Here is a 72,089-nt window from a genome sequence, read left to right on the forward strand (position 1 = left end):
CGAGAACAACGGCATTTGGAGATGTGTAAAATTGAGGCAGACAGAGAACAAAGGCAGTTGGAGTTCAAAATGCGCCAGATGGAACTGGAGGCAGAGACAGCGAGGCTAGCCTCCGGTCCTACTGTGCCTGTTTGTGAGCCGTCCTCACCTACTGTGTCCTCAAACACGTTTGACATTAGTAGGCAGATTGCCTTAGTACCTTTGTTCAGAGAGTCAGAGGTTGACTCCTATTTTTGTGTATTTGAGCGTATAGCCGTAGCATTGAAATGGCCTGAAGAGGTATGGTGCCTATTACTTCAGTGTAAATTAACTGGTAAAGCCCAAGAGGTTTTGTCAGCGCTACCTCTGGAGGACAGTTTGAATTACGAAGTGGTCAAAGCTACTGTTCTTCGTGCCTATGAGCTTGTGCCTGAGGCATACCGACAGAGATTTAGGTCTCATAGAAAGTCTTCTAGTAAGACTTATGTGGAATTCGCTAGAGACAAGGGAAATCTGTTTGATAAATGGCATGCTGTTAGTAAGGTAACTGATTTCAACTCTCTCCGGGAGTTAATCTTGTTGGAAGAGTTTAAAAATTGCTTACCCGAACGCATTGAAGTTTACCTAAACGAACAGAAAGTATCCTCCCTGGCAGAAGCGTCTGTGTTGGCAGACGAGTTTGTGTTGACGCACAAGAGTGTGTTTTCGGCTCAAACTGAGAGTAGAGCCACTGAGTTTCCTACCTTTAGCCCTAGTCGGCCAGCAGTAGTATATCAAGCACGCCAGAAGAATGAGCGTCCCTGTTTCTATTGTCATAAAGTAGGACATATGATTAATGATTGCTTCCTGCTTAAACGCAAACAAGGGATGCCTCTTCGTGCCAAGCCACCAACAGGTGTTGCTCTAATTTGTACGGTTGTGAGGTCTGCAACAAAACAGGTGCCTCAGGGTAACTGTAGTTTGAAAGTCTCAGTCCCTGACCGCAGTTATGAACCATTCATTTTCGAGGGGTTTGTGTCCCTAACGAATGACGAAGCGTCTCAACGACCGGTTAAAATCCTTAGAGATACTGGTGCGGCGCAGTCGTTTATATTGTCTGATGTGTTGCCCTTATCTGACGATACATACTGTGGTTCCAGTGTGTTAGTGCAGGGTATTGAAATGGGTTTTGTCCCAGTGCCATTGCACTTTGTGAAAGTACACTCTAAGTTAATCAGTGGAATATTCAGAGTGGGGGTACGCCCTATGTTGCCAGTGAAAGGTGTGACCTTTATAATGGGTAACGATATTGCCGGAGGAAAGGTAGTACCCGTATTGGAAGTATTGGATAAAAGTGACCACTCTCTCTCGAATGAGCTGGCACAGAGTTATCCACATGTGTTCCCCGCTTGTGCTGTCACTCGTGCTCAGGCACTACAAGAGGGTGACGTGATAGATTTGTCGAACACTGTTCTGTTCAAAGAGGTTGATCAAGAGGATGGATTGTGTGATACTTCTGAGTAGCTGATCACCTCTGACAAACAGCCCAGGAAAGAATCAAAGAACGTTGAACTTATTGCTGATGCAATACAGTTACCAGTCACTCGTGAGCAGCTGATTGCTAACCAAAAGGTTGACAACAAGCTTGCTAAATGTTTTTCTAGTGTTGTCTCATTGGAAGATGTGAAGAAGAAGAACGTGGCTTACTTCATTGATGGTAATCTCCTCATGCGTAAATGGAAATCCCATGTTGACGCGGATGGAGATTGGAATGCTGTTTACCAAATAGTGATTCCTACAGCCTTTCGACAAAATGTGTTATCCCTTGCTCATGATCACCAGTGGTCTGGTCATTTAGGAATCACAAAAACTTATGATCGGATCCTTCGACATTTCTTTTGGCCGGGTTTAAAACAAGATGTGGCTCAGTTCTGTCGGACATGCCACACATGTCAGATAACAGGAAAACCAAATCAGGTTATTCCTCCCGCTCCTCTTTGTCCCATACCTGTCATAGGTGAACCATTCGAGCATGTGGTGGTTGATTGTGTCGGACCGTTACCGAAGACAAAATCGGGTAACCAGTTTTTGTTAACGATAATGTGTATGGCTACAAGATACCCCGAGGCCATTCCTCTGAGAAGGATTACAGCCCCGGTAGTGAGTAAAGCCTTAATAAAATTCTTCACGACATTCGGGTTACCTAGGGTGGTACAAAGCGATCAAGGAACCAATTTCCTATCCAAGCTCTTCAGGCAGGTGTTAAAATCCTTGTCAATTACGCACCGTGTGTCAAGCGCCTATCACCCAGAGTCTCAGGGTGCACTTGAAAGATGGCATCAGACACTGAAGTCTATGCTACGTAAATATTGTTTGGAATCTGAGAAAGATTGGGATGAGGGAGTTCCTCTAGTTTTGTTTGCTGCTCGTGAAACTGTGCAGGAGTCCCTAGGTTTCAGCCCGGCTGAACTGGTGTTTGGTCACACAGTGAGAGGACCAATGAAAGTCCTTACAGAACAGTTATTGTCCCAAGAGTTGTGTACCAGAGATGAGAATGTGTTGGACTACGTTAGTCGCTTTCGTGAGCGCCTACACCAAGCTTGTGCTCTCGCAAAGGAAGCTCTGTCTTCCTCACAGAGGAGCATGAAAAGACACTATGATAAAGAGGCTGTTTCTCGTCCACTACAGCCAGGTGACCAAGTACTGGTGTTATTACCTGTTCCAGGATCTTCACTGTCAGCTCGTTTCTCGGGCCCTTATTTAATTGAAAAGAAAATAAGTGAAACTGACTATGTGCTTCAAACTCCTGATAGACAACGCCAATCTCGTGTGTGTCACATTAACATGTTGAAAGCTTACCACACCCGACCCATCACACAGTTAGAGAGTTCAAAAACAGAGGAAGGTACTGCTGTCTCCTCTGCTACTACTGCTATGATCGTGGACTGTCATATTGATGATGTTGATGGCTTGGAGTTGCGCAATACTCAGCAGCAGTGTGTTAGACAGCAGCATTTCTGAGTTGGGCAGTCTATCCAATCCGGTCTGGTTCATTTAACGGATGGACAGGCCAATGATATTGTGAGGCTACTACACAGTTTTCCATGTCTCTTTAATGACGGTCCTACTCGCACAAATGTGTTGGAACATGACATTAATGTTGGAAATGCTACACCTATCAAGCAACACCCATATCGTATCAACGCTTCCAAGAGGAAGATAATGAGGGATGAGGTGAGATATTTGTTGGAGAATGACCTGGCTAAGCCAAGTTCAAGCCCTTGGAGTTCTCCTTGCATTTTGGTTCCTAAACCTGATGGTACGTCCAGGTTATGTACGGATTATCGAAAGGTAAATTCTGACACAATGCCAGATTCGTTCCCGTTACCCCGACTGGACGACTGTATCGACACTATTGGTGCTGCTAAGTATGTAACTAAGTTAGACCTCTTAAAAGGTTAGTGGCAGGTTCCGTTAACTTCACGTGCTTCTGAGATTTCTGCCTTTGTGACCCCAGACAACTTCCTACAGTACTCAGTCATGGCTTTTGGGATGCGAAATGCACCAGCCACGTTCCAACGACTGGTTAACTCCGTATTAGCTGGCGTTCCTAATTGTAGTGCATACCTTGATGACCTAGTGATTTATTCGTCTGAGTGGTCAGATCATGTTGACTCGCTAAGGGTAGTATGTGAACGGTTGGCAGCTGCTTCTCTAACCCTGAACTTGGCAAAGTGCGAGTTTGGGAAGGCTACTGTTACCTATCTCGGTAAAGAGGTTGGCCATGGACAGGTGCACCCTGTTGATGCCAAGGTCTTGGCTATAACTGCATTCCCTGCACCTACCACCAGACGAGAGCTACGCCGCTTTTTAGGGATGGTTGGCTACTACCGTAGCTTCTGTAAAAATTTCTCTGCGGTAGTTGCTCCATTGACCGATTTGCTTAGTCCGGCTAGATCATTTGTGTGGTCCTCTGATTGTAAGAGAGCTTTTGAATCAGCGAAAGCACTCTTATGTAGTACACCTGTACTTGCTGCTCCAGATTTTGAACAACCGTTCAAACTTGAGGTAGATGCTAGTGCCAGAGGTGCTGGTGCTGTTCTACTGCAGCAGGACAAGAGTGGAGTGGATCATCCCGTTTGTTATTTTTCACGTAAATTTAATAAATGTCAAACAAACTATGCGACAATAGAACAAGAAGCTCTTGCTTTGTTGTTGGCTCTGCAATACTTTGAAGTATATATTGGTTCCAGTGCCCTACCCGTGATTGTATATACTGACCATAACCCCTTAGTTTTTCTCTACCGAATGTACAACCAGAACCAGCGCCTTATGCGTTGGGCGCTGATTGTACAAAATTATAATTTGGAGATCCGCCACAAAAAGGGTTCTGATAATGTGTTGGCAGATGCTTTGTCTCGTGTGTGAAAATTATTTCTGTATGTTTTGCAAGGTTGTTGCTTTGTTGTGAGTATTCATTGAAATACTGTAGTCGCAACCCCTAGGGTTGCTCTTTTAAGGGTGGGAGTGTTACGGATACAGTTATCCTGTGTGTGTGTATCCTGTGTGTGTGTTTCTTTTCTCTCCTTCTCCCCTCACAGGTGAAAATCATCACTCCCCAATCAGTCAACAATCAATGATCAATCAGAAGACACACCTCCTGCTATTTCCTACCCTATCACAGTTCCTTCCCCATGGTTTAAAAACCCCATCATTTGTTTGTTCTAAAGCAATCTCTAGCTCAATCTCTAGCGCAATCTCTCTGTAAATGCCATGTCTGTAGGTCTCTGTGTTTCACTCTCGCTTTGTGTCGTAACCTCTCTTTTGTTTAAGCACCCCATAGCACTTTGTCATCACCTGTGAGTATTGTTTTTGGTTATGGTGTTTGTTTGTTGCTGGTGGGAAAAGGGGGAAACCAAGACAAGTCGCCCATGGGCATACACTACCCGTAGGTGAACTTTGTTAAATACACTAGTTAGAACTGGGCGGACCACCCACTGTATTTTTGGTTAGTTAGTTAGCTGTTGTTAAAGTAGGCTAGTCTAGCTTAGGGGTGTTTTTGAATACTTATTGTTTCTTTCCTTGGGTCCAGCTCAGCCACTTTTCCTGCTCCCCCCATTACCGTGTGTTTATAAATAAACCTGGAGTTTGACGGTATATTTCTGTTGTCGTGGTTATTTCGTTCACACTTTTACTTTGTCACAATAATAATTTAGTTATGTTACGGGTCTCATTACCATGTCCCCCTAGACTGTCGGGCCGAAAAGGGATTCGTAACACACACACACTTGCTGAATTTGCAGAGCTGGCGTGCAAACTAAAGCAAACATTAACTATCAAGCTAGCTAGCTAGTACCTATTCAATTTATGTGGAGTTGTCAAAAATTGAACTTTTGCTATCGTCTGTTAACCTCTTCAGTCGACCCTCTACTTTTTTGAACATTTTGTTAAAAATCGCGCAACATTTCAGCGCCCTGCTACTCATGCCAGGAATATAGTACGTTCATATGGTTAGAATGTGTGTATAGGAAACCCTCGGACGTTTTTAAAACTGGTTAAATCACGACTGTGGCTATTACATAACGTGCGTTACATCGGAAAGCGCAGGAAAACCTGATCACAGAAAATGGAAATAAATATCCTTGCTCCACTTCCAGCAATTGTTAACAGTGAGCCGAATTAGATAAGACCGAGCATTCAACTCCCACAGCATCCCCATGTTGTCTAGAGTCTTGTGAATTGAATCATCTTTGATTCTTGGTTGAACCGAAAGAGGGGCACGACTTACCTCCGGTCTCCGCCCAGATCATTCCGGAAGAGCTCTCTCCTGAAATTTTTTCCAAGACGACAGCTAATGATATTTACATCGCCTACGGATGATTTTTATCGCTTATTAACGTTTACTAATACCTAAAGTAGCATTACAAACGTATTTCGAAGTGTTTTGTGAAAGTTTATCGTCTACTTTTTGAATTTTAAAAATGACGTTACGTTGTGAAATCGCTGTTTTTCGTTTATCACACAGTCTACATATAACGATATCTTGGCTTTATATGGCCCGATTTAATCGAAATAAAGACCCAATAGTGTTTATGGGACATCTAGGAGTGCCAACAAAGAAGATGGTGAAAGGTAATGACTGTTTTCTATTTTATTGTGCGGTTTGTGTAACGCCGAAATGCTAATTATTTTGTTTACGTCCCCTGCTGTGCTTTTCTGTTGTAGTGTATTGGTGCATGCTATCAGATAATAGCTTCTCATGCTGTCGCCGAAAAGCATTTTAAAAATCTGACTTGTTGCCTGGATTCACAACGAGTGTAGCTTTAATTTGATACCCTGCATGTGTATTTTAATGAACTTTTGAGTTTTAACTAATACTATTAGCATTTAGCGTAGCGCATTTGCATTTCCAGAGCTCTAGTTGGGACGCAAGCGTCCCAAGTAGAGGCAAGAGGTTAACAAGGTTGGTTATGTTTCCACCTGCCTCTAAAGAATGTGTATTTAATGTTCAAGCATTCTTATTGGTTGGATCTCATCATTCAAGCATTCTTATTGGTTGATTTCATCTGGGTGCTTGTGTCACCTACTAACACCATGGTGTAGCTCCAGTTTTTTATTTATTTATTTTTTATTTCACCTTTATTTAACCAGGTAGGCTAGTTGAGAACAAGTTCTCATTTGCAACTGCGACCTGGCCAAGATAAAGCATAGCAGTGTGAACAGACAACACAGAGTTACACATGGAATATTCTCCTCAGTCCGAGAACACAGAGAGAGAAGGGTATGTGTTGCAGATTACTCCTTTGTAGAAGTCCTTAACATGAAATAAATTAAACATCCGAAGGTTAATGCTGTAGATATTGTTATAAGGGAGTGTGAGACTATTGAAACATGTAACTTTCTGAGTTTTATTGTTGTTATTAATATAGTTTACAGAGTGCTAAACGTGCTGCTGTCGCTAGCTAGCAAGACTTTCTGGATGTAGACGATTAGCTTTGCTGGCCACCTGTGCTGGCGTTGCATTAAGGGAGATGTAGTTTGGTCCTCTACGGTTTGAATGGAATAGAGGCGATTTCACGTTGTAACACGTTGAAATAAATGATGAAAGGCTGGTTGTATTACATATACCTGCATACATACTGGACTGATAAGGAACACTGCTATAACTATTATTAGTAGTAGTATTATAATGATTTGAACAAGTTGGGACAACCCTTCAGTTAACTACTGTACCTATCAATTATCCAGTAGTAGTGATTATGGTTCCTCAATATACATTTAACATATTACAACGTAGGCTATGTGTTACTGTGTGACAGGTTAAAGGAAATATTCATAGCCTGTTATATATTAAAAAATATTAGTAAGTTCATAGTATGTGAGGATCTTAAAACATCTAAGGTTAAAAGATGCATTCAGTATTAGTTGATAGAGATTGATAACATTCATATAATTGTGTTAAAGTTCAAATCCGTCAAGCGTACAAAGGGTACGAATTGTGAGTAATGTGTAAACGTTATATTGATTATTTTGTGGTGCCGAAAAGTGTTAATCTGTGATCTACGAAATGCTCTTAATCTATGAGGCGGAGATCGATTGCTCTGGTCTCCACCCATATTCCTGGGGAAATCGCGGTCTTTTCTCATTGAACTAAAAGTTGAATTGAGAATACAACACCGTATCACTCTCGTGATTATTTCTCCCCTGTTTTCAGGGGCGTAACAACAGCACTACTTGTCCCTGCACTACTGGTCCTCTACGGTTTGAATGGAATAGAGGAGATTTCACGTTGTAACTTTTTTATGTTGCAGTGTTTTTGTACATGAGTTCTTGTATTTTGGTACTTTCAACACTGAAAGCACCTAGCAATGTATTTGGGATGTGTGTTTTACCTTGCTCCTGTGTAGAACAACTTGTCAGATGGTGCATTGGAGACTGATGCGTTCCTGTCCTGTATTTTCACAATACTATTGCAGGTATTTTCAGTATTGTTGCAGCTATTGAACTACAGAAATAACCACTTTTCCATAAACAAGGTCTAAATCATGTTTGATTGCACTCTGGATACAATGTTTTTTACAGAACTGTTCAAACTAGATGATTAGGAACACTGTGGACAATTTTCAGCAAGTTGCAGCAATTGAACTACAGAAATAACCACTCCCATAAACAAGGTCTAAATCATGTTTGATTGCACTCTTGGAAGTACATTTTTTACAGAACTGTTCAACTAGATGATAGGGACACTGGACAATTTTCAGCAAGTTGCAGCAATTGAACTACAGAAATAACCACTTTTTGTATGTTTTTTTCATTGTTTTATCTAAACCAGATCTATTGTGTGTTCTCCTTCATTCAATTCACATTTACACAAACTTCAGAGTGTTTTCTTTCAAATGGTACCAATAATTTGCATATCCTTGGTTCTGTTCAGGCTGTTAGATTTGGGTATGTCTTCAGGCGGAAATTGCACAAAGTAGGGGGGGGCAGCAAGAGGGTAACAGTGTACAAAGAAGGGCCAGATGTATACAGAATGGAGTCATCTGCGTAGAGGTGGATCAAAAAATCACCCACAGCAAGAGCAACATCATTGATATATACAGAGAAAAGTGTCGGGCCGAGAATTGAACCGTGGCACCCCCATAGGCCCGGACAACAGGCCCTCCGATTTGACACACTCTGAGAAGTAGTTAGTGAACCAGGTGAGGCAGTCATTAAAGAAACCAAAGCTGTCGAGTATGCCAATAAGAATACGGTGATTGACAGAGTCAAAAGCCTTGGCCAGGTCGACGGAGATGAATGCACAGTACTGTCTTTTATCAATGGCTGTTATGATATCGTTTAGGACCTTGTGTGTGGCTGAGGTGCACCCGTGACCAGCTCAGAAACCGGATTACATAGCGGAGAAGGTACGGTGGGATTCAAAATGGTCAGTGATCTGTTTGTTCACTTTGCTTTCAAAGACTTTAGAGAGGCAGGGCAGGATGGATATAGGTCTATAATAGTTTGGGTCTCGAGTGTCTCCCCCTTTGAAGAAGAGGATGACTGCGGCCACTTTCCAATCTTTAGGAAATTGCAGATGATACGAAAGAGAGGTTGAACAGACTAGTAATAGGGGTAGCAACTATCGCGGGTGGATAGTTTTAGGAAGAGAGGGTCCAGATTGTCTAGCCCAGCTGATTGGTAGGGATCCAGATTTTGCAGCTCTATCAGAACATCAGCTGTCTGGATTTGAGTGAAGGACAAGGGGGTTAGTGAGGCTTCGGCAAGTTGCTGCGGGGGGTGCAGAGCTGTTGGCCGGCGTTGGGGTAGCCAGGTGGAAAGCATGGCCAGCCATAGAGAAATGCTTCTTTGAATTCTCGATTATCGTGGATTTATTGGTGGTGACAGTGTTTTCTAGCCTCAGTGCAGTGAGCAGCTGGGAGGAGGTGTTCTTATTCTCCATGGACTTTAGTGTCCCAAAACCTTTTGGAATTAGAGCAGCAGGATGCAAATTTCTGTTTGAAAAAGATTGGAAAGCAAATGCTAACTGCCTCTGTATATTGGTTCCAGACTTCCCTGAAAAGTTGCATATCACAGGGACTATTCGATTCTAGTGCAGTACGCCACAGGATGTTTTTGTGCTGGTCAAGGGCAGTCTGGAGTGAACCAAGGGCTACAGTGGGGCAAAAAAGTATTTAGTCAGCCACCAATTGTGCAAGTTCTCCCACTTAAAAAGATGAGAGAGGCCTGTAATTTTCATCATAGGTACACTTCAACTATGACAGACAAAATAAGAAAAAAAAATCCAGAAAATCAGATTGTAGGATTTTTTATGAAGTTATTTGCAAATTATGGTAGAAAATAAGTATTTGGTCACCTACAAATAAGCAAGATTTCTGGCTCTCACAGACCTGTAACTTCTTTTTTAAGAGGCTCCACTGTCCTCCACTCGTTACCTGTATTAATGTCACCTGTTTCAACTTGTTATCAGTATAAAAGACACCTGTCCACAACTTCAAACAGTCACACTCCAAACTCCACTATGGCCAAGACCAAAGAGCTGTCATAGTTGAAGTGTACCTATGATGCAAATTTACAGGCCTCTCATCTTTTTAAGTGGGAGAACTTGCACAATTGGTGGCTGACTAAATACTGTTTTGCCCCACTGTATATCTGTTCTTAGTTCTACATTTTTTTGAAAGGGGCATGCTGATTTAAGATGAGGAAAGCACTTTTAAGGAACAACCAGGCATCCTCTACTGATGGGACAAGGTCAATATCCTGCCAGGATACCCGAGCCAGGTCAATTAGGATGGCCTGCTTGTAGAAGTGGGAGCGTTAGGGAGCGTTTGACAGTGATGAGGGGTGGACGTTTGACCGCGGACCCATAAACAGACACAGGCAATGAGGCAGTGATTGCTGAGATCCTGGTTTAAAACAGCAGAGGTGTATTTAGAGGTCAAGTTGGTATCTATGAGGGTTCCCATTTTTACGGATTTGGGGTTGTACCTGGTAGGTTACTTGTAGATTACTACATCTAACTTAGATTGTAGTATGGCCGGGGTGTTAATTATGCATATCCAAGTTTAAGTCACCTATCGGGAACAAACTCTGAAGATAGATGGGGGGCAATCAATTCACATATGATGTCCAGGGCACAGCTGGGACCTGGGGGGGGGGGGGTCTATAACAAGCGGCAACAGTGAGGGACTTATTTCTGGCGAGATGGATTTTTAAAAGTAGAAGTTCGATCAATTTGATGTTATTTTAAAATGGACAAAAAAATGGACAAAAAAATTAACCCTCCTTTCACTTTGATCAGGCGGTGGTGGCGTAGGGGTCCATAACCACTACATTGTAGTTTGCCTGAATGTCACCTTAGTTCCTTTTTTATGTCTCTATTTTAGTTTGGTCAGGGCGTGAGTTGGGGTGGGCATTCTATGTTTTTGTTCTATGTTTTGTATTTCTGGTTTTGGCCTGGTATGGTTCCCAATCAGAGGCAGCTGTCAATCGTTGTCTCTGATTGAGAACCATACTTAGGCAGCCTGTTTTCCCACTATGGGTTGTGGGTAGTTATTTTCTGTTTAGTGTTTTTGTTGCACCTTACAGGACTGTTTCGTTTTTGTCGTGTTTTTTCCTTTGTTATTTTTGTGTTCAGTTTAATAAAATAACATGAACACTTACCATGCTGCGCATTGGTCTGATCCATCCTATTCCTCATCAGAAGAGGAAGACAATCGTTACACTGAATCAAGTCATTTTCTTTCAGTCAGACCCCAAATAGGTTATTTAGAGTCCTCGTGGTCAATAAAGTTACCTACAAGTAAAAGTAAATCGTATGTACACAATATTAAATGAAGCCATATAGTACAGGTCACATACAAAAGGACACTTGTCAAGTTATTATATTTTGTAAAGTACATGTTCAACTAAAATCCTGCAAAGATGCTGCGGTCAAGCAAAGAATTTAGAAAAACAGTCACCAACATATTTTTTTCCCGTCTAACTTGTTTTACGAGTCATTTATCTATGGGTCTACACAAAAACAACAGTTCGAACAAAAACAAAATGCAAACTGATAAAATATCTTAAACCAATACCGTTAAATAAAAAGCAAATATATTATTTTAGGATAGAAATTGTTTTGGTAAGTGCCATTCTTCCAGGGGAAAAAAATACATGTTTAACATTGGTTGTATAAATGTACACCTTTTCCATTCAAGCAAATATGAATAATACAGTTGCCAAGCCTCGATCTGTCTGTTTTAGCATTGTTCCATTGGCAGCTACAATGCTAAAACTAGCATCCAGGCTATAAGTTACCAGGGACAACACAAAACACATTACAGATTGTATACCCATGCTAGATTTGGAAGTTCAAACAATGGTTCCAGAGATGACCCACTTGTAAATGTTAATGTCCAAAACACTCCTGGATTTGACAGCTTCCTGACTTGAGAAAGCAGAATAGACTGTACATATATACTCAACGGGATACAGAGCTTCATTTGAATATACACAAACATGTCACATCTTTCAAGTTTTCAGGAAGTGCTTTTTAGGTAGTTCAATATGCTTTTTCTTAACAACTACACGATTCATCTACTTCCAAGAGTTATTCAGGTCTGGAATCACCGCTCGGTCTCTATCTCTGTGAATGTGCCTGTGAATCAGTATATATTATTGGCAATGGACACATATGCCCATTTAACCGTCACATGAAATGGTTTTCCCATCCAAATAGTGTTGCTATTCTCCTCATTGGGGCCAAAAATTATTTCATATTTCTCCTCATGATAAAAGGCACTCCGATGTCTTCGAAAAGGATGTCTTATGGAAGTGAATAATTTGTTTTGTTCTTTGCTTAGAAACAGTCCATTCAGCTCCACAGAGAAGCACATCTGGATAAGAGGGTGGTGGTAAAAAACAACAGGGGGAATAGTGAGCATGCTGGGGGGGGGTTCGAGATGAACACGACATGTGATATCATGGGTACCTCTGAAACTAATGGAGGTCAATGCTTGACTAGCAAGTAGCTCCAGGACTGCTGAAGCCTGGATCATCAACTCAATGTCTATTCCACATTGGTTCAACTTAATTTCATTGAAATTACATGGAAACATTGATTCAACCAGTGTGTGCCCAGTGGGGTATGCATTTAAGATGGACTAGATTGCAGTCAGGCTGTGCAGAAACACTGATCTACAAATCATCTTGCATCCCAAATAACTACTCATTATGTGATACCCCCAGGTAAGGTGTCATAATGTGATTCCAGTAAAAACTGGCTACAGATGTTGAAATGTCTAAGAGGGGCTTTTGAGTATGACAAACAGGGTGGAAACTAACAACCACCCAATGTGTTTCTCTATATGAAATAAACCATTGTTTGTACCATTGTTTGAACTGTCAATATTTCTGTCAATAATTTCACTGTGAAATTTCCAGCTCACATATTGCAGATGGAATTCAACAGATGGGTATGAGAAAGGAAATAAGACAAAATAAAAAAAAAGTTTTATATGGCACAAAATGTAGAGTGTAAAGAGTCTAGTGTCCACAGAGAACATCCCTTCCTCCCTCTCTCAATCCCTGTCACAGTGTGACTTCATCAGAACAGATGGATCAGTCACTTTAGACAGCCCTGTTGCTCTTCAGCTTATTAAAAACAATTGTCAAAACATCCGAGGCCAAAAAAATGAAGGCAAACACAGGCTCTACCTAGCTAGTCGCCCTTGTTAAAATCACAGAGAGAAAAATAGACGCAGAAACTAAAAAAAGTACACAAATGGTCTTGGCACTGGCAGATGTCCCTGGGATAAAAATAAAGTCCGGAAAGTCGATCCAACAGTCCTACCCCCTCCATCTAACCATCTGTTTTTGGTTGTTTCCCCTTGACAGAAGAAGAAAAGAAGTCTCCCTCATTCAGTTTCTGCTCTCTACGTTTGTTGAGCTTGTCATGTCGCAGGTGGAACGAAACGTCCCCATTTTCATTCATACAATAAGAGCAGGGAGGGATGAGCCGATATACTGTTTTATGCACAATTCAGCGGAAACAATAAGGAAAACAATGACTCCGCAGGACCGACAGCTAAAAGAGTTGCGGCCCCACCCCTCCCCCCAAAATAAACACCAGAGAAAGCAGAAATCCGAGTGAGTTGGGGCAGTGTACTGGCGAGATAGGGAAACCGGGCCAGTATTCTGAATGTGCTGTGTGGGTTGGGAGGTGGGGTGTGGAGGGGCGAGGGTACTCCTTTAGGGGACTGGACAGAAGAGAAGAGAGAGGAGGGGCAGACCTAGAGTATATTGTGGGTGGTGATCATGTCATCAGCGCGGCGATGGGTCTCCAAGGCTTTTGCGGTGTAGATGTCCTGAGGGAGATCCGACTCGCGCTGCACCAGAGGACGGTCTTTTCTCTGGTCTCTCTGTTGTAACTGCAACAATGGAAGGGTGGGGAGGGTTAGAGGAGACAGTTAGCTCCAAAGGAATAAAATAGTTAGCTTGTGTAACAACATTATTTCCCTTGGGTTAAGCACTACCAAGTTTGCCACAAGTACCACTTCCTTGTTCACATCAAATTCATGCTAAACTTTCTCAATTGACAAAAAAATGCTAACCATGCATCATCTTAAATGAACTAATCCAAGTTTCAAAGAAGAAACACCAAACAGGAAGGTGAGAAAAGAGTTGATGAAATGTTAGTGATCAGCTACCAGGACTACCCCCATGTCATTTAAAAACACATGCAAGGCAGATCTAGTAGATACTGTACATAACAGACAATAACAAATGTACTTGATTCCAGTGTTCAGTCCATAGTTTGACTTGTCATTCCTTCTCTATAGGAGCTATGCCCATTTTGAAGAGAGGTCAGGGCCCATATTCATAAAATGTCTCAGAGTAGGAGAGGATCTAGGATCCATTTAGATCATAATGAATAAGACTACAGGTACGGAGGGAACCTGATCCTGGACCAGCATTGGTAGATAAAGAAGTCAACATTTACCTGAGTGGATTCTTCCGTTACTGTCTTTTTTAACCTGTGAACTTCTTCAGAGGTTAATAGACCATCAGACTCCATTTCTACTGGTCCATTGAGGACAGTGGAATCAACACACATAAGAAACTAATATAACACAAAGTAAAGCCAAAAACAATGGTAACTTGTTGCATGCAAAGAAAGATGGAATCAGAGGTTAGATAATGCAGAAGGGTTGAAACTCTGATGCTGGAGTCATTGCTTCTATTAGTGATTTGGTTATCATTTAAATGGATGACGTACAGACATTGATCATTCAGTTGAAGCCTCTAAATCTAAAAGATGTACGTTAGTACCGTGATTAAGTAGATATCATAAAATATAATTTTACCTTTCACTAGGACTCTGATCCAATATCCACATTAGCACACTGCCTAGAATAAAACAATATATTGAGAATGCAGATAGGTTGAACTCATTGGCTATGGCACCCAACCAATCACTTGCAGTGCATGAGTATAAAAACTGGTCATGCTCTGCACAGCCTACCAGAACAGTCCTCAGGGGGTACAGAAAGAAAATAAAACAACTTCAGCTCTTTAGATGGCACACACAAACAATGCTGTGAAGTGAGTCTTAGTGCAGATGTGTCCCTCACTCACATGTGGATTGGATTTGGCAAGGTTCTCAATCTTGAGCCAGGCCTCTTCCCTCTCTTTTGACTTGGCCTTTTCTCTATAGGATGAAACAGACAAAACTTCAACATCATCATCTAGTGTTATGTCTTGTAAAATCCCAAGAGTAAACAGTACTGCGAGGAGCACGTTTTTCTATGCAGGCATTTGTCTATGGAGTAGCCTACCCCTAGAGATCAAGAAAAGAAAAAGTACAAATGGCTTTAAAAGGTTTTACATTTGGAAAAGGTTGTCTAAGTAAGAGAAACCACTCCACTGCCCCTTGTGCCCCCTACTGCTGGTCAGGTGTATTTATTTGAAGGATCGGTATGAAGTGCAATTAATATGGTTGATTTTTAAGGTTAGGGAAAAGTGCCACTTTAAGGATGTCAATATAAATTAATGTATTTATGGTTGTTTGTAATTGTGTCTTACCTTTTAATCATTGTGTTGTTTTTACCGTCGAGGACCACTTTGGAAACAAGTGTTTTAATTAATACTTTCAAGTGATGTCCTCTGGGTCCACATTGTACATGTCTGTTACCCAAAATATATATTTAAAAAATAATAATAATCTATAGTCATCAACATGAGGATCCCGAGTGAACCAGCATTCTAAGGCAAGAGGCATCACTACAGTCCCTGGTTCGAATCCAGGCTGTATCACATCCGGCTGTGATTGGGAGTCCCATAGGGTGGCGCACAATTGTCCCAGCATCGTCTGGGTTTGGCCAGGGTAGGCCGTCATTGGAATAAGATTTTTTTCTTAACTAACTTGCCTAGTTAAATAAAGGTTAAATAAAATGTGCCATTACAATCTACAAGTAACTGCCAAAATAAAGGAAATGCCAACATAAAAGTGTCTTAATAGGTGTTGGGCCAGGCGAGCCAGAACAGCTTCAATGCACGTTGGCATAGATTCTACAAGCGTCTGGAACTCTATTGGAGGGATGCGACACCATTCTTCCATGAGAAATTCCATAATTTGTTGTTTTGTTCAATTAGGTTGAGATCTGATGACTGACACGGCCATGGCAAATGGCTTACATCGTTTTTATGCTCATCAAACAATTCAGTGACCACTCGTGCCCTGTGGATGGGGTCATTATCATCCTATAGCAATGTCTGTAAAAAGAGTGGACAAATCCATCAATCACGTGACACCATTAATTTTAAGACTCAATATCGCATTGAAGCCAGTTAAGATGGTGCCTCATGAAAACATAACATGCGCAGTTTGAGCTACTCAAGGAAGTTATGTTGCATGCTAAGCTCAGTGCCGCCCCCTCTCATTGATTAACTCAAGTTGAAGGCTGCAGGCTGCAATTAGGAACAAAATTAATGTCTGACTTTCAAATAAAATTGGTTCAAGAACATATATCTGGTCTATTAGAAGCAATTATTGGTACCATGATTATAATTCAAAATTGTTTAATTAAACAAAAATGGACATTTATAATTTATAATAATTATAATGGGGGGGGGATCCTGTTTTCTGCTAACAGTACTGCGGTTGGCCATGAACTTCCATGGCTTCAATGAGAGGGGGCAGTCTTCTCCCCTGGGGCTTAGCCATGGTAGCCAAAATATTGGATTGCCCAGCATTTTTATACAAGACCCTAAGCATGATTGATGCTAATTGCGTAATTAACTCAGGAACCAGAACTGTGTGGAAGCAGCTGCTTTCAATATACATTGTATCCCTCATTTACTCCAGTGTTTCCATTATTTTGGCAGTTACCTATAAGTCCCTTAGGGTATGAAAATCTGAATGAGAATATTGAATCATAATCTATAGTCATCATTAAAATAGTCTAAACATTGAATCAATCTATAGCTGTGTTGCACGGTATACTGAAACTTCAAGAAATGTCAATCTCAGCGAGCAGAACTTTCAAGTTTCTTAATATTATATATCTTGACACATTGATTAAAATAATCATGGCCTCTAAACCTTCAAGCTGTGTACTGACCCTATTCCAACTAAACTACTGAAAGAGGTGCTTCCTGTGTTTGGCCCTCCTATGTTGAACATAATAAATGACTGTCTATCCACCAGATGTGTACCAAACTCATTAAAAGTGGCAGTAGTAAAGCCTCTTGAAAAAGCCAAACCTTGACCCAGAAAATATTTTTAAAACTCAAAATCGGCCTATATCAAATCTCCCATTCCTCTCAATTTTTTTTGAAAAAGCTGTTGCGGGGGCAAATCACTGGCTTCCTGAAGACAATGTATACGAAACACTTAAGTCTGGTTTTAAACCCCATCATAGCACTGAGACTGCACTTGTGAAGCTGGTAAATTACCTTTTAATGGCATCAGACCGAGGCTCTGCATCTGTCCTCGTGCTCCTAGACCTTAGTGCTGCTTTTGATACCATCGATCACCACATTCTTTTGGAGAGATTGGAAACCCAAATTGGTCTGTGGATAGTTTGTCCTCTGACAAATCAACTGTAAATGTCGGTGTTACTCAAGGCTCCATTTTAGGACCACTATTGTTTTCACTATATATTTTACCTCTTGGTGATGTCATTCGGAAACATAATGTTTACTTTCACTGCTATGCAGACGACACACAGCTGTACATTTCGATGAAACATGGTGAAGCCCCAAAATTGCCCTCCCTGGAAACCTGTGTTTCAGACAAAAGGAAGTGGATGGCGGCAAATGTTCTACTTTTAAACTCGGACAAAACAGAGATACTAGATCTAGGTCCCAAGAAACAAAGAGATCTTCTGTTGAATCTGACAATTAATCTTGATGGTTGTACAGTCGTCTCAAATAAAACTGAAGGACCTTGGCGTGACTCTGGACCCTGATCTCTCTTTTGACGAACACATCAAGACTGTTTCAAGGACAGCTTTTTTCCATCTACGTAACATTGCAAAAATATGAAATTTTCTGTCCAAAAATGATGCAGAAAAATGTATCCATGCTTTTGTCACTTCTAGGTTAGACTACTGCAATGCTCTACTTTCCGGCTACCCAGATAAAGGGCTAAATAAGCTTCAGTTAGTGCTAAACACGACTGCTAGAATCTTGACTAGAACCCCAAAAATGTATCATATTACTCTAGTGCTAGCCTCGCTACACTGGTTTCCTGTTAAAAACACTAAAGCTCCTTTCTGAAGCTTCTAGATTGCAATAGTCTACATTACAATCTTTAGTCAGCATTTGCCATGTACAAATGTAAATGATACTATTACATCATAATTCATAGTCTTAGCTACAAGTCAAGACTTCAGATAATTATGCTCATCTCAAATGATATTGTTTACATACTTATTTTTCTCTGCTCTGAACTGCTGTGTGCAGTCATCAAACAGCTTCTGGTTCATCTCCATGAAGAGCTTGAGAGCGTTGTAGATGAGGCCATGGATGGTCCTGCACGCACGCACGCACACACAGAAGTGAGTCAGTCTACCGTCATGTCTTAAAAGGCAGCCCTGTCCTCCATCCCAAACCAAAATTTGATTCAGGGGAATGAGTAAAGTAGGTCTGTACTAATGTTGAGCTCTCTGCATTCAACACTGCACTTTCAGAGCAGCTTAATTAAGTTAAATAACTCGCATTCCACATAAAACTGTTTGGTAAGTGGTTGACATTGAAGGGGCAATGTCTTTCCAATTCAGCTAAATTCTATACATTTCCTAGGGGCCTGGGTTCTAATATGGATTATTGGAAATGTTTCAAAACTGAACGTTTGATTGAGCCTGCCTAGAGTGCCAGATGGGTGCGCACTTTTGGGACTATTATATTGGTTCCATTGCACCAGGCAAGCTCAATCAACGTTTTTGAAAGAAAACAAATAACATTTGAACCCAGGTCTGGCTGACACTGCATGTCCTGAGAAATGGAAGTAAGTGACCAATGGGGCATTCTGATTAGGCCACAAAGCGGAAAATGTTTTGCAATGAAAAAGTTGCATTTATTAGTCCCTCCCTATTTCAGTTTGTCATCTTCTGTTTGGTGCCCAATGAACGCCGCCCAATTGGACGGGCTACTTACTTGTTCCAGTGGGTCTTGGAGTTACGGTAGAGTGCCGGGAACATGATGGGCAGGATTTTGGCTGCATTGTCGCTGATTAGACTCATGATGTACTCATTGTTCCAGTAGTACAGAGCTCTCTCTGCTACCTGCACAGTGACCACAAGCATACAGCACCATCGGTCAGGACATCTCACTCAATATGATAACGGAAGGGGAAGCCATATACTGTAGGGCATCAGAAGGGTAAGGGACACCCTCTTCTTGTCCATAGACTGCTTTCAGGATAAGGAAATGAATATGTATTTTGAGTGACCTATCCCATTAATTGCAGGAGCATTAGAGGGGCAATAAGAGTACTACTGATGAGTATCTTGAAAGATGAAACAAAAAGGTGACAAAATTAACATGTCACATCCTTCCCTCAAGCCTATAATTATGGGCACCCTTGATAAATGATGAGCGAAAAAGACTGTATAAAATAAATACAAATGCTGATGTATATTGCATTCTCAAAAAACTATGCAATGCTCAGAGAAAGAATTTGTTTAACAGGTAATACAAACAGTCTCTAAAAGACAGGGTTCAAAAGTATTGGCACCCCTGTTTTCAATACTCCAGCAACCTACCGGTGTAAGGATAATGACACAGCCATTTTCTAAAATGTTTTATGAGAATGGACAACCATTGGGAGGGATCTTAGCCGCAAGTTGATCTTCCAACAAGACAATAACCCCAAGCACTGTTAGGAAATTATGATTAATATGACTGAACAAATCATTTTAAATGGAACTGTAAGTAAACTTATTCTCTGTTTTATTATATCTGATTAACAATATGAGTTCATAAGAAGGGATTGTGTGACAGGACAAGGAGTAATAAAAAGTTAAAGAACACCATTCCAACTAGGCAGAAACAAATGGGTTGTAGACTGTGTAAACACATAAGGTCGTTAACCTATGGTTGACCCTACTGAAACTTAGCTCTGGGGTTTTTAGATAAGGCAGTGAGCGCATTCCTACGTTTTCTGTTAATTAAAACAGTTCAGTGGTCAGTTCAGTGGTGATCAATAATGTTGAGTTGTCAAAAGTTCTGGGAGTGTGTTAGTAAGTTAGAATGAACTTTTCACCTTACTTTGTCCCGGTCGAGAGGAGGGGATTCTGTTAAAGCAGTGAAATGACGTCATGATCTGTATATAAACTGCTGCACGTGTTTAAGTGGTAGCGCGCTCCGAGAATAAATTCTATTACCTATTATTGAAAGACTGGTCTGCGTCTATTTTATGCAAACAAGAAATCTTACAAATTCTCAGAAAATAGATTAAGGGCTTTCAATTGATGAAAGCACATTGGCATAATTAAATTATACTAACAAGCACTCATCAAAATTCACAAATAAATAGTTAATTGACCACTTTGGGTTCAAGTGTCTGTACTTGATGCCTTGAAAACCTATGTTTTGAATTGAATAGGGCAGTCCAAAAGAGCAAACAAAGGATATCAAGGATCTGGAACGATTCTTTATGGAAGAATGGTCTAAAATCCCTCCCAAATTGTTCTCCAATCACATAAAATATTTTAGAAATAGGCTCAGTGTCGTTATCCTCGCATGGGTAGGGTGATGGAGTCATGAAGTGCTTTGAGAGACTAGTCAAGGACCATATCACCTCCACCCTACCTGACACCCTAGACCCACTCCAATTTGCTTACCGCCCAAATAGGTCCACAGACGATGCAATCTCAACCACACTGCACACTGCCCTAACCCACCTGGACAAGAGGAATACCTATGTGAGAATGCTGTTCATCGACTACAGCTCGGCATTCAACACCATAGTACCCTCCAAGCTCGTCATCAAGCTCGAGACCCTGGGTCTCGACCCCGCCCTGTGCAACTGGGTACTGGACTTCCTGATGGGCCGCCCCCAGGTGGTGAGGGTAGGCAACAACATCTCCTCCCCGCTGATCCTCAACACGGGGGCCCCACAAGGGTGCGTTCTGAGCCCTCTCCTGTACTCCCTGTTCACCCACGACTGCGTGGCCACGCACGCCTCCAACTCAATCATCAAGTTTGCGGACGACACAACAGTGGTAGGCTTGATTACCAACAACGACGAGACGGCCTACAGGGAGGAGGTGAGGGCCCTCGGAGTGTGGTGTCAGGAAAATAACCTCACACTCAACGTCAACAAAACTAAGGAGATGATTGTGGACTTCAGGAAACAGCAGAGGGAACACCCCCTATCCACATCGATGGAACAGTAGTGGAGAGGGTAGCAAGTTTTAAGTTCCTCGGCATACACATCACAGACAAACTGAATTGGTCCACTCACACTGACAGCGTCGTGAAGAAGGCGCAGCAGCGCCTCTTCAACCTCAGGAGGCTGAAGAAATTCGGCTTGTCACCAAAAGCACTCACAAACTTCTACAGATGCACAATCGAGAGCATCCTGGGGGCTGTATCACCGCCTGGTACGGCAACTGCTCCGCCCTCAACCGTAAGGCTCTCCAGAGGGTAGTGAGGTCTGCACAACGCATCACCGGGGCAAACTACCTGCCCTCCAGGACACCTACACCACCCGATGTTACAGGAAGGCCATAAAGATCATCAAGGACATCAACCACCCGAACCACTGCCTGTTCACCCCGCTATCATCCAGAAGGCGAGGTCAGTACAGGTGCATCAAAGCTGGGACCGAGAGACTGAAAAACAGCTTCTATCTCAAGGCCATCAGACTGTTAAACAGCCACCACTAACATTGAGTGGCTGTTGCCAACACACTGTCATTGACACTGACCCAACTCCAGCCACTTTAATAATGGGAATTGATGGGAAATTATGTAAATATATCACTAGCCACTTTAAACAATGCTACCTTATATAATGTTACTTACCCTACATTATTCATCTCATATGCATACGTATATACTGTACTCTACATCATCGACTGCATCCTTATGTAATACATGTATCACTAGCCACTTTAACTATGCCACTTTGTTTACTTTGTCTACATACTCATCTCATATGTATATACTGTACTCGATACCATCTACTGTATGCTACTCTGTACCATCACTCATTCATATATCCTTATGTACATATTCTTTATCCCCTTACACTGTGTATAAGACAGTAGTTTTGGAATTGTTAGTTAGATTACTTGTTGGTTATCACTGCATTGTCGGAACTAGAAGCACAAGCATTTCGCTACACTCGCATTAACATCTGCTAACCATGTGTATGTGACAAATACAATTTGATTTGATTTGATTTTGATTTGATTTGAGTATTGAAAACAGGGGTGCAAATAATTTTGACCCTTACCTTTTTGAGATGATTTGTTATTACTTGTTAAACAAAATGTATTTCTCTTTGCAAATGTATTATAAAATAAAATTTCCCAATTTTTTTGAGCCTATTATTTTTATCAAGAGTGCCAATAATTATGGACCTGACTGTATATTAAGTCAGTTCTCTACTACAAGTCTGATCCAGGCATAACCGTTAAATTCCTGGTTCTTGTTTTGTTTCCATTGTAATGGACTGCTTAGTTCTCGGAACCAAATAAAAGCATTTCACTTCTGAATTTTACTTTCCCACAAGATTATAATGACTCTAAAGATCAAATGGCACTAATAACAGGGTTCCTGTGGGGCATGGGGTCAGAGGGTCAGTCACCTGGAAGTGCGGGCTGGACACACACTTTGCCAGCTGCCTGAAGAGTGGCTCCATGACCTTGACAAACTCAGACGGCTCAATGACATCCAGAATCTCCTCCAGCTCATTGAGGAACATCACCTCTTTGGGGCTGTGAGTCTTTGGCCAGTATTTGAGAAGGGCCATTACCACCTGGGAAGACAATGATCAGTGAGTGGAGTGGATATTGACCAATATATTAGTTAGTAACACTTTATAATGACCTCCATGAATAAGCATTTACTTTAATATTACCTTTTTTATAGTGTATATGCGAATAATAAATTAGTAAATTATTTATAAACTTGTAATGAGCATTTACACTTTTTATCAAAACCGATCAATTTTGATAAATGGGTTGATATGCATTGCAATAGCAATACCTTCTGAGATGATGCAATACAACAACACAGAAGGAACAAGCAATACAACTTCAGCCTGTAACGGCTTTCTTCTGTGGACGAAGGATCGGACCAAAGTGCAGCGTGATTAGAGTTCAACATGTTTAATAAAGACCATAAATGTGAACACTACAAAATACCAAAACAACAAGTGTAAAAAACCGAAACAGTCCTATCTGGTGCATAGACACAAAGACAGAAGACAACCACCCACAAAACCCAACACAAAACAGGCTACCTAAATATGGTTCCCAATCAGAGACAATGACTAACACCTGCCTCTGATTGAGAACCATATCAGGCCAAACATAGAAATGGGAAAACTAGACACACAACATAGAATGCCCACTCAGCTCACGTCCTGACCAACACTAAAACAAAGAAAGCACAAAAGAACTATGGTCAGAACGTGACACAGCCTCAGGTCAAGTACTATAAACAAGCGATTCACAAGGAAATGTGAGGAGAAATTTCACATGACTTACTGGTTCAGTGAGAGTGCTGTCCTTCTCTAGAAATTGCACAACACAGTATGCCAGCTAGGGGGAAGAAAAACACAATATATTACACAATTAGTGATGATTCAATTAGTGAAGACACAATCTTATTGTTTTGACATTTACACCAAAAATAGTCCGAAAACAAATCATTGTAGTAACTAATACTTTGGACGCAGTAATACTAGCAGTATAACGGCGATATAACTGCAATGTTCTGCACTGCAATGACAATTACTGTAAGGCATTTTTCCTCATTTTGCATTAGGCTGGGGCAAAACAGATGCTAACACATAGATCAAGCTCTAATTGAGTTACTATGCTATGCAATGGCCCACAGAGCAGACTAAGAACTGTTCCACCAGCTCAAGGGACCCACTTGGCTGACAGCAGTCATACAGGGAAAGAGACACATGCCGGCCCAGAGAGGGAGAGAGAGCAAGAGGCCCCTGTCAAGGACCTTTGTCGACATAGTAACTCAGGCTTGTGAATGCCAGGTATTGGATTACAGCTAACTTGTAGCAGCCAGGATACTGCTCTCACCTCCCCCACTCACTGCCTGAACAGGCCTGACCCAACTGGAAACAACACCACTGTGTGCCAACTAGCCATAACTAGGGCTATACTCAGCCATTTCCATAGATTTCTATACATTTCCATAGGAGTATTCAGCAGGGGAAAAAAGGAAAACAAATCAGAAAGTTGCAGATCTAAATTTATTGAAGAGAGCTGAAACAACTCCCTATTCTTGACGACAGAGAATCGTGTCTGTTCTACACAATGCATTTCTATCGGAACGTTCTGTAACTTCTCACCCTCCTGAACCGAGCCCAGGGCAGCATGGCTGATAGCAGAACAATCATCAGAACTGTGTCATGTTGAATAGGGCCACACAATGGAAAACGTTTTAAAATGTCTTTCACAGGAAAATGAAAACACACGTTTGGACAAGTAAAGGTAGTCCCTTCCTGTTTCAGTCTGTTTTCTTACCTTATGTGCCTAATAAACATGACATTAAACATGAAAAAAAGAAGGGCTTACCTGTGGATGGTAGACACTAAGTGATTTGACTTTGTGCAAAGGCAACAGGACCTTTAACAGGAAAATCTTGTGCTCCTCTTTTAGCGGTAAGGCAAACCCATTGATTATACTGTGAATGGAGAGAGAAACAAATAATTCAACTGAACTAAAAATAGTAACACAAAATTAAAGGGATAAAGGATAAACAACAGCTGACCATGAATGGTTAGAGATCCTATCTGCAGTCGAGAAGACATCATGAGACTGGATAACAGTCAAAAATAACTATTCTAACTCCACTGCAAGACACACTGGATTAGAGCTTAAAGTGTACCTTCCGAGTATCTCCAGTAATTCTGCTATTCCATTATGGTGCTCAGTTTCATAGATAAACCTGTTAAAAACAGAGAGCCATTTTATTTAGTTACGCAGCTAAAAACATACATTTCTTAGTAGTTATAAAACTAAACAACCAAATTCACCATTGAATCTTCAGCAATCAATTTGATGTGTTAAAATATCTAAGATTAAACAAATCGGCTGAAATTAAACTCACCTATAAAATATATTATTGATGTGTTTTCTGATGTAGGCCCGTAGTCCCAGGAATTTCCCATAGATCCTGTGGAGAGTGGTTTTGAGGAAGTCCCTCTCCCGTGGGTCCTCACTGTCAAACAGGTCTAAAAGCTGTGGACACATGACATCACTCCCATCAGACTCCACAAAACCAAAGACAAGACTTGCCATCACAATAAAACTGTGTGAGCATTCAACAATGTGCGAGTATCCATGTTTCTATAAGCTCTTACCTGCATCACAAATTTTTGGTCGATGTACTTCTTTGCTATGTTCGGTTGAAAGTCAGGAGATTCTAAAAACCGAAGGAAAAATTCGTAGACGAGCTGTAAAGAAAGAAAACCTTTTACAAATACCTAATTTGCTGAATGCATATAAAGAAAGATCATGTCCGAAATGCTATTCATAATCTTTCCTTACAAAAATGTTTTGTAAAATCACAGTAATTCCCCAATGCAAATCCTATCATAATAAAAAAAAATGGCGAATTGGATTCATCCCCTCTACCACACGGAACCCCACTAATCCTACCAATGGAAATGCACGAGGTGGCTAATAACAGACCTCCATCCTATGCTAGCTTGCTACCGATGGCCCGGCTAGCTGTCTAAATCACTGTGACCCCAACCAACTTCACTACTCACTGGACCCTTTTGATCACTCGACTAAGCATGCCTCTTTAATATTCCTTGTCCATTGCTGTTCTGGTTAGTGTCTATTGGCTTCTTTCACTGTAGAGCCTCTAGTTCTGCTCACTATACCTTATCCAACCGATTAGTTCCACCACCCACACATGCGATGACATCTCCTGGTTTCAATTATGTTTCTAGAGACAATATCTCTCTCATCATCACTCAATACCTAGGTTTACCTCCACTGTATTCACATCCTACCATACCTATGTCTGTACATTATACCTTGAAGCTATTTTATCGCCCCTAGAAACCTCATTTTACTCTCTGTTCCAGACGTTCTAGACGACCAATTCTTATTGCTTTTAGCCGTACCCTTATCCTACTCCTCCTCTGTTCCTCTGGCGATGTAGAGGTGAATCCAGGCCCTGCAGTGCCTAGCTCCACTCCTATTCCCAAGGCGCTCTCTTTTGATGACTTCTGTAACCGTAATAGCCTTGGTTTCATGTATGTTAACATTAGAAGCCTCCTCCCTAAGTTTGTTCTATTCACTGCTTTAGTACACTCTGCCATCCCGGATGTTCTAGCTGTGTCTGAATCCTGGCTTAGGAAGACCACCACCAAAAATTCTGAAATGTTCATCCCAAACTACAACATTTTCAGACAAGATAGAACTGCCAAAGGGGGTGGTGTTGCAATCTACTGCAAAGATAGCCTGCAGAGTTCTGTCCTACTATCCAGGTCTGTACCCAAACAATTTGAACTTCTACTTTAAAAAATCCACCTCTCTAAAAACAAGTATCTCACCGTTGCCGCCTGCTATAGACCACCCTCTGCCCCCAGCTGTGATCTGGACATCATATGTGAACTGATTGCCCCCCATCTATCTTCAAAGCTCATGCTGCTAGGCGACCTAAACTGGAACATGCTTAACACCCCAGCCATCCTACAATCTAAGCTTGATGCCCTCAGTCTCACACAAATGATCAATGAACCTACCAGGTACCTCCCCAAAGCCTTAAACACGGGCACCCTCATAGATATCATCCTAACCAACTTGCCCTCTAAATACACCTCTGCTGTCTTCAACCAAGATCTCAGCGATCACTGCCTCATTGCCTGCATCCGTAATGAGTCAGCGGTCAAACTACCTCCACTCATCACTGTCAAACGCTCCCTGAAACACTTCAGCGAGCAAGCCTTTCTAATCGACCTCGCCGGGGTATCCTGGAAGGATATTGATCTAATCCTGTCAGTAGAGGATGCCTGGTTATTTTTTTTGAATGCCTTCCTAACCATCTTAAATAAGCATGCCCCATTCAAGAAATGTAGAACCAGGAACAGATATAGTCCTTGGTTCTCCCCAGACCTGACTGCCCTTAACCAACACAAAAACATCCTATGCCGTCTGCATTAACATTGAACAGCCCCCATGATATGCAGCTGTTCAGGGAAGCTAGAAACCGTTATACACATGCAGTTGGAAAAGCCAAGGCTATCTTACCAATCCTCGACTTTGGCGATGTAATTTACAAAATAGCCTCCAATACCCTACTCAACAAATTGGATGCAGTCTATCACAGTACAATCCGTTTTGTCACCAAAGACCCATATACTACCCACCATTGCGACCTGTACACTCTCGTTGGCTGGCCCTCGCTTCATACTGGGTTGCCAAACCCACTGGCTCCATGTCATTTACAAGACCCTGCTAGGTAAAGTCCCCCCGTATCTCAGCTCGCTGGTCACCATAGCATCACCCACCTGTAGCACGCGCTCCAGCAGGTATATCTCTCTGGTCACCCCCAAAACCAATTATTTCTTTGGCCGCCTCTCCTTCCAGTTCTCTGCTGCCAATGACTGGAATGAACTACAAAAATCTCTGAAACTGGAAACACTTATCTCCCTCACTAGATTTAAGCACCAACTGTCAGAGCAGCTCACAGATTACTGCACCTGTACATAGCCCACCTATAATTTAGCCCAAACAACTACCTCTTTCCCTACTGTATTTATTTATTTATTTATTTTGCTCCTTTGCACCCCATTATTTTTTATTTCTACATTGCACATTCTTCCACTGCAAATCTACCATTCCAGTGTTTTACTTGCTATATTGTATTTACTTTGCCACCATGGCCTTTTTTTTGCCTTTACCTCCCTTATCTCACCTCATTTGCTCACATCGTATATAGACTTGTTTATACTGTATTATTGACTGTATCTTTGTTTTACTCCATGTGTAACTCTGTGTCTTTGTATGTGTCGAACTGCTTTGCTTTATCTTTGCCAGGTCGCAATTATAAATGAGAACTTGTTCTCAACTTGCCTACCTGGTGAAATAAATAAATAAAATAATAATAATGATCCATAATAAACAGATGTGCTCGTTTGGTCTGAGCCAAGAGTTAGGGAAGGTCCAATTGACTTTAATTCTAAACTGATTAGATGCTTTCATTTTACAGCACTGTACTTCAGAGAATTTGAGAATTCAGAGATTTGCAGCATTTAAACTTACTCAAACAGCAGGGACGTGTGTTCATTAGGACATGCAACAGAAAACTCTTTACGAACAAAAAATGTGTGTTTAGGACAAAACCAGGTAGTTTCCGTCTGTTTTCTTCCGTTTGGTGCCGAATGAACACGACCCGGGCCATGTAAGCTGGGTTATTAGATACCCTGGGTACCTGGAGATGTGGCCAAGCAGCCTCAAGTGTAGGCTCGTCCTCCTCCGGGTCAAACTCTGCTCCTGTGGGGTTGGATGACGGAGGTAACGTTCGGAACATGTTCACCGTAAACTGAGGGTGGGAAAAGCACAACAAAGTATACTCAGATTCAGTAGATCAACCTGATGAAGGCCAGTATGGAGCCGAAACGCTTCCCTGGCTGTTGTTTCATTTTACATCGAATGTAACAGGGATTTTTTTTGTCCCAAAAATATAGGACCTGTTTAAATACTTTAAAATGCATCCTTGATCCTTCCTTAATACCTTACTTAAACACAGATATAAAATTGGTGAAAGTAATGGATGAGAGAAAGTTCCCACTCTATCTAGTCACTTATAGATCTGTGTTTACCTCAAGGAGATAAGGAAGGAAGGGCGCATGTCTGAAGTTTTCAAACGGGGCAGTAAGTATCTACTTGGCCAACTCAACCAGTTGTACATATTTTATTGGAACCAAGTGTGTTATCATTTGTCTCCAACATCGACTGACTTGCCCTGTGGGGTGCTAGCTATAACTGCTATTCCCAGTCAAGACAGATCATGGGACAGTGCAAGTGGCCTGAGGATATAGAACACCGCTATTTTTGTTGGTTGCAGAGCTGCTAGCTAGGTAAACAAGTTCAAGTCCAGATGTAGCTTTTAAAAAGAGAAAATATACATTTATTCATTCACAGAGGTTTTTAATTCAATGTCAAATGATTATAATAACTCGTTAGCTTCACTGCTTCCTGTGGAAGCTTTGATGTATAAAAGAAAAACACTTCAAAGTGAATCTGGGTGATGTCTGCTGAAAGACAAGCGAGAATACAGTAGGGAGCCGGGGTAAACCATTACAATTTGAATATTTGAAAATCATGGACTGAATGAAATGCTTTGACACTTGAAAAGGCTCACTGCGTTTACACACTTATCCATGACAGCCTTATGCTAGGCCACAATGAGCTATCACATTAAAAACCACGTCAGGTTAACTTGATGGGTCACGCATGTAGAGAATTGCTTCATGCTTCAGATTTTAGTTTTTGTATGGCTGTGTGATGTCAATGGCTCCTCAATGAGGAAAATTGGAAATTCAGTTTGGTTTACTTTTTTGAATTGAAATGAACCCCATTCCTATCTGTTACATCTGGTGTTGTCACTATCTATCTCTTTCTTAATTTGTGGAGCACAAATGTAAAGCAAATCCCTGTAAAAGGCTAATAATCTGGTTAATAATTCTGACCTGACAGCTCAGAATGTGCTAGCCTCAATGGAGATTCTCATGGTATTGTATTCTTTCTGTTGGAAACATGTTTTAAAGCGTGCTACCCTTAGTCTTTCATTCTGAACAGTGGGACCCGGGACATAAAAATAGCACATTCTGAGGGATAGCATAAATTGTCAGAAAGTAGCACATTCTGGGCGGTAGCACAGATGATCATAACACCAGCTCTACCCAGTCCAACTCAAAACAGCCATATTCACCCCAGCCTTAAGGCTGGCTCATCTACTCTCTTCCAGTCAGTCTGCTGACACTCACCATGTGCACCACCTCTGGGTAGACGGGCTCTGTGATGACGTTCCTGTTGTGGGTGATGTACTCGACCATCTCGCTCAGCGCCGCACGCTTCACCTCCTTCCATTTCAGGTCACTTAGTGGGTCCGACAGGAAGTCAAAGAGCACGCAACACTGGCGCAGCTTCTGCACAAACAGCTTCTCCTGCTCCGCCAGAGCACAGTCTGAGGGAGAGAGAAAATAATGTTTTATAACATGATTATTTTGAAAAATACATTTTCAATACTTTTTTCTGTAAATTGAATGTTATAGAAGGGTCCAGGACACATTTGTGATTTCACATGTTTTAGAGAAACTTACCCAAACAGCAAATCACTTCCTCATTGTGTAGTATGGGGGCCCTGAAAAAACATGAAGAAAATCTCCAAAAACACCCAAATATGTCCTTTTAGAAATGGCAATGCTCTCAGTATAGTGATGCAGGTCTTTAGATTCCGTACACATGAAGTTGTCATTCTGAACTTTATCCACAATGTTATATTCCCATTTGCGCAACTCAAGCGGTTCCATTTTCCATGTAGCCTGCTGGTAAACTGCCAAAATAAAGAAAACACATATAGTGTCTTACTAGGGTGTTGGGTGTTGGGCCACCAGGAGCCACCAGAACAGCTTCAATGCGCCTTGGCATAGTTTCTACAAGTGTCTGGAACTTCCTGTGTGGAAGCACCCCATGCTTTCAATACACTTTGTATCCCTAATTTCCTCAAGTGTTTCCATTATTTTGTCAGTTACCTGCAAAATGCTAGAGTCGCAACAAGATGTAATATAAGGTCGCAGTTCATAATGACACAATTTCAAGTTAACAACATCTAAACAAATGTGTCACTATACTGAGAGCTTTGCCGTTTCTAAAATGATGTATTTGAGTGTTTTTTGAGTCTTTGTTCATGTTTTTGGGGGACCCAATACTACACAACAAGGATGAGGAAGTGATTTGGTCTTTGGGATACGTTTCTCTAAAACGTGAAATCACAAAAAAAGGGGGTCTGGACCCTTTGATAACATTTCATTTACATAAAAAATTGAGATTTTGTTGTGAAAGTTTCTCTCCTAGAAGGTATTCTAATAATAATAATTTGGTGGGTGCTTATATTTATCCTATTTCACATGTATATTTGTCCTATTTCACACATTTGTCTTATGCCAATTCCCCCTGAGACAGCCTTGGTGAGTGGGGGTTACAGTCAGGGTCAGACATTATCAACAGCGACCCTGGAGCAATTAGGGTAAAGTGCCTTGCTCAAGAGCACGGCGGCAGACTATTCTCACCTTGTCAGCTCAGGGATTCGAACAAACATCCTTTCAGTTACTGGCCGAACACTAACCGCTAGGCTACCTGCCACCCATATAGATTGTTTACTGCGTGTATAGCACAGGGAGGAAAATAACATACAGTAAAAAAATATGTATATACATGTATATAAAAATTTTAATAAAAAACTCACTCAGAAGTACATACTCGTTTTCACCCTGTTAACTTCAATGTCAAAAGAATAGTTCCCCCACAACTGAACAGACAAGTTCCATGTAGCACCATTCCATATGATTTCAATTACTTTTTGACTACAGCCCTTTTGATTTGAACAAAACCTTTTATACGTGTTTGCCCATGGTAGAAGTGGTCAGAACTAGAGGTCGACCGATTATGCTTTTTCAACGCCGATACCGATACCGATTATTGGAGGACCCCAAAAAAAAGCCGATACCGATTAATCGGTCGTTTTTTTCCAAATCTATTTGTAATAATGACAATTACAACAATATTGAATGAACACTTATTTTAATATAATACATCCATACAATCAATATAGCCTCAAATAAATAATGAAACATGTTCAATTTTGTTTAAATAATGCAAAAACAAATTGTTGGAGAAGAAAGTAAAAGTGCAATATGTGCTATGTAAGAAAGCTAATGTTTAAGTTCCTTGCTCAGAACATGAAAACATATGAAAGCTGGTGGTTCCTTTTAACATGAGTCTTCAATATTCCCAGGTAAGAAGTTTTAGGTTGTAGTTATTATAGAAATTATAGGACTTTTTCTCTCTAAACCATTTGTATTTCATATACCTTTGACTATTGGATGTTCTTATAGGCACTTTAGTATTGCCAGTGTAACAGTATAGCTTCCGTCCCTCTCCTTGCCCTTATATAATGTTACTTACCCTACATTATTCATCTCATATGCATACGTATATCCTGTACTCTACATCATCGACTGCATCCTTATGTAATACATGTATCACCAGCCACTTTAACTATGCCAATTTGTTTACTTTGTCTACATACTCATCTCATATGTATATACTGTACTCGATACCATCTACTGTATGCTGCTCTGTACCATCACTCATTCATATATCCTTATGTACATATTCTTTATCCCCTTACACTGTGTATAAGACAGTAGTTTTGGAATTGTTAGTTAGATTACTTGTTGGTTATCACTGCATTGTCGGAACTAGAAGCACAAGCATTTCGCTACACTCGCATTAACATCTGCTAACCATGTGTATGTGACAAATAAAATTTGATTTGATTTGATTTGATTACCTGGGCTCGAACCAAGAACAGATCGACAACAGCCACCCTCAAAGCAGCATTACCCATGTGTAACAGTTGTTAAAGTACTGTGTGAATTTCACCAGGTTCATATATTAATATGTCATGTTGATTTGTTATTATGCATGCCTGCATCCTGGGAGAGGGGAGTGTGTACGTTAATGCCCTGCGTGCTCGTGCTCAAATCATTTTGATGCACTATGAGAGGTAGGCAAGCTTTTTCTGTCGTCTTCAGAAAAGTTTGATTATTTTAACCTCTTTGGGATAGGGGGCAGCATTTTCACTTTTGGATAAGAAGCGTGCCCAATTTCAACTTCCTGCTGCTACTCATGCCAAGAATATAATGGAATATATTATTATATTATTAAGAATATAATATTATTAGTAGATTTGGATAGAAAACACTCTGAAGTTTCTAGAACTGTTTGAATCATGTCTGTGAGTATAACAGAACTTATGTAGCAGGCAAAACCCAGAGGACTAACCGTTCAGAATTTTTAAAATCTGACATGTTGGCTGGATTCACGAGTGTAGCTTTAATTGAGTATCTTACATGTGTGATTTAATGAAAGTTTGATTTTTATATAATTTTTTTGAATTTGCCGCGCTGCATTTTCCCTGTTTTTTGCCCAAGTGGGACGTAACTGTCCCGCCTATCCGTAAGAAGTTTTAAGATGCACTTGTAATTGTACTTTTTAGGATGATATCAACATTCTGAATTCAACATGTGTTAATAGCTAGCTAAGATGTTAGCGTGTGTATGTGTGAACAATGTCTAGCTCCTCAAATGATCCCAGTCCCTTGTATTGTGCATCTGTTGTAGAAAGAGGCGACGATTCGCGGAACATATGTGCTCTACAAATGTTTTAATTTCTTTTGGATGCAGGTATGTGGTTTTATCTATGCAACATATGTTATGTATAATAAGGAGAGGCTGTATTAATTTTTGTATTCAAAAATCATATTGATGCACTATGAAAGAAAGAGGTGACGATTCGTGGAACATATGTGCTCTACATATGTTTTATTTGATTTTGGATGCAGATGCAGGATGCAGAGACTGAATTCTGCTTGATTAAAACTATCTGATCTCCAAAGTCCATGTCTATAGTCTCAATCAACCACACACAACGCAGAGTTACACTTGTGCAGTACAGCACCGGTTACACATGCAGGGCAAGGGGAATAAATACTCCAAGTCTCAGAGCGAGTGAAGTTTGAAACGCTATTAGCGCGCACCCCGCTAACTAGCTAGCCATTTCACATCGGTTACACCAGCCTAATCTCGGGAGTTGATAGGCTTGAAGCCATAAACAGCGTAATGCTTGAAATCACAAGGAAGAGCTGCTGGCAAAATGCACAAAAGTGCTGTTTGAATGAATGCTTACGAGCCTGCTGGTGCCTACCCTCGCTCAGTCAGACTGCTCTATCAAATCATAGACTTAATTATAACATAATAACACACGGACATACACAGACAATTTGGTCATTAATATGGTCAAATCCGGAAACTATCATCTCGAAAAAAAAGCCATTTATTCTTTCAGCGAAATACGGAACCGTTCCGTATTTTATCGAACGGTTGGCATCCTGCTAACTATTCCTGTTACATTGCACAACCTTCAATGTTATGTCATAATTACGTAAAAATCTGGCAAATTAGGCGGCCCAAACTGTTGCATATTCCCTGACTCTGCGTGCAATGAACGCAAGAGAAGTGAAACAATTTAACCTGGTTAATATTGCCTGCTAACCTGGATTTCTTTTAGCTAAATATGCAGGTTTAAAAATATATACTTCAGTGTATTGATTTTAAGAAAGGCATTGATGTTTATGGTTAGGTACACGTTGGAGCAAAGACAGTCCTTTTTCGCGAATACGCACCGCATCGATTATATGCAACGCAGGACACGCTAGATAAACTAGTAATATCATCAACCATATGTAGTTAAATAGTGATTATGATTGATTCATTGATTGTTTTTTATAAGAGAAGTTTAATGCTAGCTAGCAACTTACCTTGGCTTCTTACTGCATTCGCGTAACAGGCAGGCTCCTCGTGGAGTGCAATGAGAGGCAGGTTGTTAGAGCGTTGGACTAGTTAACTGTAAGGTTGCAAGATTGAATCCCCGAGCTGACAAGGCAGTTAACAATTCCTAGGCCGTCATTGAAAATAAGAATGTGTTCTTAACTGACTTGCCTAGTTAAATAAAGATTAAATAAAGGTGTAAAAAAATTGAAAATAAAAAAGAACGGCCAAATCGGTGTCCAAAAATACAGATTTCCGATTGTTATGAAAACGTGAAATCAGCCCTAATTAATCGGCCATTCCGATTAATCGGTCGACGTGTAGTCAGAACATTACTTTTTGGACCTGAATGACAAAACATTCAGGAGCTAGGGGTAATCAAAGTTAACCCATTTTGCAAACTCCACACTGCCATGAGACAACCATGTCTTCATCACTGAAAAATGTAAATAGTTAAGCTTGATATAATTTGAAAGATTACAAAACATGGTTGCCAAACTATTTGATAATTTATTAAAATTTTTAAATAAGTTTCACCTTTATAATCAACTATCGCAAACATGTAATCCGTTTTTTTGTTCATATATGTTGAAGCTTAGATTATTTCACATCAGAGGTGTTTGTTGTGCCCACCATCTGTTGAGACACAGCATGCTCTTGAATAAAACAAATATTTAACTCGGCAAGTCAGTTAAGAACAAATTCTTATGTAACAATGACGGCCTACCCCGACCAAACCCTCCCGTAACCGGGATAACGCTAGGCCAATTCTGCATGCCCTATGAGACTCTTTGTCCCATAGTGCCTTAGACCGCTGCGCCACTTCGGAGCCCCTGAATACAGGGTGCATGTCATGTTTTGCCTAATAAATTAACTAAAAGTGTACATTTGAACAAATGTCACCATAAAGATGGTTGGAGGTCCACACAGAGAATGTTGACTTGAGTGGGTATATCCATTGTTTTAAAGGAAAGTGTCAATCTCCCATAGGACACCTATTGAAATCATAGAAATAGCCTAGATAACAGAATACACATTCAAGTTGGCCTTCGACAGATGGTGGACTGGCGGTCATCTTTCTGAGAGTAATTTAGACTCATTCATATGTCAGTGGCATACCAGCTAAATTGCAGTGGTCTGAAGGGATAGGTCCATTCTATGAATTCTGTTTCTATGATTGAAATGACACCTACCCTGTATTCAAGAGAATGCTGTGACTAAACTGATTGGCGGCCATAACAAAAACAACTCAGACCCTGTAAAATAGGGTCTAAGCTACAACATACAGTAGCAGTCAAAAGATTGGACACACTTACTAATTCAAGAGTTTCTTTATTAAAAAACAAATTCTACATTGTAGAGTAATAGTGAAGACATCAAAACTATGAAATAACACATATGGAATCAAGTAGTAACCCAAAAAAGTATTAAACAAATCAAAATACAATAGATTCTTCAAAAGTAGCCTTGATGACAGCTTTGCACACTCTTGGCATTCTCTCAATCAGCTTCATGAGTAATGCTTTTCCAACAGTGTAGAAGGAGTCCCCACATATGCTGAGAACTTGTTAGCTGCTTTTCCTTCAACCTGCGGTCCAACTCATGGGAACCACGCATGCAGAGATAATTTGTTCACCTACTCTGCGTCTCACAAAGACACTGCGATCGGAACCAAAGATCTCACATTTGGGCTCATCAGACCAAAGGACAGATTTCCACCAGTCTGATGTCCATTGCTCGTGTTTCTTGGCCCAATTAAGTCTCTTCTTCCAATTGGTGTCCTTTAGTAGTGGTTTCTTTGCATCAATTCGACCATGAAGACCTGATTCACGCAGTCTCCTCTGAACAGTTGGTGTTGAGATGTGTCTGTTACTTGAACTCTGTGAAGCATTTCATCTGAGGTGCAGTTAACTCCAATGAACTTATCCCCTGCAGCAGAGGTAACTCTGGGTGTTCTTTTCCTGTGGCGGTCCTCATGAGAGCCAGTTTCATCATAGTGCTTGATGGTTTTTGCGTCTGCAATTGAAGAAACTTTAAAAGTTATTGGGATTTTTCGGATTGACTGACCTTCATGTCCTAAAGTAATGATGGACTGTCATTTCCCTTTGCTTATTTGAGCTGTTCTTGTCATAATATGGACTTGGTCTTTTACCAAATATGGCTATCTTCTGTATACCACCCCTACCTTGTCACAACACAACTGATTGGCTCAAACGCATTACCTAAAGAAATTCCACAAATTAACTTAAGGCACACCTGTTAATTGAAATGCATTCCAGGTGACTACCTCATGAAGCTGGTTGAGAGAATGCCAAGAGTGTGCAAAGATGTCATCAAGACAAAGGGTGGCTAATTTGAAGAATCACTTTTTTGGTTACTACATGATTCCATGTGTGTTATTTCATAATTTTGATGTCTTCACTGTTATTCTACAATGTAGAAAATTGTAAAAAATTTAAAAAAACCTGGAATGAGTAGCTATGTCCAAACTTTTGACTAGTACTGTATGTGAAAAGAGAAATCTGAGTTTACGTGTTTAGACCATTGACATTAAAGGTAAACAAATAAAAATTATACTATAGTTTGACAAACCTGTTTGTAAGCTTTGAAATGTTATCAAACTCAAACATTTATCTTTTTCAGAGATGAAGACATGGATGACTTAATTGTTTTTTTTTGTTTTTTAAATTTGATTTAACTTGGCAATAAGTTAAGAACAAATTCCTATTTGAAATGACAGGGTGGAGTATGCAAAACAAATCTCCTGAATGTTTTGACCACTACCATGGGCACACATGTTTGGAAGGTTTTGTTCAAATCTAAAAGGGGTGCAGACAGAAAGTGAATTCATATAGAACGACCCAAAATGACCCCAAAGCCTGAGAGGTCTCATAACATTTTTATGCTATGTTTAATTGTTGCTCAAAATTCTAGTTCACATTCTCGCTTGACCGGACTCAATATTTTTCTTCTAGTGATCTCACAAAAATGGAGGAGAGAGAGAGAGGAGAGGGGACAGGAGTGACTTCCCTGTCAATAAGGAGAACTGAGTGAGAATTCAAAGAGCCCAACATACAAGGGCCAACAATGTGTGGAGTCAGTCATCTGCATCATTGGTCGAATACACAACTGAAAAGGCATCCCTTCCTGCATGTACAATATAGAGTTTTAAGACCTTCCGGTTTACACCCTGGGAACAAAATACTCTGAGAATAGACACTCCTTCTACACCATGTCCCAAAGTCAACAATACTAACGTACTGATGTTACATTCCCCAGCTAGAAACCAAAAATTGTTACAACATTAAAATTGTCACAAGATTAATTTTGCCACAAGATTAACAACTTTTTTCACTATGGGGTAAGGGCTTGAAAAGCGAGCTTGCAACAGTGAGCCCAGAATGGGTAACAAAACCAGGACTTGGTCACCCACATCGAAAGAGCGGTTTTGGTCCTTTCGACCGTACCAAACTTTCATTTTTGTTTGCAGATTCTCACTGGCAAATTCACAGGCGCGGTGCAATCTGCATCGAAAAGCGTTATCGTACTCCAACAGATTTCTTTTGTGTTTAAGCAAGGTAAGCTGTTGCCCTGCAACAACCTCTCCCTCAGCAAGCTCAAAGGTCCTCTGATATGATGTCCAAACATGAGCTTATACAGACTAAAACCGGAGAGATTCCTGAACAACCTCCCTTGTGGCAAACGGCACAAGAGGGACCCCTTCTTCCCAGTCTTTCTCAAACTAAAAGCAGTAAGCTCTCAACATAGACTTCAAAGTCTGATGAAATCTCTCAAGAGCACGTTGAGACTAGGTACTCAAAGGGCAATGGGTAACACCCAACTGCTGTAGCACTTGCTGGAAGACCATTTAAATTAAATTCGAACCTTGGTCTGATTGCACTACCTGCGGAAGTCCAAACGTTGAAAAGATTTTCACCAGGGGTCTTAATACTGGGGGCAGTGATTTTCCTCAGCGGAATGGCCTCAAGGAAACGAGTGGCAGTGCCCATGATGGTTAAGAGAAACTGGTTACCACTCTTTGCTTTGGGCAAAGGACTAACACAATCCACCAGAACCCTGCTGAAAGGTTAGTCAAAAGCAACAATAGGCTGCAAAGTTGCAACCGGTACAGCTTAGTTCGATTTACCCGCTGGCAAACACAACAGGATTTACAGCAAGCCACAACATCTTGTTTCAGACCAGGCCAGAAGAAGATATACAAGATACGGTCATGTCGAAGTTGTAACTGGAAAGACAATTTGAGATACACTGGGCCAATCGTCTTGTCCAGAAATGTCCCTAGAACGCCATTTCCCCATCAGAACAAACTGTTTTGTGTGTTCTGTTTTTTTTACTCTGTTTTGCAATCAGCTGCTTCCTAGACATCGATGTGTCAACTGTATGGACCATATCTTCTTTCAGTGGTCCTTCAAACTCGCTCATCTTTGTAGGAGAGGTCAACTCAGGATCACAAAAACGTCTCAGACAGATCGATCAAGGTGGGGTCGCTAACATCCTCCTCAACACTAGACTTGCTCCCAGCAACTTTCTTAGACAGCATGTTAACGGCGCACGCTGGGAATACTCTTGGGTACTTTTCAGGTAACCCATCAGATTCCTTACAAACGACAGGATTTGGCACAACATCACCTCCAGCCAAATATTTTTCCTAAATGAATGAGACCCCCTTTCACTGCTAGGCTAGGCCTCACTCCAACGACAACGAACCAGAAACAAGATCAGACTCAAGTCGTCAGATCCAAAATCTTGTTTAGGAGATACACCAGTCCCAACCAACCAGAGACTTGATGGGCTGGAGTGCTCCCACAAGAAGAAACAGCTTTTTCTCCCTCAAATTGTTCGGTTTCATCTTAGGATACAGAGACAATGTGACCTTTCTCACAGCAGTAATGATAAACTGGCGGATGTGGAAAAAAATTGTTTTCTGCCGATCTTTAACTTTGGGCACTGTAGAAAAAGACTGAAACCTTGTAGTAGGATGTGTCTTCTCGGGATTGCTTTTCGCATTGGCATAACTACTGGGTGCTTTGTTTGTGACGGTAGGATTATGTGTGAACACAAACTCATCTGCACAGACCGCAGTTTTCTCAAGAGTGAGATCCTTGTGCTCATCAATGTAGGTAGCAACCCTTTAATGAAGGCAAGTCTTCAACTGCTTGAGAAGTATGTGTCTTTAAATCCTCAATGTCCTTGACCTCTTGAGAACCATACCACTGATCAAAAATACATGTTTGTTCCCTTGCAAACTCAACATGGCTTTGTATTTCTGTCTTCCATAATTTACAGAACAGTTGTCTGTATGCATCTGGGACCAACTCATAAACCAGAAGGATAACATACCTTAAGGGAACATTTTGACATTTGCTGTATGGTTAGTGAGAAAGTCCATATTGCAAATGTACGGTCCCTTACTAGACGTCCGAAAATGTTTGTAAAATTCGCGGACGGCATCGGGCCGAGTGGCAGGGCCAGACCTACCGGGAAGTCATCAAACGAACTCTCTCGGACATTCGGTTTCCGTTTTATAAAATAATCAGATTTTGGTCATTTTTCCGCTATCCCGGAAAATCCCACAAGAGGGCATAAGCAATCATATTGCAAATGTACAAAACATCACGAATCACGACGTGGCTTTATCTCCAAAACGGAAAATATTTCGAATCCGAAACTTGGTGAGCGTAGGTTTGGCATAATGGGCAGTTGGCCCCGAACAAGATGGCGTCTAGGCCTAAACGGTTTTTGAGTTATGGCCATTTTTCTGGGATTAAAGGTCCAAAATGAAAATAGAGAAATAATTTTTCCACTTCACGGCTTCATTTTGGGCCTACTTTTCTCATGGTCGTTGCGCTCAGACCGAGCGAGCTACGGTCAAGCGGGATATCTCGTTGAACTCGTCACGGCCTAGAGATTATGTTTATGCCATTGCCTGCTCCCTGTGTCTTTAAGCACCGCACTTTTTCACTCCATCCTTGCTGTGTGTGTGTGTGAGAGCTTTTCTTTGACATCTGTTGGGAGAAATGACTGATTTACAGTTCAGGAGGGTTACCTAGTCACACATATGAAGTTTTAAAAATATGTGACTTTTTTAACCCTTCAAAACAGACAGTGTGACCCAATTAAAGGCACTTCCGGTTGGCACAGGAAGCTATAAGTAAACACATGTCTTGATTGACATAGCCACTTACAGAATCCTGAGTTATAAGTCTTTAAGTTAAGAATTGACTGATCTACACAGGTTTGAATACAGTGATTTTCATAATGACAGGTTATGTGTTTCAAAACCCTTTTAGGGTGATTTTAACCACTTCCGGTTGCTTCAGGAAGCTTACAATTGACACAGGTAGACCTCATAGTGATCTGATGGACTGTCACAGAAGACAGGTTCATAAGGCATTCATAACCCACATAGGCTTCAGGTTGAATTTAGAGGTGCAGGCAATGTATTCCTATGGGGAGAGAAGTTAATGCAAACTGTTTGATGTAAACACGTTCTTTTAACTGGTAAGGGTTAATGCCACACGGTCAAGGTTAGGCTTGCACGGATCGGGAGGACCTCAGGTCGAATTGTGCTTCTCACCTTAACGGTTCTCTCACTGTCACCCAAAAGCAAATGACATTGAGGGCCAGGCTTCCTTTTGGGCCTTCTTTTTTTCAAGGTCGATGCACTTAGAGCGAGCTACGGTCAAGCGGGGCATCTCGTTGAACTCGGCACAGTCTGGAGACTATGGTGATGCCATTTTTTGTGTTGATTTCAGAATGCCATTTTGGTGATGGTCCCTCTCCGTTTAAACATACCTGAGGTCGAATTGTGTTTCTCACCCTAACGGTTCTCTCACTGTCACCCAAAACCGAATGTCCGACAAAGTTAATTTGATGACTTCCCGGTAGGTCCGGCCCTGCCGCTCGGCCCAACGCCGTCCGCGAATTTTACAAACGTTTTCGGACATCTATAGTAAGGGACCGTACATTTGCAATATGGACTTTCTCACTAACCATACAGCAAATGTTAAAATGTTCCCTTAAGGTATGTAAACACTTTAGGGAAGCCACAGAAAAAGGAATCTGGTTGATATCCCTTTCAATGGGCAATAGGGATGCATAGAAAGACAGAGGTTTCAAAATAAGAGTAACTTTCTGATTGGATTTTTCTCAGGATTTCGCCTGCAATATCACTTCTTTTATACTCATTTTATCTATATTTATGCTTTTGTGACTGTGAAAAATCGCTGTGTGTGTTTTTGAATTTGTTGGTCATCTAACATAAATATATGTTGTGTTTTCGCTGTAAAACATTTTTAAAAATCAGACACGATGGGTAGATTAACAAGATGTGTATCTTTCATTTGCTGTGTTGGACTTGTTAATGTGTGAAAGTTAAATATTTCTAAAGAATATTTCTTTCAGCTGAATGGAAGGGGGTGTTCCCTTTAGGGAACTCCTTGTGCCCCCTAGCCCCAACAGGTTTTAACTGTTAAGGGTTAATGCCACACGGTCAAGGTTAGGCTTGCACAGATCGGGACGACCTCCTGAGGTCAAATTGTGCTTCTCACCCTAAAGGTTATCCCACTGTCACCCAAAAGCAAATGTAAATTAGGGCCAGGCTTCATTGTGGGCCTACTTTTTCTCATGGTCGCTGCGCTTAGACCGAACGAGCTACGGTCAAGCGGGACATCTCGTTGAACTCGGCACAGCCTAGAGATTATGGTAATGCCATTGCAGGCTCTGAGTGTCTTTAAGCACCGGACTTTGTCACTCCATCCTTGCTGTGTGTGTGTGTGAGAGAGCTTTTCTTTGACATATGTTGGGAGAAATTACTGATGTACAGTTCATGAGGGTTGCCTAATAACACATATGAAGTTTTGAAAACAAAACAAGTTTGGAACAAACTCCCTCACGACGCCAGGACAGCGGAGTCAATCACCACCTTCCGGAGACACCTGAAACCCCACCTCTTTCAGGAATACCTAGGATAGGATAAAGTAATCCTTCTCACCCCCTCCCCCCTTAAAAGATTTAGATGCACTATTGTAAAGTGGCTGTTCCACTGGATGTCTTAAGGTGAACGCACCAATTTGTAAGTCGCTCTGGATAAGAGCGTCTGCTAAATGACTTAAATGTAAATGTAAATGTAAAAGATCAGACCTTTTTAACCCTTCAAAACAGAACATATGACACGATTTTAAGGCACTTCCGGTTTACACAGGAAGCTGAAAGTGAACACATATCCTCCTTGGGGTAGGCACTTCTATAATTTTGAGTTATAAGTCTTTATGTTAAGAACTGACTTATTTACGGAGGGTTTAGTGAGTGTGTGTTATTTCAGAAAATCACAGAAAATCACAGAAATCTCGCAGAGCTCCGAAGCACATTTGAAAAAGATTCATATGAACACGCTGCAACTGGATCTGTAACTTAAAAAAAACTATTTTTGAACATCACCAATTTGATTTAAATTACGATAGATAAATGGCTGGTTCTTTTTTTATTGACACCGTAGGTTCATTTACTTTGACGTGAAGCGGAAAAATTATTGCTCTATTTTCATTTTTGACCTTTAATCCCAGAAAAATGGCAATAACTCAAAAAACGTTGAGGTCTAGACTCCATCATGTTCGGGGTCAACTGCCCATTATGCCAAACCTATGCTCACCAAGTTTCGTTTTCGAAAACTTTTCCTGTTTAGTAGATAAGGCCACGTCGTGATTGGTGATGTTTTGTACATTTGCAATATGATTCCATTCGCCCTCTTGTGGGTTTGACCGGGAGAACGGAAAAATGACCAAAATGTGAAAATTTGATCAAAATGGAAACCGAATGTCCGAGAGAGTTCGTTTGGTGACTTCCTGGAAGATCCGGCCCTGCCGCACGGCCCGACGTCGTCCGCAAATTTTAGAAAAGTTGTCGGACATCTAGTAAGGGACCGTACATTTGCAATGTGGACTTTCTCACTAACCATATGGTGAATGACAAAATGTTCCCTTAATTAACCTCTTAAGCCCACCCGACACGCAGGCGTGCCATCTAGCCATCTGGAAATGCAAATGCACTACGCTAAATGCTAATAGCACTCGTTAAAACTCAAACGTTCATTAAAACACACATGCAGGGTACTGAATTAAAGCTACATTCGTTGTGAATCCAGCCAACAAGTCAGATTTTTAAAATGCTTTTCGGCGAAAGCATGAGAAGCTATTATCTGATAGCATGCAACACCCCGAAATACCTGAAGGGGACGTAAACAAAATAATTAGCATAGCCGGCGCTACACAAAACGCAGAAATAAAATATAAAACATTCATTACCTTTGACGAGCTTCTTTGTTGGCACTCCTAGATGTCCCATAAACATCACTATTGGGTCTTTTTTTTCGATTAAATCGGTCCATATATACCCTAAATATCGATCTATGAAAAGTGTGTGATCCAGGAAAAAACACCGTTTTAAAAAAATTTTAAATTAAAAAAGTCGACGATAAACTTTCACAAAACACTTCGAAATACTTTTGTAATCCAACTTTAGGTATTAGTAAACGTTAATAATCTATCAAATTGATCACGGGCGATGTGTATTCAATAGCTCCACGTCTTCAAATCATGGTCGGAAATTTCTCTTCCAAAACATCCTGTCGGAGACCGGAAGGAATGGGCTCTCTCTTACTCGTTTGACCAAGAAACAAAGCCCATGCAATTGACAAGACTGGCGACATCGTGTGGAAGCTGTAGGACTTGCAATCTCAGCCCCATGTAATTTGCTTTCCCATAGACAATACATGCAAGTGGCGCATTGATATTTTGCCCAGTTTTCGGTGATCAGTTTTTCTTGCGCTTTTCAATGGAACACAAGTTCTGTTATAGTCACAGCCGTGATTTAACCAGTTTTAGAAACGTCAGAGTGTTTTCTATCCACACATACTAATCATATGCATATACTATATTCCTGGCATGAGTAGCAGGACGCTGAAATGTTGCGCGATTTTAAACAGAATGTTCGAAAAAGTAAGGGTTAGGCTTAAGTTTAAGGGGGTGATACGTTTTTGAAAATCTTTTCAGTTTTTCAAAATTTTACTTTTGGATCTTGACTTGTATTACATTTGCAATATGAAAAACCACGGAGGAGCGCACTCGCCATCTGTTGGATTTTTGAGTGGTATTGGACACCGTGTATATGGTTCGTACAGTGCCAATGATTCCCCATTCATTTTTGTACATTTCAGGGGGGTGTTCCCTTACACACAATAGGGTCATGGGAGGCAGCCTTACCGGAAAAGTATTATCGCCTTTGCATGGATATAATAGCAATACTAAATGGGAGTCTCATTGGCATGGGTCATATTCACTTAATAGCATCCAAAATCGCAATCTGATTCAGTACGGGCTATTGTAAGTTCCAGTGACTGAAACTTTCCAGGCAAACATTTTGCTTGTTTATTTTAGGATATAAACAAAGTCAGTAGTAGGCATTTCAGTCTAGAAAACTGGTTTAGGAAGGAGCTCTAAAGCGACATTGTCACAACTTCCGCTGAAGTTGGGTCCTCTCCTTGGTCAGGCGGCGCTCTGCGATTGTTTATTGTAAGTGCATGTGCACGTGTTGTTTGGTGCGCTACGGGATTTTGTACCCAAATTATCTGGTTATTTTTATGCTCTGTGTTTTGCTAGTAACCTCTCTAGGGTATGTGGGACGCTTAGCGTCCCATCTGGCCAACATCCAGTGAGATTGCAGAGCGCCAAATTCAAATACAGAAATACTCATTTATAAAATGTCACAGGTTTAGGATAGGTTTAACTTCATACTACACCCCCCCCGCATGCGGGTTCCTGACTACAGCCTCAAGCTCATTACCATAACGCAACGTTAGCGATTTCTAAAAATCGCAAATGAAATGAAATAAATATGCCTGCTCTCAAGCTTATCCTTTTCTTAACAATCCTGTCATCTCAGATTTTCAAAATATGCTTTTGAACCAGAGAAAATCAATCATTTGTGTAAGAGTGTTGATAGCTAGCTTAGCATTTAGCGTTAGCATTTAGCACGCAACATATTCACAAAAACCAGCAAAGGAATCAAATAAAATAATTTACCTTTGAAGAACTTCAGATGTTTCAATGAGGAGACTCTCAGTTACATAGCAGATGTCCAGTTTTTCCTGAAAGATTCTTTGTGTAGGACACATCGTTCCGTTTTTGTTACTATGCATTTGGCTACCGAAACTAACCGAAAATTCAGTCACCTACACGTCGAACTTTTTCCGAATTAACTCCATAATATCGACTGAAACATGGCAAACGTTGTTTGAATCAATCCTCAAGGTGTTTTGTCATATATCTCTTCATTGAAATGCCGTTCCTGGAAGCTTGCCTTGTTCTCAGAATCGCATGGAAAAATACTAGTAGCTGAGTTTTACGCACCAATTTCCACGCAGGACACCGTGCGGGACACCTGGTAAATGTAGTCTCTTATGGTCAATCTTCCAATGATATGCCTGCAAATACGTCACAATGCTGCAGACACCTTGGGGAAACGACAGAAAGTGCAGGCTCATTCCTGGCGCATTCACAGCCATATAAGGAGATCATGGAAAACGTAGCTTCGGAAATCCTGTTCATTTCCTGGTTGCTGAAACATCTTGGTTTTGCCTGAAGGTTTTGTTCTAGGGCACTCACAGTGAAAATCTTTGCAGTTCTGGAAACGTCAGAGTGTTTTCTTTCCAAAGCAATCAATTCCATGCATAGTCGAGCATCTTTTCGTGACAAAATATTGCGCTTAAAACGGGCACGTCTTTTTATCCAAAAATGAAATACTGCCCCTAGAGTCTTAAGAGGTTAAAGATGAACTTCTTGTGAATCCAACCAGTGTCAGATTTTAAAATGCTTTACGGCGAAAGCATACCTTACAATTATTTGAGAACATAGCCCAGTTGACAAATTATTACAAACAGTAACCAGCCAAGCAGAAGCGTTACAAAACTCAGAAATAGAGATAAATTGATCCCTTACCTTTGATGATCTTCATATGGTGACACTTAGAAGACATTCATTTACTCAATAATTGCGCATGAAAAAGCTCTGTGACATGTCAGGGTCCCCTCATTCAGACTGGTCTTACTCCCTCATTTATAAGAATACAAGCCTGAAACGATTTCTAAAGACTGTTACATTTACATTTAAGTCATTTAGCAGACGCTCTTATCCAGACCGACTTACAAATTGGTGCGTTCACCTTAAGACATCCAGTGGAACAGCCACTTTACAATAGTGCATCTAAATCTTTTAAGGGGGGGGGGGTGAGAAGGATTACTTTATCCTATCCTAGGTATTCCTGAAAGAGGTGGGGTTTCAGGTGTCTCCGGAAGGTGGTGATTGACTCCGCTGTCCTGGCGTCGTGAGGGAGTTTGTTCCACCATTGGGGGGCCAGAGCAGCGAACATTTTTGACTGGGCTGCGCGGGAACTGTACTTCCTCAGTGGTAGGGAGGCGAGCAGGCCAGAGGTGGATGAACGCAGTGCCCTTGTTTGGGTGTAGGGCCTGATCAGAGCCTGGAGGTACTGAGGTGCCGTTCCCCTCACAGCTCCGTAGGCAAGCACCATGGTCTTGTAGCGGATGCGAGCTTCAACTGGAAGCCAGTGGAGAGAGCGGAGGAGCGGGGTGACGTGAGAGAACTTGGGAAGGTTGAACACCAGACGGGCTGCGGCGTTCTGGATGAGTTGTAGGGGTTTAATGGCACAGGCAGGGAGCCCAGCCAACAGCGAGTTGCAGTAATCCAGACGGGAGATGACAAGTGCCTGGATTAGGACCTGCGCTGCTTCCTGTGTGAGGCAGGGTCGTACTCTGCGGATGTTGTAGAGCATGAACCTACAGCAACGGGCCACCGCCTTGATGTTAGTTGAGAACGACAGGGTGTTGTCCAGGATCACGCCAAGGTTCTTAGCGCTCTGGGAGGAGGACACAATGGAGTTGTCAACCGTGATGGCGAGATCATGGAACGGGCAGTCCTTCCCCGGGAGGAAGAGCAGCTCCGTCTTGCCGAGGTTCAGCTTGAGGTGGTGATCCGTCATCCACACTGATATGTCTGCCAGACATGCAGAGATGCGATTCGCCACCTGGTCATCAGAAGGGGGAAAGGAGAAGATTAATTGTGTGTCGTCTGCATAGCAATGATAGGACTGTTGACATGTAGTGGAAGGCATAGGAACTGACAATTGAGTCCTAAGTCAATGGATACTGTAATGGCATTGAATAGAAAACTACAAAACCAACAAACAAAAAAATACTTCCTGAATGGATTTTTCTCAGGTTTTCGCCTGCCAAATCAGTTCTGTTATACTCACAGACACTATTTTAACAGTTTTGGAAACTTTAGAGTGTTTTCTGTCCAAATCCCAGTTATATGCATATCATATTCTGGGCCCGAGAAGCAGGCAGTTTAGTTTGGGCATGCTTTTCATCCAAAATTCCGAATGCTGCCCCCTACCCTAGAGAGGTTAAACTGCTCCGGCTGTTACCAAGTTCTGCTCTCCTGCATCTGACTTCCCTGCCGCCGATTACGCACCCCTTACAGACATTTGCTTTTTGTATTATTTGGACAGGTTACTGACAAAGCCATGGGCTCTGAATAGGTAAAGCATGTCACATTATTCTGCAATTTCCATTGTGTCTTGCGTTCAGAATAATAAACTTAAGGCCTTTCTACGACCATTTGTGCTATGCAAGAAGAATATGTCAGTCATCTTACAAGGACATAGGGGATAAGAGAGAGTGTGTTATACACAAAACAAATGAATGTAATTCAATGCAGGGGTGTGACGGTTCAAATTCATAGTCAAATCAATAACACCCCATGGCATCATGGATCTTATTCAACACCACCACCCCTTTGGCTTTCACAGAATACAGTTGGGGCAGAGACCTCACATTTTCAGGCAAGTTCAAGTCTGCATACTATTTACTCAGTGTGCTGGCTAGCCTTGCATATAGCTCAGGGAAACTCCACACTTATGTCATTGAACTGAGACTATGTATGCCAAACTAAAATCATTGATTTCAAAGTTTAACAAACCATACAACTATGCAGAAGGGCTACTTTTAACAATATACGCTGAATATTTTGTAAAAACATTTAACTAAGAACTGTGCAGATGCAAAGTTTGGTAACAGAATTTTGTTAAAATCTCCCTTTTTGTGATCATGTTTTTTTTTAACTCCTAAAAATCTGCTCTGAAATAATATTTTAAAAAATGTCTGCAGAAAGAATGGGGAGTCAGCTATGAAATGGACTGTACTGATGTCACGTTTTATCAAGGTGGGTGGAATCAGGCGCAGAGAGCAGGTTTCAGATATTTGACAGTTTATTCTCCGGCGCACAAAAAACACAGTCAACCCAACACACAGGGTGAATAATCCAACACAGGATTAAAATTAGACTGGAGAATAAAACACAAGCACTACACCAAATGACATGAATACAAAAACAATCCCGCACAAAACAAGGGCGGGACAACCTACTACATATAGGGACGTTAATTAAACTAAAATACACACAGGTGAAACTAATAAGACAAAACCAATAGACAAACGAAAAAGGGATCGGTAGTGGCTAGTAGGACGGTGACGACGACCGCCGAGCACCGCCCGAACAGGCAGGAGAGCCAACTTCGGCGGAAGTCGTGACAACTGAACTATACTCTACTTTACTTTTCTTTACTGTGCTCTACTGTAATGTACTATGCTGTCGAAACATAGAACGTCCATGACATCTATGTTTGGCCCAAATGAAGACCGGTCCAGACGTATATGGACATTGAAAGCAAGGCTGGTCTAGACCTGACTAAAAAATGAGGTCTGTGGACGTTGAAATCAAGTCAGAGCCAGGAGAGGTGACATCGGAGAGAGAGGGAGGGTTTGTCCATGTAACGATTCTCGTTGGTGGAAGGAGAGGAGGACCAAAATGCAGCATGGTAAGTGTTCGTCATATTTTAATTGAAAAACTGAACACTACACAAAATAACAACGAAGAGAAAACCGCCAGAAAATTAAACACCCACAACCAAAATGGGGAAAACAGGCTACCTAAGTATGATTCTCAATCAGAGACAATGGACGACACCTGCCTCTGATAGAGAACCATACTAGGCCAAACACATAGAAATAACAACATAGAAAAAAGAACATCGACTACCCACCCCAACTCATGCCCTGACCAACCTAACACAAAGACATAAAAAACTAAACTAAGGTCGGAACGTGACAGTCAAGACTTTTCACACTCGCTTTGACAACCAGATGACAGAAAGAGAAGGAAAATAGTTCTCAGCTATACATAACAGTATGCCAGAGGAAAAGAGGACAGTAAGCAGGTGACCCAACTGTGGTTCGTGACTACTATGATTTCAGAAATTCTTTTAGGATTAAAGATATACTTCTTGTTAACCTCTTGGATTTATAGGGGGCGCTATTTACATTTTTGGATGAAAAACGTTCCCGTTTTAACCTGTTAGTACTCTAGGGGCAGTATTTCATTTTTGGATAAAAAGACGTGCCCGTTTTAAGCGCAATATTTTGTCACGAAAAGATGCTCGAATATGCTTGGAATTGATAGTTTTGGAAAGAAGAGACTCTTACGTATCCAGAACTGCAAAGATTTTCACTGTGAGTCCCTTAGAACAAATGCTTCGGGCAAAACCAAGATGTATGACCGACCAGGAAATGAACAGGATTTTTGAGGCTACGTTTTCCATGATCGCCTTATATGGCTGTGAATGCGACAGGAATCAACGGACACTTTATCTTGTTTCCCCAAGGTCTCTGTAGCATTGTGACGTATTTGTAGGCATATCATTGGAAGATTGACCATAAGAGACTACAATTGCCAAGTGTCCCGCTTGGTGTCTGCGTGGCATTTGGTGCGCAAAAGTCAGCTCCCAGTGTTTTTCCATTCGAATCAGACAACAAAGCAGGCTTCAAGGACGGTGCTTTCAATGGAGAGATATATGAGAAACCACCTTCAGGATTGATTCAAACAACGTTTTCCATGTTTCAGTCGATATTATGGAGTTAATTCGGAAAAAAGTTCGACGTGTAGGTGACTGAATTTTCGGTTAGTTTCGGTAGCCAAATGCATAGTAACAAAAGGGAACGATGTGTCCTACACAAGAATCTTTCAGGAAAAACTGGACATCTGCTATGTAACTGAGAGTCTCCTCATTGAAACATCTGAAGTTCTTCAAAGGTAAATTATTTTATTTGATTCCTTGGCTGGTTTTTGTGAATATGTTGCGTGCTAAATGCTAACGCTAAATGCTAAGCTAGCTATCACCACTCTTACACAAATTATTGATTTTCTCTGGTTCTAAAGCATATTTTGAAAATCTGAGACGACAGGATTGTTAAGAAAAGGATAAGCTTGAGAGCAGGCATATTTATTTCATTTCATTTGCGATTTTTAGAAATCGCTAACGTTGCGTTATGGTAATGAGCTTGAGGCTGTAGTAACGATACCGCATGCGGGATGGGGCAGACTATGAGGTTAAACAAGATATTTTGTCATGAAAGATGCTCGACTATGCATATAATTGACAGCTTTGGAAAGAAGACACTGACGTTTCCAAAACTGCAAAGATATTGTCTGTGAGTGCCACAGAACTGATGATACAGGCGAAACCCAGATAAAAATCCAACCAGGAAGTGCTGCATTTTTTGAAACCGCCTCATGCCAATGACTCCTTATATGGCTGTGAATGAGCTACGAATGAGCTTACGTTTTCCACATTTTCCCCAAGGTGTCTACAGCATTGTGACATCTTTTTAGGCATTTTCATTGAAGAATGGCTGTAAGGGACCATATATGGCATGTGGTCACATGGTGTCTCCTGCAGAAAACCTTGTGTAAAATACTGAGGTAGCCATTTTTCCAATTGCTTCTTATGAGAAACCAACTGCCTCGACGGATATATTATCGAATATATTTGTTAAAAACACCTTGAGGATGGATCCTAAACAACGTTTGCCGTGTTTCTGTCGATATTATGGAGCAAATTTTGAAAAAAGTTTGGCGTTATAGTTGTAGCATTTTAGGGTCGATTTCTCAGCCATGCATGATGAAGAAACGGGAGCTATTTCGCCTACAAAAATAATATTTTGGGAAAATAGGAACATTTGCTATCTAACTGAGTGAAAGCATCTGAAGTTCTTCAAAGGTAAATGATTTAATTTGGTTGCTTTTCTTATTTTCGTGAAAATGTTGCCTGCTGCTAGCATAGCATTATGCCATGATAAACTTACACAAATGCTGAGATGACAGTGTTGTTAACAAAAGGCTAAGCTTGTGTTTGAATATATTTATTTCATTTCATTTGCGATTTTCATGAATAGGAAAAGTTTCTAGGGGTATTTATGTCCGTTGCGTTATGCTAATGTGTTTGAGGCTATGATTACGCTCCCGGATACGGGTTTGCTCGTCGCAAGAGGTTAATCCAGATGCTGTGTCCGATTTCATAAAGGCTTTACGGCGAAAGCACACCATGCGATTATGTCAGGTCAGCGCCTAGCCTAGCCACAGAAAACCATACAGCCATTTTCCAAAGAAGGAGAGGTGTCACAAAAGTCAGAAATAGCATTAAAATGAATCACTAACCTTTGATGATCTTCACCGGATGGATGGCATTCCATTTCAGCCTGACCACTTCTTGAAACAGCTCTTATTCTCTCCCCTTTCACAATAGAAGCCTGAAACAACTTCCAAAGACTGTTGACATGTACTGGAAGCCTTATGAAGTGTAATCTGACCCCATAGACACAGGATATTGGATAGGCAATCACTTAAAAAAACTACAAACCTCAGATTTCCCACTTCCTGGTTGGATTTTTCTCAGGTTTTTGTCTGCCATATGAGTTCTGTTATACTCACAGACATTATTTTAGCAGTTTTGGAAACTTTAGAGTGTTTTCTATCCAAATCTACTAATTATATTCAAACTTCCCAATGCTGCCCCCTATCCCAATGAAGTTAAAAAAAAAAATTCAAGGGAAGGTAATAACAGGCTTTCCCCCTCTTAAGCGGATGCAACCTCTCCTCCATAGGAAAGAGGAAGGAGGGAAGAAGGAAAAGGGCAGGGAGAGGCTGCTGCAGCAGAGGCAGTAGTCTACAACACCCTATGGCTAAATTGTGCCCAGATGTACTGGAGTGTTAGACAAACCATGAGCCGGGACCAAATAGAGACAAGCAGAATGAACACAGGCAAAGGCTACCCTTCCCTATTTCTTTCTCCCTCCTCTCTCTAACTCTCTCAAACACTTACACAGATAAGCACGCACACACACACACACACAAAACCCTTCCCTAGGCTATGACCTCACTTCCTTTTACATCCCTGCGCTCTGTGTGTGTGTGTGTGGGTGGGGGGGTGAGAGGGTAGTAAAAAACAGCTTTTCACACTCTCTTTTCTTGGAGCTTGCATGCCATCCCCCCAAAAACATCCCCGATCCCCTACAAGGAAACAATTAAACCCTTTCCAAACATCAATCCTTCTGAAACAAAGACTCTTAATTAAACCGTATCTTCCCATCTTGGTGCCAAATCAGCCAATAACCAATGGGGGGGGGGGGAGAACAGCTAGTGAAATGCTGTCTCTCTTTTCCCCAGGACAAAAAGCAACAATGGTTCCTACGTACCTCTGAAGTGCATAAGAGCCACTGGCTGGAAAGTCCCACTGGAATTAGGTGCATCCACAACCATCCTGATTCCAGCTTTAGTGCATGTCAACATCTAAACTCGACCAGGAAGGCAATCCACTTAAGGCAAGGAGCCAGCCTCCATTTTAACACAAAAGCAGATCAGAAAATGAAGCTCTCTGGTGCTGCTGGAGGGAACTGGCTAGTTAGTGATGTCAGCGGTAAGGAGTGAGTCGGTTGGCTGAACACAGGCACACAAACTGATGTAGGCAGTCAGCTGGGAAAGGCAGATTATTGGTGGAGGGAGAGCAGGAGGAGGGACATGCAGGGACATTTGGCTCTTATTCGCCACTGTATTTTATTCTAAATATGACTGAACATGACTCTCAAGTGCCTAATGGTTGGAAAAATTCTCAATTTAAAGGAACAAGTTACGTACGTGATGGACCTATTGTAATGTGATCAAACCAAAACACAAAAGCTGCAAAAATGACACCACACTGCAACTTTTGCTGGGCAAATATCAAATAATAAACTACACTGAAAATATCACACTGAAAATAATGTAGTATCAGTGAGTATTATTGTATCACAAAAGCTGTAGGCTATCCCTGTAACCATTCCACTTGCAGTAGTAGTGCTAAATCATTGTTGGAATAGGCCTACTGTGTATGTGATAATGTGTGATGGCCTTTTAAAATGTAGATTTTGTCCCACAAATTCTACTGAGCTGTAATTACACTAAGAACATTGTGTTTACATGTTGAGCAGTTTTGGAAATTACACAAGAGGAATATGGACTGCTCCTTATTCCACTTTTGTAATAGCAAAAACCACTTAAGTCCATTACTCTGCATTTACTAAAACAATATTGTTACTATAGTATTACTACCCATGTATAACAACTTCAGTGGATTTATTTACATAATTTATCTTAGGCGTAGCGACTAAAATAACTGACAGGACAATTTTAGCATTTGCTGCATCGTGTTTGGTAACTAGTGTGCACAGTACAGTAGCTCAGAATATAAACAGGAAATGAAAGTGAAAAAATAAAAAAAGATGCGAAACTAGAAAATGCAGGAAATGCCCTTTTGCTCATGCATCGATGCACATATCTACTGTATTCTCCACACAATTACATACACTCCCCTATATATTTATTTGGACAGTGAAGATAGAACTTGACATTTGGTTCTATACTCCAGCATTTGGATTTGAGATCAAATGTTTCATATGAGGCGACATTCCCGAATGTAACCTTTTATTTTAGGGTATTTTCATACATATCTGTTTTACCGTTTAGAAATGAAAGCATTTTATGTATCTTATCCCCCCATTTGAAGGCGTCATGAGTACTTAGACAAATTATCTTATGTGTATTAAAGTAATCAAAGGTTTAGTATTTGGTCCCATATTCCTAGCACGCAATGACTACATCAAGCTTGTGACTCTACAAACTTGTTGGCTGCATTTGCAATTTGTTTCAGATTATGTGGTGCCCAATAGAAATGAATGGTACATAATGTATTGTGTCATTTTAGACTAATTTTTATTGTAAATAAGAATAGAATATCTTTCTAAACACTTCTAAATTAATGCGGATACTATCACGATTACGGATAATCATGAATGAATCGTGAATAATGGTGAGTGAGAATGTTAAAGAGGCATAAATATCATATGTCCCATCCTCTTTCAACATTGACATTAGTTATTGGGGGAAAAACACCCATACTGAGAAACCACACACAGCAACCACAGAGTCATCCCACTATGTCATAACCATCTGAATGTAAGGCATGTATGTAACTCTGGGCATGATGGTAATAGCCTGGTCCCATAATGTTGTTAGGCCTACAGTATAAACAGCTCATTGTCATGTCTTACATTTGGCAAAAGCACAAACAGAGTGTATCACTGGGCTATAGGGGTGATACCGAAGTGAGATAAAATACTCTCCTTACTTCAAGATAAGCTCATATTCTGAAATTGACCTCTGGGGAAAAAAAGCTTGTCAGAGTAGCTTCCATTACATGTGAAGTAGAGCTCATGTGTTCAGTTGAGGAAAGGAATCATCAAGCAAGAAGACCTTACTCTAGGAATTCACTGTCTGGGATGCCAAGTCCTCTCCTAGAAATGCTAATTAATACATTCCATATACATGGCAACTATGAGAGCAACTCAGAGAAGGTTGCTAGAATTTCTGCTAGTTTGGTGGCTCCTTTTATTGGTCAGGAAAGATAAGTGGGTGTGTCCTTGACTTGGGGATTACATGTTTTGAAACAAACTTCCTCTTAGATGGGGCAGGTTTATGTCTGTACTCTATTAACAGTATCGCTCCTCCACTTGTATTCTCTCATAAACCATATGGACGTCATTTATCCTGCTCTGCTGTCAGAATAGTTATCGTCATCGACAGTTTGACAGTGGATATTAACTTGTGAAATATGGAAACTCTTTGTAGGTGCGTTATATGGTTTAGAAAACGAGAAGGTCTGACCGGCTCTTTCCATAACATCGATTGACCAGGTGAATCCAGGTGAAAGATATGATCCCTTATTGATGTCACTTACTAAATCCACTTAAATCAGTGTAGATGAAGGGGAGGAGACAGGTTAAAGAAGGATTTTTAAGCCTTGAGACAATTGAGACATGGATTGAATATGTATGCAATTCAGAAGGTGAATGGGCAAGACAAAAGATTTAAGTGCCTTTGAACGAGATATGTTAGTAGGTGCCAGTTTGTCAAGAACTGAAACGCTGCTGGGTTTTTCACACTCAACAGTTTCCCATGTGTATCAAGAATGGTCCACCACCCAAAGGACATCCAGCCAACTTAACACAACTGTGGGAATTATTGGAGTCAACATGGGCCACAATCCCTGTGGAATGCTTTCAACAGCTTGTAGAGTGCAGAGTGCAAGCCCCCCAAAATGTAGGCTGTTCTGTGGTCAAAAGAAGGTGCAACTCAATATTAGGAAGGTGATCTTAATATTTTGTAAACTCTTTCTATCGTTCTCTGAACATAAGTGACAGAAGTCGTGGCTAAATTTATTTTTTTATCCAACAGATGGCAGCAGAGACCTCACATGCAGGGCATTATACACAAACTGACCATTGACATGAAAAGGATAACTATTTAGACTCAAGGCATGATTCAAGGTCTTTGTTTTAGTCTTTAGTTTTAACTTCCTAAACCTGCCATAATCTGCTTTCAGTGTGATCTGAAAAAGACAGTCCAATGTGTTTTTATGGGCTATGATTAATCTTGCCAAAAAGGTTAAAGCGCAGACCTTTCATCAGCAGCCAAGCAATAATACATCTGCCACCTGTCAATCAAAACACACAGACTGACATGGTAAGAATAGGACTGTGTAACTACAATTAGCATATGATATATAACTTTTTATGATTTTTAATCAGATCCCCATTAGCTGTTGAAGAACAGCAGCTATTCTTACTGGGGTCCACAGAAAACATAGAACATGACAAAATACAGAACACTAATGGACAAGAACAGCAATAACATTTAAATAAGAACACTACGACTAAAGAACATTATGACTGTTTTAAAAAAAAGACGAAGAAGGAGAAAATAAATAAATGAATAATACTAATCTCAAACATTCAAGTGCATTGTCATGTAAACACGTTTAGGATGTTGCAGCTAAAGAATGCAGCAAATAAATGTATGTGTGGGTTTGTGTGTGTGAGAGGGTGTGTGTTAGAGTGTGTGGTTTGTGTCTCTTCAAAGACCACATTGTTCCTTGCAGTGTTGTTGTATCTGTTATTTAATAAGTGCTTTTATTGCTTGCCTGAGTTACCTGAGGTGGAGAGAATTCCATGTAGTCAATGCTCTATATCCCTCGAACTCAACTCTGGACCTCGAAGCCAGTTCCACTGCATTTTCCTTGTTCCCTTCTCATCATTAACTGATTTAGACCAGGTACACCAGGTGAGTGCAATTAAGTATCAGATAGAAGAACAGAAAACCATCCGAATCTCGTAGGATAAGAGCTGAATACCCCTGCACTATACAGTACTGTGCATCTCCCAGCCTCTGTTCTGGACTTGGGGATTGTGTGTCTTGTCAGGTATGTATGGATTTTTTTGCTGTGTATTAACTGGCTGAACAGACAATTTGGTACTTTCAGCACATCAATCTCCCCTCCTTGTTGCAGTCAATCTCTCCTCCACTCTGAAACAGGAGAGACTGAAATTAATGTTATTGACATTAGCCCCTCCATGTACATTTGAGGGCCAGACGTGGTGCTTTGTTCTGGGCTAGCTGCAGCTTTTCTAGGTATTTTTTTGCCGCACCTGACCATACAACTGGGAAATAGTCAAGATGCTACAAAATCAGAGTTTACAGGATTTGTTGATTGCAGAGCATTGCTTTATCAAAGACAGACCTCTCCCCATCTTTTCAACAATATAATCAAATCAAACCACATTTTATTGGTCACATAGACATGGTTAGCAGATGTTATTGCGAGTGTAGCAAAATGCTTGTGCTTCTAGTTCCGACAGTGCAGCAATATCTAACATGTAATCTAACAATTCCACAACAACTACCTAATACACCCAAATCTAAGTAAAGGAATGGAATAAGAATATATACATATAAATATATGGATAAGCAATGACAGAGCGGCATAGGCAAGATGCAATATGTGGTATAAAATACAGTATATACGTATGAGATGAGTCGTGCAAGATATGTAAACATTATTAAAGTGGCATCACTGAAGTGACTAGTGATCCATTTATTAAAGTGGCCAATGATTTCAAGTCTGTATGTAGGCAGCAGCCTCTGTGTTAGTGAAGGTTGTTTAACCTCTTCAGTCGACCCTCTACTTTTTTGAACATTTTGTTAAAAATCGCGCAACATTTCAGCGCCCTGCTACTCATGCCAGGAATATAGTACGTTCATATGGTTAGAATGTGTGTATAGGAAACCCTCGGACGTTTTTAAAACTGGTTAAATCACGACTGTGGCTATTACATAACGTGCGTTACATCGGAAAGCGCAGGAAAACCTGATCACAGAAAATGGAAATAAATATCCTTGCGCCACTACCGCAATTGTTAACAGTGAGCCGAATTAGATAAGACTGAGCATTCAACTCCCACAGCATCCCCATGTTGTCGAGTATCTTGTGAATTTAATCCTCTTTGATTCTTGGTTGAACCGAAAGAGGGGCACGACGTACCTCCGGTCTCCACCCAGATCATTCCGGAAGAGCTCTCTCCTGAAATGTTTTCCAAGACGACAGCTAATGATATGTACATCGCCTACGGATGATTTTTATCGCTTATTAACGTTTACTAATACCTAGTAGCATTACAAGTAGCATTACAAACGTATTTCGAAGTGTTTTGTGAAAGTTTATCGTCTACTTTTTGAATTTTAAAAAATGACGTTACGTTGTGAAATCGCTGTTTTTTTCGTATATCACACAGTCTACATATAACGATATCTTGGCTTTATATGGCCCGATTTAATCGAAATAAAGACCCAATAGTGTTTATGGGACATCTAGGAGTGCCAACAAAGAAGATGGTGAAAGGTAATGACTGTTTTCTATTTTATTGTGCGGTTTGTGTAACGCCGAAATGCTAATTATTTTGTTTACGTCCCCTGCTGTGCTTTTCTGTTGTAGTGTATTGGTGCATGCTATCAGATAATAGCTTCTCATGCTGTCGCCGAAAAGCATTTTAAAAATCTGACTTGTTGCCTGGATTCACAACGAGTGTAGCTTTAATTTGATACCCTGCATGTGTATTTTAATGAACTTTTGAGTTTTAACTAATACTATTAGCATTTAGCGTAGCACATTTGCATTTCCAGAGCTCTAGTTGGGACGCAAGCGTCCCAGGTAGAGGTAAGAGGTTAAAAGTCTGATGGCCTTGAGATAGAAGCTGTTTTTCAGTCTCTCGGTCTCAGCTTTGATGCACCTGTACTGACCTCGACTTCTGGACGGTAGCAGGGTGAACAGGCATTGGCTTGGGTGGCGGTTGTCCTTGATTTTTTGGCCTTCCTGTGACATCGGGGGCTGTAGATGTCCTGTAGGGCAGGTAGTTTACTCCTGGTGAGACTTTGTGCAGTCCACATCGCCCACAAGAGCCTTGCTGTTGTGGGCGATGCAGTTGCCATACCAGGCGATGATACAGCCCGACAGGATGCTCTCAATTGTGCATCAACATGCTTTGACCATGACAGTTTACAATCAAATATAACACCAAGAACACCATCCATATCGTGGATAATATCAAGCTCTGAAGACAGATAACTTAAAGGTACTGTATGTACCTCTTTCTAATTATAATTGAAGATATCCCTCTAGTGGTGTGGTGGCTGTGCATTGGCAAAGTGGGTGGGGTTATATCCTGCCTCTTTGGCCCTGTCCGCGGGTATCGTCGGACAGGGCCACAGTGTCTCCCGACCCCTCCTGTCTCAGCCTTCAGTATTTATGCTGCAATAGTTTGTGTAGGGGGCTAGGGTCAGTCTGTTATATCTGGAGTATTTCGCCTGTCTTATCCGGTGTCCTGTGTGAATTTAACTTCTTTGGGGCAGGGGGCAAAGTAAACTAACTGCCTGATACTCAGGCCCAGCACCTATGATATGCATATAATTGGTAGATCTGGATAGAAAACACTCTAAAGTTTCTAAAACTGTTAAAATGATGTCTGCGAGTGTAACAGAACTGATATGGCAGGCGAAACCCCGAGGACAACCCCCCCCCCCCCCCCCCCAAAAGTCCAAGTCCTCCCACATTGTAATTCCTAGGGCTTCCAATAGATGTCAACAGTCTTTAGAAAGAGGCTGGTTTTTCAGTTTCAGGCAGTTTTTTTTTTAATGACCCAGAAATTGTAGTTTTTCTAGGTGGCTCCCATTTTGGCTGTAGTGTTTCCAATCTCGTGGAGTAAAGCGCGTTCTTTCTTGTTTATCTCCGGTAAAGACGTTAACGATTCTCCGTCTTAAATTTGATCGATTATTCAGGTATTAGGATACCTAAGGGTTGATTATAAATGTTGTTAGACTTGTTTGGAAAAGTTTATTAGTAACATTTGGGATTAATTTTGTATGCATTTTGACAGAGGGAAACTGAGTGGATTATTGACTGAAGCGCACCAGCTAAACTGAGTTTATGGATATAAAGAAGAACATTATCGAACAAAAGGACCATTTGTGATGTAACTAGGACCTTTTGGAGTGCCAACAGAAGAAGATCATCAAAGGTAAGGCATTTTTTATATCGCGATTTCTGACTTTCGTGTCGCAACTCCCTGGTTGAAATATGTTTGTCATGCATTTGTATGATGGGGCGCTGTCCTCAGATAATCGTATGGTTTGGTTTTGCCGTTAAAGCCTTTTTGAAATCTGACAAAACAGCTGGATTAACAAGAAGTTAAGCTTTATTTTGATGTATAACACATATCTTCAAGAATGTTAAATATTTTAATAAAGTATTTTGGAATTTTGCGCTCTGCAATTTTATTGAATGTTGGCCAGGTGGGACGCAACCGTCCCACCTGCCCGTAAGAAGTTAAGTATGCTCTCTCTAATTCTCTTTTTCCCCTTCTCTCTTTTTTCTTTCTCTCTCGAAGGACCTGAGCTCTAGGACCATGCCTTAGGACTCCCTGGACAGATGACTCCTTGTTGTCCCCAGTCCACCTGGTCGTGCTGCTGCTCCAGTTTCAATTGTTCTGCCTGCGGCTATAGAACCCTGACCTGTTCACCGGACGTGCTACCTGTCCCAGACCTGCTGTTTTCAACTCTCTAGAGACAGCAGGGGCGGTAGAAGTACTCTGAATGATCGGCTACGAAAAGCCAACTGACATTTACTCCTGAGGTGCTGACCTGTTGCACCCTCTACAACCACAGTGATTATTATTATTTGACCCTGCTGGTCATCTATGAACATCTTGGCCATGTTCTGTTATAATCTCCACCCAGCACAGCCAGAAGAGGACTGGCCACCCCTCATAGCCTGGTTCCTCTCTAGGTTTCTTCCTAGGTCCTGGCCTTTCTAGGGAGTTTTTCCTAGCCACCGTGTTTCTACACCTGCATTGCTTGCTGTTTGGGGTTTTAGGATGGGTTTCTGTACAGCACTTTGTGACATCAGCTGATGTAAGAAGGGATCTATAAATAAATGTGATTGATTGATTAATCTACGAGCCAGGCTTAAGGTTATTTAAGGAGTGCAGCCTACCTGGCACAATAGGGGAAACACAGGACAGGGTGTTAGCTGGGTTGGGGTCAATTCCATTGCTATTGAGTCAATTAAATGAACCTGTAGTGACGCCCAGCCCGTGAACGGGACTGTTATCATCATCTGACACTAATTAGCATAACGCAACGGACATAAATCTTCCTGGAAAATCTTCCTTTCATGAAAATCACAAGTGAAATATATTGGAACACAGCTTAGCCTTTTGTTAATCACCGTGTCATCTCAGATTTTCAAAATATGCTTTACAGCCAACGCTAGACAAGTTTATCATAGCCTAGCATAGCATTATGCCTTGCTAGCAGCAGGCAAACTTGTCACGGAAATCAGAAAAGCAATCAAATTAAATTGTTTACCTTTGATGAACTTCAGATGTTTTCACTCACGAGACTCCCAGGTAGACAGCGAAAGTTAATTTTTTCCCAAAAGATTATTTTTGTAGGTGAAATAGCTCCGTTTGTTCTTCACGTTTGGCTGAGAAATCGCCCGGAAATTGCGGTCACTACAACGCCGAAAAATATTCCAAAATAGCTCCATAATATCGACAGAAACATGGCATGACCATGGTGCTTGCCTACGGAGCTGTGAGGGGAACGGCACCTCAGTACCTCCAGGCTCTGATCAGGCCCTACACCCAAACAAGGGCACTGCGTTCATCCACCTCTGGCCTGCTCGCCTCCCTACCACTGAGGAAGTACAGTTCCCGCTCAGCCCAGTCAAAACTGTTCGCTGCTCTGGCCCCCCAATGGTGGAACAAACTCCCTCACGACGCCAGGACAGCGGAGTCAATCACCACCTTCCAGAGACACCTGAAACCCCACCTCTTTCAGGAATACCTAGGATAGGATAAAGTAATCCTTCTCCCCCCCCTTAAAAGATTTAGATGCACTATTGTAAAGTGGCTGTTCCACTGGATGTCTTAAGGTGAACGCACCAATTTGTAAGTCGCTCTGGATAAGAGCGTCTGCTAAATGACTTAAATGTAAATGTAAATGTAATGGCAAACGTTGTTTAGAATCCATCCTCAAGGTGTTTTTCTAATATCTATTCGATAATATATCCGTCGGGACAATTCCTTTTTCTCTAGGACCGATTGGAGTAATGGCTACCTCTGCACTTTACGTGAGAATCTCTCTCGGAGCCACCATGTGACCACTTACGCAATATGCCCCCATACGGCTATTCTTCAACAGAAATGCGTAAAACGACGTCACAATGCTGTAGACACCTTTGGGAATAGGTAGAAAGCATAAGCTCGTTGATGGTACATTCACAGCCATATAGGGAGCGCTTTCAAAACCTGGGGCACTTCCGGATTGGATTGTTCTCAGGCTTTCGCCTGCAACATCAGTTCTGTTGTACTCACAGACAATATCTTTACAGTTTTGGAAACGTTTTGGAAAGTGTTTTCTATCCAAAGCTGCATATATGCATATTCTAGCATCTTTTCCTGACAAAATATCCCGTTTAAATCGGGAATGTTTTTTTTCCAAAAATGTAAATACTGCCCCCTAACACCAAGAGGTTAATTGAAAAGCAATCCCGGTGATTACCTCATGAAGCTAAGAGTGTGCAAAGCTATCAAGGCAAAGGGTGGCTACTTTGAAGAATCTCAAATATAAGATGCATTTTTATTTAAACACTCTTTTTAGTTACTACATGACCACATGTGTTATTTCATAGTTTGTCTCTATTATTATCCTACAATGTAGAAAATAGTAAAAATAAAGAAAAACCCTCAAGTAGGTGTGTCCAAACCTTTGACTGGTATTGTATATAAAATACAGGACTTTATGACTGCACTAAACATGTCAGGTGTGTCTTAGAGCTCCCCATCCCAGATCCGGGATCGTGACTACGGCTCAAGCTCATTACCATAACGCACAATGCTAAAAAATCTTCTTAGAAATATTTAACCTCCACACATTAACAAGTCCAATAGCTCAAATGAAAGATAAACACCTTGTTCATCTACCCAGCAAGTCAGATTTCTAAAATGTTTTACGGCGAAAACATAGCACATATTTATATTAGATCACCACCGAAACAAAAGACAAGCGGCGGCCATTTTGTCCCAGAAAAAATAAAATTTTAAAGTAGGATTAAAAAATAAATAATTCACTAACCTTTTGAAAATCTTCATCAGATGACAGTAATATTACATGTTACACAGTACATTTAATTTTTTTCAATAATATGCCATTTATATCCATAAATCTCTGTTTACAATGACGACATTTCAAAAAATGCTACTCAAATGTCCGGAGAAATGATGATAGCTCCGACAGATAACGTCAGATAACAAGCAATAAACATGACTAAATATACATGTTCTACATATATTTACAAAGATACACTTCTTCTTAATGCAACCGCTGTATTACATTTATTTTTAACGTTACAGACATCGTTCACTGGGCTATACAATGAGACGGCGCTCAGATATTAGCAGTATGTCTCCTCTACGTTTGGAGTCCACAGAAACCCAAAATAACCACATAAATATTCCCTTACCTTTGATGTTCTTCGATCAGAAGACGTAGAAGGAGTCATACTTACCCAATACATCGTTTGGTTTCACGTTGTGTGTCTCTGTATTAGCATATGCTAACAGCTTCAGCTGAAATGCACCCAAAATTACTTCTGGTCCCGCACTCTTGCGCATCAAAACTTCAAAGTTACATATTATTTGTCGATTAAACTGGTCAAACGATGTGCAGAATCGAGCTTTATGATGTTTTTAACATGTAAAACAATGAACAGCGCGAACAGACAAACCGGCTTCAATTGCTGGATCATAGAAAAGAACGTTCCCCAAATCGGCCGCGCGCAATAGAGTGCATGTCATTTGAGGGTGACACGAGCATTTTCGCCCGCCAAACGACGAGGGCTCGTGGGATTCTCACAATGAACGTGCCATTTGAAAGCAGGCATCGCGCTGAAGAGATAGAGACTGTTCCCAGATCGGTAGCTGCCTGGGAAGGGTGGGGGCGATGATGTCAAAGTTGACCCAACTTTTCTCTTCACAAGAGAGAGTTTGGGAGAAAGGCTGCCCTGAGAGTTCTGCTTTACATACAGACATAATTTAAACGGTTTTAGAAACTTTATAGTGTTTTCTATTCAATAATAATTTTTATATGCATATATTAGCAATTTTGGGAAAAAATATTTTCAGTTTACTATGGGCACGCACTTTCTCCAAAGGGGGCAGTAAATTCAGCCCGAGCTCTAAGAGGTTGGCTTGCACGGACATGATCGGGTTGTTCCCAACTCCTCTTAAGGGTTACTGTAAAACAAATCGAGAAACAACATGCCTTTGCGGTCTGAGAGGAAAAACAATATCCATACCTGCATCTACAGTAAGTGTAGAATGTTGTGTTGCTTCTTTAATCAGGACAACAGTTTTCAGCTGTGCTAACATAATTGCAAAAGGGTTTTCTAATGATCAATTAGCCTTTTAAAATGATAAACTTGGATTAGCTAACACAACGTGCCATTGGAACACAGGAGTGATGGTTGCTGATAATGGGCCTCTGTACGCCTATGTAAATATTCAATTTTTTTAAATCAGCTGTTTCCAACTGCAACAGTCATTTACAAAATTAACAATGTCTACACTGTAAATCTGATCAATTTAATGTTATTTTAATGTACAAAAAATGTGCTTTTCTTTCAAAAACGAAGACATTTCTCAGTGACCCCAAACTTTTGAATGGTAGTATGTATATATTTTTTTAAGTCTAAATAAATGCTACAGTACCTTAGGACCAAAGTGATAGACTGTAGACAGCAAGACGAGACTGTCTAGGTCTAGTAAATATCTGACAGTCAACCAATGCACACTGACAGTGTATTTATTCAAACACACTTACAATGCATGAGCTTAACATTAATTAGGTTTTCTAGGGACTCTGCATGCATGGGTCAGAGGAACACTGAAACTTGTCCCAAATGGAACCCTTTTACCTAGTTAGTGCACTACTTTTTTACCAGAGCCATATGGACTTAGTGCACTAAATGGGGAATAGGGTTCCATTTGGGAAACACACTGACAGTGTATTTATAGAGCCTAGAGAGAATCTAAAGGGCAATATAGGATTCCTGACATCTCTCTTAAGGGCAGTTTGTTCTTTCCCCTCACCCCAATTAACCCCAGATAAAGTAATCTATTCTCTGGCTCATTGAGTACTTGTACAGCTTCCAAGAAACTGCTTACTTAAAAAGAAGACACTCAATTGGGCACAAACGTCAATTCAACATCTATTCCACGTTGGTTCAACGTCATTTCATTGAAATGGCGTGAAAATAACGTCCCACTGGGCACACACTGGTTGAATCAACATTGTTGTCACGTCATTTCTATGAAATTATGTTTAACCACCGTGGAATAGATGTTGAATTGACATCTGTGCCCAGTGGGGTTGATTCAACCAGTGTGTTCCCAGTGGGACCCTCCTATGCTTCTTCTAGAAGAATGCATGCAGTTGGTTTCACAGGAGTGAAAGTCAATTTAATTTCACCTTACTTGTTAAGTAAGTACTTAAGGGGTAAGAACAGAACAGAATAAATTGAAATAGAATAAAACAGAACAGAATAGAACATACAGTACATGGTACCAAATCTGTTTTCAAATAAAAAGGTTAATCTGTATCCCCTGTAGATTACAAAAAAAGTATTGCTGCCAAAACAGTATGTATGGTGCCAAAACGAAGAACATATAGCTTGGAATAGTTCCTACCTCATTGTCAGTGTTGGAATGACCATTTCTGATTCCAGATTTGCTTAATATCTATCCATCAGCCTTTCTTGTAGGCCTATTTTGTTTTAATCAAAATGTATACTGTATCCTGCCTAGTGGTGGGCGCTGTTGAGGTTTGGCCGCGTTCGCGTTATGATTTTTTTTTTACTATTCAGCTTTAGATAAGAATTGACTGAGGAGGTGTTTTTGGTGTAACATAGTATAGGCCTATTATGCTAGGACTATTGTGCTATTATTTTCGGTTATGTTATGGAAAATGCTAATTAATCACTGATCTTGTGTCACGGCTCCTCCTCTGCAGTGCAGGGGCGGTTTCTCCTTCAGGCAGAGGGTCGTTAGTGATTGGAGTCACCTGGGCTCTAAGTATTTAAACTGTGTCACTAATCACTTCTCTCTCTCTCTCTCTCTGCTCCTCCAGGTATGAACCTGTTTTGTTTGTTCTTTTGTAGTTTTGCATAGTTTTCACTCAGTCATTCACACACACAGATTCACGCATCCATGCACTTTACATACACCTTACATTATGATACTTCCACACCTCATTCATTTTTCTTAGTTAATAGTTTTGTTTACAATAAAGAACATTTTTTTAATTGACCTATACCTGTTTGCGTCCCCTCATTTTTGCCACAGGCTATGAGCCGGCCTGTGATACTTGCGAGACGTTGATTCAGCTTTGATCTAACTTTACTAAACAAGCATCGTTGTGAGATGTGACCTTCTATTTGTAATGATGATGAGTAGGACAACAGACACAGATCTTGATGAGGGTTATTTTAAGCAATTTGAGTGCCCTTCGAATTGTGGTGGACAACACCATAACCACGTAGCCACATATTGTTCAGGGTTCCTCTGCGCAAGAGGGGGTCAGTGGAGTTTTTTGAACATCAAGGAGACACCCAGTGAATTTGGATCCTAGATCTGGTTGGTGTGATAAGGCTAATCCGGTGGATCAGTTTGTCTGCATACGCAGTGGTACGTTTCTGTAAGCTAAGGACTTGGACAGTACGGCGAGTTCAAGTGCATCGTACTTGTACATGAGTACCAACTCCATAACAAACTGCTTTGAGGACAGCCATTTTAGCAACCCCTGTTATAAAGTTCTGTCTGTGGCTGTTCTTGTTAAGTCGGCTTTGGCCTGCTCAAAATGGTCAAAATGCTCCGACCAACATGCCTCTGCACACCTACAGTTATTCCAGAGAGATAGAAGACAGGGAAGAAACCACCATACCTACCTATAGGCTGCTATATCCTACAGTACATATTTAATTTGTTTGTCATCCTATCGTTGTCATGGAATTTTAGTGGTGGAATTTATCTGAATTAATTTGACCAAATCTGTGCATTATCAAATTGTAAAAAGTGAGGTGCCCAGGGGCCCTGACTTCCAGGGGGTACCATTGATTTTGATAGTCCCTATCACTCAGATATCATTAGCATGGTATAAGTCATGGAAAAACAGTTGAATTTGTTATAAAATTTCAAAAATGTCTCTCCACCCCATTGCAAAATGTGTAGAACTGCAGACAATTTGCTTTAGAAGTGAAAGAATGTGTTTCTGCCCCACCCCATGGCCAAAAGAGATCTTCTGTTGAATCTGACAATTAATCTTGATGGTTGTACAGTCGTCTCAAATAAAACTGAAGGACCTCGGCGTTACTTTGGACCCTGATCTCTCTTTTGACGAACATATAAAGACTGTTTCAAGGACCGCTTTATTCCATCAATGTAACATTGCAAAAATCTGAAATTTTCTGTCCAAAAATGATGCAGAAAAATGTATCCATGCTTTTGTCACTTCCAGGTTAGACTACTGCAATGCTCTACTTTCCAGTTACCCGGATAAAGCACTAAATAAACTTCAGTTGGTACTAAATACGGCTACTATAATCCTGACTAGATCCAAAATAAATTGATCATATTATTCCATTGCGAGCCTCCCTACACTGGCTTCCTGTTAAGGCAAGGGCTGATTTCAAGGTTTTTACTGCTAACCTACAAAGGATTACATGGGCTTGCTCCTACCTATCTTTCCGATTTGGTTCTGCAGTACATACCTACACGTACGCTACGGTCACAATACGCAGGCCTCCTATTTGTCCCTAGAATTTCTAAGCAAACAGCTGGAGGCAGGGCTTTCTCCTATAGAGCTCCATTTTTATGGAACGGTCTGCCTACCCATGTGAGAGACGCAGACTCTGTCTCAACCTTTAAGTCTTTACTGAAGACTCATCTCTTCAGTAGGTCAAATGATTGAGTGTAGTCTGGCCCAGGAGTGTGAAGGTGAACGGAAAGGCTCTGGAGCAACGAACTGCCCTTGCTGTCACTGCCTGGCCGGTTCCCCTCTCTCCACTGGGATTCTCTGCCTCTAACCCTATTACAGGGGCTGAGTCACTGGCTTACTAGTGCTCTTCCATACCGTCCCTAGGAGAGGTGCGTCACTTGAGTGGGTTGAGTCACTGACGTGATCTTCCTGTCAGGGTTGGCGCCCCCCTTGGGTTGTGCCGTGGAAAAGTGGGTGGGGTTATATCCTGCCTGTTTGACCCTGTCCGGGGGTATCATCGGATGGGGCCACAGTGTCTCCTGACCCCTCCTTTCTCAGCCTCCAGTATTTATGCTGCAGTAGTTTGTGTCGGGGAGCTAGGGTCAGTCTGTTATATCTGGAGTACTTCTCCTGTCTTATCTGGTGTCCTGTGTGAATTTAAGTATGCTCTCTCTAATTCTCTCTCTCGGAGGACCTGAGCCTGAGGACTCCTTGCTGTCCCCAGTCCACCTGGCCATGCTGCTGCTCCAGTTTCAGCTGTTCTGCCTGCGGCTATGGAACCCTGACCTGTTCACCAGACGTGCTACCTGTCCCAGACCTGCTGTTTTAAACTCTCTAGAGACAGCAGGAACGGTAGAGATACTCTTAATGATCGGCTATGAAAAGCCAACTGACATTTACTCCTGAGGTGCTGACCTGTTGCACCCTCGACAACTACTGTGATTATTATTATTTGACCCGGTTTGTCATTTTTGAACATTTCAACATCTTGGCCATGTTCTGTTATAATCTCCACTTGGCACAGCCAGAAGAGGACTGGTTCCTCTCTAGGTTTCTTCCTAGGTTTTGGCCTTTCTAGGGAGTTTTTCCTAGCCACTGTGCTTCTACACCTGCATTGCTTGCTGTTTGGGGTTTTAGGCTGGGTTTCTGTACAGCACTTTGAGATATCAGCTGATGTAAGAAAGGCTATATAAATCAATTTGATTTGATTTAAATGAGTAGAATTGGATGAAATGTGTTAAAATTGCTATGTTTTCTCTCGGCCCCATTGCAAAATCTGTAGAAAAATGTCTTTAAAACTGCAACATTTTCTCTACAACCCATAGCAAAATGTGTAGAATTGTAGGAAATTTACTCTGAAACATTTTTTGTTGTCGCCAAATCTCATTTAGGGCTGCTAAAAGGCTAGAGCCGACCCTGTTTGAATGACGAGCCCCTCTCTGTACCCCACACATACAGTAATCTGTTAGGTCGAGCAGTGAATTTCAAACAGATTCAACCATAAAGATCAGAGTTTTTCCAATGCCTCGCAAAGAAGTGCACCTAAAAAATGTAATAACCCCCTAGGTTTTATGGTTATGATACCTCCACTGTGGGGCTCTATTGCACATCACATTCAGTCATCTAACAAACTCCCTCCCATCCAGAGCGACCCACAGAAGCAATCACGGTCAATGTCCTGCTCAAGGGCATGTTGACAGATCTCCCACAAGGTCAAAAACGGGGACTTGAACCAGAGACCTGTCAGCCACTGGTCCAAGCTCCCAACCACCAGGCTCCAAGATCTCCCCCACAGAATCCCAAGAGCTGCAACTCAACCATCCGAGACCCCCCGCTGTCCCCACACCCCCATCCCCAATGCACCAACAAAATGAACAGAAGAGAAAGACAAAATAAAACAAACAATGCAAAAAACTAAATCAAATCCATCACATGCGTCAAATACAACAGGTGTAGACCTTACCGTGAAATGCGTACTTACAAGCCATTAACCAACAATGAAGTTCAAGAAATAGAGTTAAGAAAATATTTATAAAATAAAGTAACACAGGAAGCTCTCGATGGTGCAGCTGTAGAACTTTGAGGATATTGGGATCCATACCAAATCTTTTCAGTCTCCAGAGGGGGAAAAGGTGTTGTCGTGCCCTCTTCACTACTGTCTTGGTGTTTGGACTATGATAGTTTGTTGGTGATGTGGACACCAAGGAACTTGAAACTCTTGACCTGCTCCAATACAGCCCTGTCTGTGAATGGTTGCGTGTTCAGCCCTCCTTTTCCTATAATCCACAATCATCTCCTTGGTCTTGCTCACGTTGAGGGAGAGGTTGTTGTCCTGGCCACGCAGTCATGGTTGAACAGGGAGCACAGGAGGGACTAAGCATTCACCCATGCGGGTCCCCCGTGTTGAGGATCAGCGTGGCAGATGAGTTGTTGCCGACCCTTAACTGTATACAGTTGAAGTCGGAAGTTTACATACACTTAGGTTGGATTCATTAAAAGTTATTTTTCAAGCACTCCACACATTTATTGTAAACAAACTATAGTTTTGGCAATTCGGTTTGGACCTCTACTTTGTGCATGACGCAAGTAATTTTCCCAACAATTGTTTACGGACCGATTATTTAACTATTTCACCGATAATTCACTGTATCCCAATTCCAGTGGGTCAGAAGTTTACGTACACTAAGTTGACTGTGCCTTTAATTTAACAACTTGGAAAATTCCAGAAAATTATGCCATGGTTTTAAGCTTCTGATAGGCTAATTGACATGGATAATTGACATAATTTCAATCAAGTGTACATGTGGATGTATTTCAAGGCCTACCTTCAAACTTAGTGCATATTTGCTTGACAACATGGGAAAATCAAAATAAATCAGCCAAGACCTCAGAAAACAAATTGTAGACTTACACAAGTCTGGTTCATCCTTGGGAGCAATTTCCAAACGCCTGAAGGTACCACGTTCATCTGTACAAAAATAATACGCGAGTATAAACACCATGGGACCACGCAGCCGTCATACCGCTCACTAAGGAGTTCTGTCTCCTAGAGATGAACGTACTTTGGTGCGAAAAGTGCAAATCAATCCCAGAACAACAGCAAAGGACCTTGTGAAGATGCAGGAAGAAACAGGTACAAAAGTATATATATCCACACTAAAACGAGTCCTATATCGACATAACCTGAAAGGCCGCTCAGCAAGGAAGAAGCCATTGCTCCAAAACTGCCATAAAAAAGCCAGACTACGGTTTGTAACTGCACATGGGGACAAAGATGGTACTTTTCAGAGAAATGTCCTCTGGTCTGATGAAAAAAAATAGAATTGTTTGGCCATGATGACCATCGTTATGTTTGGGGGGAAAAGGGGAAGCACAGGGGTGGCAGCATCATGTTGTGGGGGTGCTTTGCTGCAGGAGGGACTGGTGCCTTTCACAAAATAGATGGCATCATGATGGAGGAAAATGATGTTGCTTCAATATATCCACATCTCAAGACATCAGTTAACCTCTTGCTCCTACCTGGCATGCAGCCGTCCCATCTAGAGCTCTGGAAATGCAAATGCGCTACGCTAAATGCTAATAGTATTA

At 41.1% G+C, this 72,089-nt stretch overlaps 1 protein-coding gene across 18 annotated transcripts; it reads right to left on the reverse strand.

Moving 5' to 3' along the window:
- Positions 1-11,329: 11,329 nt before the first annotated feature.
- LOC115138229 (serine/threonine-protein phosphatase 2A 56 kDa regulatory subunit gamma isoform) lies at positions 11,330-53,677 on the reverse strand. Of its 18 annotated transcripts, XM_065025598.1 has the most exons (16): positions 53,462-53,536; positions 52,425-52,516; positions 30,154-30,353; positions 28,596-28,706; positions 25,510-25,602; positions 25,257-25,387; positions 25,035-25,094; positions 24,722-24,830; positions 23,669-23,722; positions 22,765-22,935; positions 19,105-19,232; positions 18,379-18,480; positions 15,082-15,154; positions 14,811-14,849; positions 14,447-14,487; positions 13,810-13,874 (listed from the first exon to the last, which is right to left on the reverse strand). In XM_065025598.1, the coding sequence occupies exons 3-14, from the start codon at positions 30,220-30,222 to the stop codon at positions 14,817-14,819; spliced, it is 1,134 nt and encodes a 377-aa protein (XP_064881670.1). In that variant the 5' UTR covers positions 30,223-30,353; positions 52,425-52,516; positions 53,462-53,536; the 3' UTR covers positions 13,810-13,874; positions 14,447-14,487; positions 14,811-14,816. The 18 variants fall into 18 exon arrangements, 12 of the variants coding, with proteins under 12 accessions (XP_064881671.1, XP_064881664.1, XP_064881670.1 ...); XR_010465348.1 differs by lacking the exons at positions 52,425-52,516; positions 53,462-53,536 and adding an exon at positions 47,652-47,872 and having other exon boundaries at positions 14,447-14,490; XR_010465351.1 differs by lacking the exons at positions 52,425-52,516; positions 53,462-53,536 and adding an exon at positions 47,652-47,871 and having other exon boundaries at positions 14,447-14,490; positions 14,811-14,853.
- Between the last annotated feature and the right edge of the window lie 18,412 nt (positions 53,678-72,089).

This window comes from Oncorhynchus nerka, linkage group LG12 (genome assembly GCF_034236695.1).
Source record: "Oncorhynchus nerka isolate Pitt River linkage group LG12, Oner_Uvic_2.0, whole genome shotgun sequence".
In the NCBI taxonomy this organism is placed as follows: domain Eukaryota; kingdom Metazoa; phylum Chordata; class Actinopteri; order Salmoniformes; family Salmonidae; genus Oncorhynchus; species Oncorhynchus nerka.

Excerpts from the sequence above, each read along its gene's own strand:
- LOC115138229 (XM_065025599.1), bottom strand. The coding sequence starts at position 53,555 with ATGTTGACATGCACTAAAGCTGGAATCAGGATGGTTGTGGATGCACCT. Across the intron at positions 30,354-53,461 it reads GGCTCTTATGCACTTCAGAG|ACTGTGCTCTGGCGGAGCAG; the intron begins GTACGTAGGAAC and ends TCTCTCCCTCAG. Across the intron at positions 15,155-18,378 it reads TTCAGAGCAGAGAAAAATAA|AGAAAAGGCCAAGTCAAAAG; the intron begins GTATGTAAACAA and ends TTCATCCTATAG.